Here is a 72,089-nt window from a genome sequence, read left to right as displayed (position 1 = left end):
ACCTACTTCTCCCAGATCAATAATCTCTCTCTCCTCTCTCGTCAGGTTACCTACTCCTCCCAGATCAATAATCTCTCTCTCTGTCTCGTCAGGTTACCTACTCCTCCCAGATCAATAATCTCTCTCTCCTCTCTCGTCAGGTTACCTACTTCTCCCAGATCAATAATCTCTCTCTCCTCTCTCGTCAGGTTACCTACTCCTCCCAGATCAATAATCTCTCTCTCTGTCTCGTCAGGTTACCTACTCCTCCCAGATCAATAATCTCTCTCTCTGTCTCGTCAGGTTACCTACTTCTCCCAGATCAATAATCTCTCTCTCTGTCTCGTCAGGTTACCTACTTCTCCCAGATCAATAATCTCTCTCTCTGTCTCGTCAGGTTACCTACTCCTCCCAGATCAATAATCTCTCTCTCTGTCTCGTCAGGTTACCTACTTCTCACACGTGTTTTAATGCCTTGCTGCTCCCTGAATACGACTCAAAGGAGAAGCTGAAGGAGAGACTTCTCAAAGCCATCACTTATGCCAAAGGATTTGGAATGCTGTGAAACAAGCAAAAATGACAACTCTGCAAAAAACAAAACAAAAACTTCCTGGCTTCAGTTCAATGGTTTTATGTTTTGTAATGGAGATGGAAGGAATTATACAATGATGCAACAGTTGAAATTAATGTGGCATTACGACAAGGAAGTGCTCCAGAGACTGTGTGCCTGAACTGCAAATAGACTCAACTAGCAGACATTCGATCTAGCCCCCCTCAGATCCATTTAATATACGTAGAATCCCTCCTTACATTCTAGGTTATTCAAGCTGTTGAAATCAGTTATAATTCTTACTGGAGCTCGCTGGGTTTATTTGATGTGTAAAAAAATTTAAGAAGAAGAAGCAGGTTATCATTGATTGTTGTGAAAGTGCACTTAACTAGACCTTCTGAATGTTAGTGAATGGTATATACATTACTGTATACTGCCGTCTTAGGACATTTTGTTAGTTTATGATATTCTTTAATGCCAGCAGTGTTGTCGGTAACACTTCCTAATATAATACCCTCTTCATAATGCATTGGAAAGTACATTTATGAGCTATGCATAATGCATTATAATGCCTTCCAGGTGTTTTATAGCTGCTCATAGACCTCTATAATGCTTTGTTTCAAGTTTTATTGTCACGTGCACAAGTACTGTGAAATACTTTTTCACTGTACTTGAAGGGGGGTGTTCATATGACGTGTTAGCGTGGTGTCGCGTAAGGCACAGGACTATTCTAACCAGTACACCAACACAGTGTTCCTGCTCTGCTGTAAGCTATGCAAGTGGGACCCTATTCCCTACATAGTGCACTACTTTTCACTAGGGCCCCTACATAGGGAATAGGGTGCCATTTGGGGCGCCTTTATGTATGATGGCGTTGCATCGTCGTCTGTACCTGCTGCCTCTTTGGCAAATCTCCCTGCTACTTTTGGCTGCGGTTCCTGCGCTCTTTCTAATGTGTTGAATAGCTTGCTGTTCAATACGTATATGTTTTTTGCAATGTTCATTTTGTATGCCGAACAGAGCACACTCTCTTAGCCCTGACGGAGTGCTTTCAGTTTTTTGTATTTTATTTTAATGCATGGTTACAGACACAAAGTAAGTAATTAGCTTTACAAAAGCTCCAGTGAATTGTCAGGTCATGTTAGTTCTTTGGTAGCTGTACTCTCACTTACAGTTGCAAAAAAAATTGGGGGGAAATGCTTTACCCAAAATCCCTTGGTTTTACAGAAATCCCTTGGTTTTACAGAAATCCCTTGGTTTTACAGAAATCCCTTGGTTTTACAGAAATCCCTTGGTTTTACAGAAATCCCTTGGTTTTACAGAAATCCCTTGGTTTTACAGAAATCCCGGTTGGAAGAGTCCCAGAATCTGGAGGGAATAAAGAGGAAATCCAGGATCTTCCAACCAGGAGTTTTGGAAAACCTGGGAACGTTAGCAGAATTCTGCAACCCTAATCTGACTTCACAGTTAACCCATATAATGTGAAATATTGACTTGGAGAAAAGTGTTTTATAATAATACCACTGAATTGATGTGACACATCAATGCTCAGAACAGTGTGTTATTCTCGGAAGTATTTTTGGTTCGTTAGTGTTTGATTTGGTGTGACTGTGGTTTGGTTTTCATTATGCTATACACCTGAAAGCCTGCCAAGCCATGCAGAACATTTTTGGTTTAATATCCAATAATGTGTACAACAGTCTTGGCAGGAAGGGTTTAATGGTTTGGTTTGATATCCTGTGATGTGTACAACAGTCTTGGCAGGAAAGTTCATTCATAAAGGATTCATTCCCCATGTTGTTTTACTGCCTGAATTCAAAATAGATTCAATATTAATTATTTTTTTCCCACCCTTTTACATACAATACCCCACAATTTGATCAAATGTATTAAATAAAATCGATGCAATTTACATCAGTATTCACACCCCTAAATCAATACATGTCAGAATCCCGTTTCTGAATAAGTCTGTAAGAGATTTGCACACCTGGATCGTACAATATTTGCACATTCTTTAAAAAATTGTTAAAGTTCTGTCAATTGGTTGTTGATAATTGCTAGACAGCCACTTGAACGTCTTGCCGTAGATTTTCAAGCAGATGTTAAGTCAAAACTGTAACTAGGTTCCTCAGGAACCTTCAATGTCATCTTGGTAAGCAACTCCAGTATACATTTGGCCTTGTGTTTTCGGTTATTCTCCTGCTGAAAGGTCAATTTGTCTCCCAGTGTCTGTTGGAAAGTAGACTGAACCAGGTTCTCTCTAGTCCTTCCTGATGACAAGCATACCCATAACATGATGCAACCGCCACAATGCATAACAAATATTGATTATATGAAGATTAGTACTTACTTAGTGATGTGTTGAATTTGCCCCAAACATAACACTTTTTATTCAGGGTATAAAGTTAATTTCTTTGCCAAATTTTTTGCAGTTTTACTTTTAGTGCCTTATTGCAAGCATGATGCATGTTTTGGAATAGTTTTTATTCCATACTTAGGCTTCCTTCTTTTCACTCTGTCATTTAGGTTAGTATTGTAGAGTTACTACAATGTTGTTGATCCATTCACAGTTTTCTCCTTTCACAGCCATTACACTCTGTAACTGTTTTAAAGTCACCATTGGCCTCATAGTGAAGAATCTCTATTTAATCTGTTTTCAATTCAGGCTGTAAGACAAGATGTGGATAAAGTCCACCGGCTGTGAATACTTTCTGAATGCGATTTGTATTTAGTTGGTTGCTGCCTGGTTTATTTTGATATAATGGAAATTAAGAAAGTACAAACATTTTAATTAAACACTTGGTGTCAACATAATGCAAAATAAAATAATACATTTTTAACCCTGTCTCTGTGTAATCGTATCTGTGGACACTGTCATCGTATTAACTCTACACTGTCATTCTCATCATATTAACATTCAACTCCATCTTCACTGACATTCTTATGACAAAATACTTCACTTTAATTCCCCTTCTTTGAATTATACACTGAGTATACCAAGCACTAGGAACACCTTCCTAATATTGAGTTCCACCCTTCCCTTTGCCCTCAGAACAGCCTCGATTTGTCGGGGCGTGGACTCTATAAAGTGTCGGAAGAGTGTCCCACAGGGATGCTGGCATGTTAACTCCGATGCTTCCGACAGTTGTGTCAAGTTGGCTGATGTCCTTTGGGTGGTGCAGTTCTTGACACAAACCGGTGCGCCTGGCACCTACTACCATACCCTGTTCAAAGGCACTTAAGTCTGTCTTGCCTATTCACCCTCTGAATGGTACACATACACAAGCAATGTCTCATTTGTCTCAATACTTAAAAATCCTTCTATAACCTGTCTCCTCCCCTTCATCTACATGGATTGAAGTGGATTTAATAACAAGTTGCATCAATAAGGGATCATAGCATTCAGCTGGAAAGAGCAGCTGTTGTGTTTTAATGTTTTGTATACTAAGTGTAGTCTCAACTTCACAGATGTAATGTTTTATAAATCCCAACCACTAACAAAAACAAGTGGAGTGTCTCCTTCCAGCTGCTGTAGATGTGTAGCACATAGCACTCCTCAGCCTGAAGTATCCTCAGCCAATAGCTAGCTTTCTGCATGGCGCTGACTGGTAAGACACCTGAGGACCAACCTGGTCTCAGATCATTGTGGATTATCCTGTACGTAAATCCGAGACACTCCATGTTTTATGATATTGTTGTGTTGCATTTCCTTCTATAGTTAGAGGACTCCTGATATCTCCAGGAGTGATACATTTATTTTTTTGCATTTATCTGTGGTCTAGTACTGTCTTTTTGCTAGCTAGGGCCATCTACTTGAAGTGCTGACTGTCTTCCCTATAGCCTAGTTGGTGTGTGAACTGCTGACTGTCTTCCCTGTAGCCTAGTTGGTGTGTGAACTGCTGACTGCTCATAACTTGCAGATGATTGTTGACACATCAACCAGGATCAAGGGACAGGGTAATTTGTGACTTGTTTTGGTAATCAGTAGCTGTATTGGAGAGGGAATGGTTTCTCCTCTCCTAGACAATCACAAATTAGTACAGAGAGGTGTACTTCAGTCTCCCCTGGTTTCTGAGCGGCAAGTTTAAGCGGTGGTCATGTCAGTGGTCTCGTTGGCAAAACTAAGACCGTTGCCGAAACGGTTTCTCAACTATGTGTGTGTGTTTTCTATACCTGAACTGCCGATCTGCGGTTAAGAACTTTGAGTTAATTTCAGGCTATGCTGAAATTAAGGAGGACATTTCATTCCCTCTCTACCTTCTCTTCCTCTGTATCTGCTGTTCAACATCACGTCATCAGAGTGCACAGCTGAACATTGTATGCTGGAAAACACTCGGTTTGTTATGTTTGATTGAATTAAATACGAATACAGAACGAATACAGGGTTCCGCAAAAACACGGTTAGCTTTTGACAGCTAAGACCGCTATTTCTTGTCCTGGAATCCTGCTTGACAGGGAATCCCGCAATCCTGCTTGACAGGGAATCCCGCAATCCTGCTTGACAGAGAATCCCGCAATCCTGCTTGACAGGGAATCCCGCAATCCTGCTTGACAGAGACGCTAAGCTGTTAGGCATCAAACTAACGAAGTTGGTACCAGATGAGTTTTCCAATGGAGCCCTCTTTGTCTGGAGAAATAAAAGAATGGTTCCTGCGCTGTAGGAGCTGTATCTACTACGCTTTGTTTCAGGACAAACTGGATCACTCAAGAGTTCCAATGCAGCAATTGTTTACTTGCCGAGGATTATAGGCTCAAGGTGTCTTCCTTGATCAAGCAGGTAGCCAGCCAACGTAAGAAACTGGGGAAAACGCAGAGTGGAATGTTGACCTTTTCTACGCTGGTGGATGGATGGCGTTCGCGCTTGTTGGATGCATCTCCGGCTTGTCGTTTGTCGTTATCAGACTGGTCGGTGTTGCCCGGGGCTCCCCCATCTGATAGCGTAGTTGAAGGAAGAGTAGCAAGACAATCAAAGATGGTCACGAGCCGTGGAAGCCGAAGACAACGACCTACCGCAAAGCTCCCAACAAGAGTCCTGGAGAGGATACAAACAACGAATAGTTCTGCTGTCCTGGAGCCTGATCTTCCTGTATCTTCGTCGCTGGGGGTGCCTGTGTCTGCGACCGCAGTGCCTACTACTTCCAACTCGACAACCTTCCACCCCTGCTCTGAATCGAGCAGGGCTTACCCATCTGTCAGAGGCCTACCACAGGCGCCGCGAGCTATGGGCTCAAGCTATCCTGCCTCTCACCCGTCCATAAAGGGTTCTCCGAATCCTGAGAAACGTGGGAGTGGGCGGATTTCCTCGTCCTTCTCGCCAGCCGTGATTCTGGACAGCTCCATGGTAAGAAATGTGACCGTTCCTGGTGCAAAAACAATGTCTTTTCCCAGAGCTCGAGTAAATGACATCACTACACTGCTCCTGAATGTACAACGTCAGGACATCAATTCTATCCTAGTCCATGTGGGTCTTAATGACATTATGAAGGGCAGTTTGGAAAAGTTGAAACTGGATTTTAAAGAGCTTATTGACTCCATGCTAGACACTAATAAAGACCCATTATATCTGTCCCTGATCCATCTCTGAATCGTGGCATTGAACGCTTTAGCAGGATTCTTTCTCCTCACAACTGGCTATGTGATTATTGCAGCTCAATGGGTGTAACTTTTGTTGACAATTTCAATACTGTTTGGGAAAAAAACACGTTTTATAAGGAGGATGGGAACCACCCAAATCATTTGGGTTCCTGGATCCTTTCACAGCATTATAAGGCTGCGTTGAGACAGTGACTTATCAATGACCCAAGGCCAGCTCACTTAATCCCTACCATTGTGTCACTGAGTCATCATAATGCTTCAGCAAATGTACATTATCCCAGGGGTGTTGGTACACACAATGTAAGTAACCTAATTTATGTCCCTCTAACTGCCCTGAATGCCTCTGCTGATCCTACAGCTATTCTATGCAATAATAATGTCTATGAACTAGATTTATACTGTTAGCTCTAAGCTGGTGTGCCCTGGGAAGACAAGTGCTCAAAATAGCCCACGTTAACATATGTAGCTTAAGAAACTAGGTTCATGAAATCAATAATTTGCTAGTAAAACATGACATTCATATTCTGACAACAGCATCTCCCTCAACGTGATCAAGACAAAGGAGATGATTGTGGACTACAGGAAAGAGGGCCGAGCATGCCCCCATTCTCATCGACGGGGCTGCAGCGGGGCAGGTTGAGAGCTTCAAGTTCCTTGGTGTCCACATCACTAACATGGTCCAAGCACACCAAGACAGTCGTAAAGAGGGCACGACAAAACCTATTCCCCCTCATGAGACTGAAAAGATTTGGCTGTGAGATGTGTCCTCAGATCCTCTAAAGGTTCCACAGCTGCACCATCTGCACTGATCACTACAACTGCTCGGCCTCCGACCACAAGGCACTTCAGAGGGTAGTGTGAACGGCTCAGTACATCACCGGGGCCAAGCTTCCTGCCATCCAGGACCTCTATACCAGGCGGTGTCAGAGTAAGGCCCAAAAAATTGTCAAAGACTCCAGCCACCTTAATCATAGACTGTTCTCTCTGCTACCGCACGGCAAGTGGTACCGGAGCGCCAAGTCTAGGTCCAAGAGGCTTCTAAACAGCTTCTACCCCCAAGCCATAAGACTCCTGAACATCTAATCAAATGGCTAAACAGACTATTTGCATTGCCCCCCTCCTCTTCCACGCTGCTGCTACTTTCTGTTTTTATCTACGCATAGTCACTTTAATAACTCTACTTAAATGTACATGTTACCTCAATTACCTCGACACCGGTGCCCCCGGACATTGACTCTGTACCGGTACCCCCTGTATATAGCCTCCACATTGACTCTGTACCGGTACCCCCTGTATATAGCCTCCACATTGACTCTGTACCGGTACCCCCTGTATATAGCCTCCACATTGACTCTGTAGCCTCACATTGACTCTGTATATCCACCTCTGTGTAACCCCTGTATATAGCCTCCACATTGACTCTGTACTGGTACCCCCTGTATATAGTCTCCACATTGACTCTGTACTGGTACCCCCTGTATATAGTCTCCACATTGACTCTGTACTGGTACCCCCTGTAGCCTATACTCTGCCTCAACACTGACTCTGTACCCCCTGGTGACTCCCTTGTATATAGCCTCCACATTGACTCTGTACTGGTACCCCCTGTATATATAGCCTCCACATTGACTCTGTACCATTGACTCTGTACCCCCTGTATATAGCCTCCACATTGACTCTGTACCGTAACACCCTGTATATAGCCTCCACACTCTGACTCTGTACCATTGATACCGGTACCCCCTGTATATAGTCTACCCCCACACTGACTCTGTACCGTAATACCCTGTATATAGCCTCCACATTGACTCTGTACCAATACCCCCTGAATATAGCCTCCACATTGACTCTGTACCATTGACTCTGTACCCCCTGTATATAGCCTCCACATTGACTCTGTACCCCTGTATATAGGTAATACCCTGTATATAGCCTCCACATTGACTCTGTACCCTGGTACCCCCTGTATATAGCCTCCACATTGACTTGACTCTGTGACTCTGTACCAATACCCCCTGTATATAGCCTCCACATTGACTCTGTACCGGTACCCCCTGTAAGCCTCCCCCTGTATATAGCCTCCACATTGACTTGACTCTGTAGCCTCCACATTGACTCTGTAACCCCCTGTATATAGCCTCCACATTGACTCTGTACCGGTACCCCCTGTATATAGCCTCCACATTGACTCTGTACCGGTACCCCCTGTATATAGCCTCCACATTGACTCTGTACCGGTAACCCCTGTATATAGCCTCCACATTGACTCTGTACCGGTACCCCCTGTATATAGCCTCCACATTGACTCTGTACTGGTACCCCCTGTATATAGCCTCCACATTGACTCTGTACTGGTACCCCGCTGTGTATGTGACTAATGAGATTTTATTTTATTTGATATCTCTGTAACTCACTTAGATAATATATTTGATGTTACAGAGAACACAGGAGGTGGATTTTATTTTTATTTGCCTAATATATCTCTGTAACTCACTTAGATAATATATTTTGATACAGTGTTACAGTTATAAACACAGAAAACACAGGAATGCCAAAGGTGGAGGTGTTGCTGTTTATATTCAGAACCACATTCCTGTAGAGCTTAGAGACGATCTCATGTTAAATACTGTTGAAGTAATATGGCTACAGGTTCATCTGCCTCACCTAAAGCCCATTCTGGTGGGAAGCTGCTATAGACCACCAAGTGCTAACAGTCAGTATCTGGATAACATGTGTGAAATGCTTGATAATGTATGTGATGTCAATAGAGAGGTATATTTTCTGGGTGATTTAAATATTGACTGGTTTTCATCATCACTCAGGAAAAAGCTTCAACCAGTGCCTGCAACCTGGTTCAGGTTATCAGTCAACCTACCAGGGTAGTTACAAACAGCACAGGAATGACATCATCAACATGTATTGATCACATCTTGACTAATTCTGCAGATATTTGCATCGGATGTAGTGATCACAACATAGTAGCCATATCTAGGAAAGGCTGGGCCTAATATAGTGTATAAGAGGTCAGGCTGGAACTAATATAGTGTATAAGAGGTCAGGCTGGGCCTAATATAGTGTATAAGAGGTCAGGCTGGGCCTAATATAGTGTATAAGAGGTCAGGCTGGGCCTAATATAGTGTATATGAGGTCAGGCTGGGCCTAATATAGTGTATATGAGGTCAGGCTGGGCCTAATATAGTGTATAAGAGGTCAGGCTGGGCCTAATATAGTGTATAAGAGGTCAGGCTGGACCTAATATAGTGTATAAGAGGTCAGGCTGGACCTAATATAGTGTATAAGAGGTCAGGCTGGGCCTAATATAGTGTATAAGAGGTCAGGCTGGGCCTAATATAGTGTATAAGAGGTCAGGCTGGGCCTAATGTAGTGTATAAGAGGTCAGGCTGGGCCTAATGTAGTGTATAAGAGGTCAGGCTGGGCCTAATGTAGTGTATAAGAGGTCAGGCTGGGCCTAATGTAGTGTATAAGAGGTCAGGCTGGGCCTAATGTAGTGTATAAGAGGTCAGGCTGGGCCTAATGTAGTGTATAAGAGGTCAGGCTGGGCCTAATGTAGTGTATAAGAGGTCAGGCTGGGCCTAATGTAGTGTATAAGAGGTCAGGCTGGGCCTCCTGCAGCGATGGGGGCTGGGATTAAAAATAAATAAAAGTGACAAAACACACATCATAGAGGTCAGGCTGGGCCTACATATAGTGTATAAGAGGTCAGGCACAACACTAATATAGTGTATAAGAGGTCAGGCTGGGCCTAATATAGTGTATAAGAGGTCAGGCTGGGCCTAATATAGTGTATAAGAGGTCAAAAGGCAAAAGGCCTCCTGCAGCGATGGGGGCTGGGATTAAAAATAAATAAAAATAGGACAAAACACACATCACTACATAGAGAGACACCACAACACTACATAAAGAGACACCACAACACTACATAAAGAGAGACCACACTACATAAGGAGAGAGACACTACAACACTACATAAAGAGAGACCACAACACTACATAAAGAGAGACCACAACACTACATAAAGAGAGACCACAACACTACATAAAGAGAGACCACAACACTACATAAAGAGAGACCACAACACTACATAAAGAGAGACCACAACACTACATAAAGAGAGACACCACAACACTACATAAAGAGACACCACAACACTACATAAAGAGAGACCACACTACATAGAGACACCACAACACTACATAAAGAGAGACCACACTACATAGAGACACCACAACACTACATAAAGAGAGACCACACTACATAAAGAGAGACAACACAACACTACATAAAGAGAGACACCACAACACTACATAAAGAGAGACAACACTACATAAAGAGAGACAACACAACACTACATAAAGAGAGACAACACTACATAAAGAGAGACAACACAACACTACATAAAGAGAGACAACACAACACTACATAAAGAGAGACCACAACACTACATAAAGAGAGACCACAACACTACATAAAGAGAGACCACAACACTACATAAAAGAGACACCACAACACTACATAAAGAGAGACACCACAACACTACATAAAGAGAGACAACACTACAACACAACATACAAAGAGAGACCACAACACTACATAAAGAGAGACACCACAACACTACATAAAGAGAGACACCACAACACTACATAAAGAGAGACCACAACACTACAAAGAGAGACAACACTACAACACTACATAAAGAGAGACCACAACACTACATAAAGAGACCACAACACACAGAGACCACAACACTACATAAAGAGAGACACCACAACACTACATAAAGAGAGACCACACATACAAGAGAGACACCACAACACTACATAAAGAGACACCACAACACTACATAAAGAGAGACCACAACACTACATAAAGAGAGACCACAACACTACATAAAAGAGACACCACAACACTACATAAAGAGAGACCACATCACTACATAAAGAGAGACCACACACTACAAGAGAGACACCACAACACTACATAAAGAGACACCACAACACTACATAAAGAGAGACCACACTACATAAAGAGAGACACCACAACACTACATAAAGAGAGACCACACAACATAAAGAGAGACCACAACACTACATAAAGAGAGACCACAACACTACATAAAGAGAGACACCACAACACTACATAAAGAGAGACCACAACACTACATAAAGAGACACCACAACACTACATAAAGAGACACCACAACACTACATAAAGAGAGACAACACAACACTACATAAAGACACTACAACACTACATAAAGACACTACAACACTACATAAAGAGAGACACTACATAAAGAGAGACAACTCAACACTACATAAAGAGAGACAACTCAACACTACATAAAGAGAGACACTACAACACTACATAAAGAGACACACCACTACATAAAGAGACACTACATAAAGAGAGACACCACACCACTACATAAAGAGAGACACCACTACATAAAGAGAGACACCACAACACTACATAAAGAGAGACACCACAACACTACATAAAGAGAGACACCACAACACTACATAAAGAGAGACCACAACACTACATAAAGAGAGACACCACAACACTACATAAAGAGAGACACCACAACACTACATAAAGAGAGACCACAACACTACATAAAGAGAGACCTAAGACAACAACATAGCAAGGCAGCAACACATGAAAACACAGCATGGTAGCAACACAACATGACAACAACATGGTAGCAACACAACATGACAACAACATGGTAGCAACACAACATGGCAGCAGAACAACATGGTACAAACATTATTGGGCACAGACAACAGCACAAAGGGCAAGAAGGTAGAGACAACAATACATCACACAAAGCAGCCACAACTGTCAGTAAGCGTGTCCATGATTGAGTCTTTGAATGAAGAAACGTAGATTAAATCGTCCAGTTTGAGTGTTTGTTGCAGCTCGTTCCAGTCGCTAGCTGCAGCGAACTGAAAAGAGGTGCGACTCAGGGATGTGTGTGCTTTGTGGACCTTTAACAGAATGTGACTGGCAGAACGGGTGTTTTATGTGGAGGATGAGGCCTGTAGTAGATATCTCAGAGAGGGGGGAGTGAGGCCTAAGAGGGATTTATAAATAAGCATCAACCTGTGGGTCTTTTGCGACGGGTATACAGAGATGACCAGTTCACAGAGGAGTATAGAGTGCAGTGATGTGTCTTATAATGAGCATTGGGGGCAAATCTGATGGCCGAATGAGAGCACCCTTACCTGCCGATCTATAAATTACTCCTCCGTAATCTAGCATGGGTAGGATGGTCATCTGAATCAGGGTTAGTTTGGCAGCTGGGGTGAAAGAGGAGCGATTACGATAGAGGAAACCATGTCTAGATTTAACCTTAGCCTGTAGCTTTGATATGTGCTGAGAGAAGGACAGTGCACCATCTAGCCATACTCCCAAGTACTTGTATGAGGTGACTACCTCAAGCTCTAAACCCTCAGAGGTAGTAATCACACCTGTGGGGAGAGGGGCATTCTTCTTACCAAACCACATGACCTTTGTTTTGGAGGTGTTCAGAACAAGGTTAAGGGTAGAGAAAGCTTGTTGGACACTAAGAAAGATTTGTTGTAGAACGTTTAACACAAAATCCGGGCAGGGGCCAGCTGAGTATAAGACTGTATCATCTGTATATAAATGGATGAGAGAGCTTCCTACTGCCTGAGATATGTTGTTGATGTAAATTGAGAAGAGTGTGGGGCCTAGGATCAAGCCTTGGGGTACTCCCTTGGTGAGAGGCAGTGGCTGAGACAGCAGATGTTCTGACTTTATAAACTGCACTCCTTGAGAGAGGTAGTTAGCAAACCAGACCAAAGGCATCAAGAAAGCCAGTCAGTTGATTTTTGACAAGTTTTTCCAACACTTTTGATAAACAGAGCAAAATAGAACCATTCCTATAACAGTTACAATCAGCTTGATCTCCCCGTTTAAATCCCCATGGATGCCTTCCAAGCAATGGGAACCTCCCCAGAGAGGAGACAGGTTAAAAAGGTTAGAGATAGGCTTGGCGATGATGGGCGCAGCAAGAAGAAAGGGTCTAAACCATCTGACCCAGATAATGGGGTCAAGTTTAAGGAGCTACCCTTAGCACCTCGGACTCAGTGACCGCGTGCAGGGAGACATTTTGTAGCGGGGAAATAGAGGGAGGAGCATCGGGGATAATAGACATAAGAAGGGGTGGGAGATGAGGAAATGTTGGACATGGGAAGCTGTGAGGAGGAGAGTTTATTCTCCAGGTCGTTAACCATTTTCCAGAACTACTTGGGGTTAGACCCACAGAGACAGAAATGCTCCTTAAAGTAACTAACCTTGGCCTTCCAGATAGTCTTATTTCTAATTTGCCTGAACGAGAGCCAGTAAGCCTGAATATGCGTGTGCAGAGTGATTTGCCAAGAACTGGAGTAACTCTATCAGATCATGGGCGAACCAGGGGCTGAACCTGTTTTATATTCTTATTTTCTTCATGGGCACGTATTTGTTGACGATATCACTGAAAATATCAAAAAAGACGGTCCAAGCGTCTTCAACATAGGGGATCAAGCTGATTCTATACCATTTTACAGGGGCCAGTTCATGAAGGAAGCCTTGCTCATTAAAGTTTTTTTAGCAAGCTTCTATGACTAATCAGGACAGGTTGTTTCACTGAGCAGCCATTACAAACACAGGCTGTAAAACAGTGATCACTTAGGTCATTACAGAAAACACCAGCCTGATACCGATCAGGATTATTTGTGAGGTTGAGGAGGAGTGAGGAGAGTAGCTTTTTCTGGGTGTTTGGAGTCATACCTTGTGGGATTGGTAATAACCTGAGAAAGATTTAGGGAGTCCCATTGCTTTAGGACTTGGTCAGGTGGTTTAAACATGTCCAAGTTTAGGTCACCAAGCAGGACAAATTCAGACTTAGTGAAAGGGGCCAGTAGAGAGCTTAGGGCAGGTAGGGTACAGGCCGATGCCGATGATGGGTGATAACACCCAGCAACAGTCAACAAAGAGTTATTTGAAAATGTAATGCGTAAAACCAGCAAATCAAATTGTTTGGGGACAGACTTGGTGGAGACAACCGAGCACTGAAGGAGATCCTTGGTAAAGATTGCCACTCCACCACATTTGGTGATCTGTCTGGCTGAAAAATATTATAACCAGACAGGTCAACACCAGTGTTCAAAACATTCTTTCTTAACCACGTCTCAGTAATGACCAACACATCTGGATTGGAGCTGTGAACCCACACTTTCAATAGATTTTAGGTATAAAAAGCTTGTAGTGTTAACGTGCAGAAAACCCAGGCTTTTACAAGCATGATGCCGATATCAGAGCACAAATCAGAATTGGGGCTAGCAACAGTAGATAGGCCAGGGTGTACATGCACATTTCCAGATATAATCAGCAGAAATACAATTAGGGTATGGCAGAGGACAGGGAGAGCTATAACATTTGAATTTGCATTCGATGGCAACAAGATCACATTGTACAGCAATTTCATCACATGAATACAAAGCCGGCGAGAGGTGGTTAGAATAGGATGGGAGGCCAAGAGTCTGTTTCACCAATAGAGAGTCAGAGTATCGAGTGTGGGAACAAACATAATCTGTCCCACGTCGGGTAAACAAGCAAGTTCATAGTTAACAAAGCAACCAGGAGTCATGAGGCAAAAAGCATAAAGATATAATGACTTGGGGATAGCCATTGTTGTAAGTTCAGAGTCATTTGCCCCAACAGTACGTGTGTGCTGGAGGTGAGCGAAAGCTCGGGAGAGAGGGGGGAGTGTGGCGGGGGTATCTGTACCAGTCAGGGGGAGACAGGCCAGTGAACAGATTGCCAGGTGGGATCCAAGCAGCTGTGCAGCAAGCAACAGGAGTAGGAGGTCAGGGTCACACCTACTTGGGAGAAGCATTTTTTTTTTCTCTGGAGGCAGATTCCTTGTGGAAAACCCCAGCTAACTAGCTAACGTAGCTAGCAAGTCTTTGTACACCATCTTTTCCATGTGGAAAAGGAGGTTGTTAGCTAGCTATATCTTTTCAGTTTCGGCGAATGGTCCTTTACGACTTCCTAACAAAGTTGTCCTGTGGCTGTTGTATTTTGGATATTCTGAGGATGATATCTGATGTGATCAAAGAAACAATGTATTGCAACACGGACATGAATAATGGACTTCATATGAAGAACAATTTATTTACTAATCTACTATATCTGCCAGAGCCATACTGATATTGATCAGCTAACAAACAAGAAATAAAGAGCTCAACCTGCTGCCAGTCAAGTCAATGGCAGTGCAGACATAAAGATCTCTACATTTAGCAATCTCATAACTTCAGAAACTAGAAAGATGTGAATGGGATTAAGCTAGCTAGCCAGCTAGCTAAACATACAAAATATGAAATGTAAATGGCTATAGCTAGCTAACAATCTATTGTTTTTACTTTTATTTAACTAGGCAAGTCAGAACAAATTCTTATTTACAATGATAGCCTACCAGGGAACAGTGGGTAAACTGCCTTGTTCAGGGGCAGAACAACAGATTTTTACATTGTCAGCTTGGGGATTTGATCCAGCAACCTTATGGTTAGTAACCCAATGCTCTAACCATTAGGCTATCTGCCAACCCAAATGTGGAGAATATGGCTTGGTAGCTAGGTAATTTAGCCAGTTTGTCCCATTGACTTTAAATTGAATTGCTAATCGATTAGCATGCATCCCACCGTGGGTATTTTTGTTAGTTAAACATGACAAAATTAACACAGTATGCATGTATTAGCGTATCATGATCAAATATTGCAGTGAGGAAACATTTCACTTCAGAACAGGAGTTAATTTTCTTTCACTTCAGCTCAAAAACTTACATGTTTTCCAAAATAGTTTAGAATGGCAGACTAATCATATGACCAATATCTGCGCTCTGATTGGAGGATTAAAAAAATTGTCTGCTAGGTGGCACTGCCAATCAAAACTCCCCCAGATAACAAAACGTTCCTCATTTTAAATGGAACATTTTTACAGCAACCTTCGCTTGCAGAATTACACTGCAATATGGCCTCCAAAAATATTCCGAAAAATGTTTGAAGTTTACAATCATCTTAAAGTAGGCTGGCTTTCTTTTGAAATCTCGTAGATCGATGCATTGCACTTCCGCAGTACCTTACTTAATTGTTAACCTACAGACAAACGAGATACCAGACCCAATCCCTTTGATCTCCACTGAGTTAGGTAAATCTGCTTTAGTTTTTTTACACCTTATTTGTGGAATATAATAATCTCCCAAACTCTCTAAAATGTGATGAGTTGGTGCCTCTAAGGCATTTCTGAATAATGTGTTTGTTTTCTATAATTGTGTTTCGCTTTTTATGTATTGGTGTGTATGTTTTTTACATGCTCATCATTATTAAAAGAGACATTGATCTCAGAATGGCTCCCTGTCAATATAAAGGTTCAATAGAAAAAGTCTCTGGGTAAATACGTTGCATTGTGGGACTAAGGAGTCTTGTTGTCGGCCACCACCTCAGATATATCCTCGGGCCGGACTGACTTGACTGTTGACTCTATGTTGGTGATCCTCTGTTTGATCTTGCTCTGGCTGGACGTGAACTCAGCCATGATCTTGGCCAACTTAGTCTTGATGATTTCGATATTACTCTCCAACCTTTGGATCTTTTCCTCCATGTCCTTAGGGTCGGCGCCCGCGTTAGCGACGTCCTCATCGATCATGTTGTCTTTCATCAGCATAGCCTTTCCCTTTTCTTCCAGAGCCTTCTTGGCGTCGGGGTACTCAGTGAGGGACTCCATGAGATCGTCTTTCGACAGGGCGAAGAGGTCAGAATAACCTATGCTCCTGATGTTGGCCGTTCTCCTGTTGCCAGCCTTGGAACCCTTGATGCCCAGGATACTGATCTCTCCGAAGTACGCTCCATCGCTGAGCACCACGAACTGTGTCACCCCGTCGTCTGCCACCACAGCCAGCTTCCCTTCCTTAATGATGTACATCTCTCTGCCGATGTCTCCCTTCTTACAGATGTAATCTCCTGGGGAGAACACCTGAGGCTGCAGCTTCAGCACCAACTCAATCAGAAGACCAGCCTCACAGTCCTGGAAGATACGCACCTTCTTCAGGGTGTCCAGATGGACGTTGATGGCGATCTCGGCCTTCAGCTTGTCTGGCAGGTTCTTCAGCACCTCCTTCTCATCGCAGGTCTTCTTCTCCGTCCAGAGGTAGTCGAACCACTTGATGACCCTGACCTCCAGATCCTTGGAGACCTTACGGAACTGCATGTATTGCTTGATGGAGTCGATCTTAGCCTGGAATTCCGCACGGGTTTTGTTCATGTTTGAGATCATGGCACCAACGTTACCAACGATGGTGGCGAAAATCAGCACACCGATGAGGAAGTCGACGACCACGAAGAGGTACTCGAAGTCTCTAACTGGTGGCGGGGTTTCTCCGATGGTGGTCAGGGTCAGGGTCGACCAATAGAGACAGTAGATGTACTTCCTGGCAAGGCGGCCGTGCTCAGGATGACTGATGTTTGGGTACACCCAGGTGTCGGACCCGAACCCGATGGTCTTGGAGATGGCGAAGAAGATGCAGGCGTTCCAGTGGATGATGATCAGGATGTAAAGTACCAGGTTACTGATTCGGAAAATGTTGGGGAAGCTGGTTCTGGTTTCAGTGCGGTCGAAGAACTCAAAGAGACGGTTCATCTTTGCGAGTCGGTTCAGTCGGAGCTCGGGGTAGTTTAAACCCACTTTCAGAAACAGCAGGTCTGTGGGTATCATTGAAATCATGTCCCATTTGAACTGTGGCGTTGATTTGTATTTGTCTCTAAGCTTCTTGTCGTCTTTCACAAGCAGTCCCTGTTCCAGAAAACCTGTTGAAATAATTCAAGAGAAATTAGTGATACCAAATAAGGGACAGTTCTACATTTACTGGGGTGGGTGGGGGGGCTAAAATAGGGGAGGGTTGTCTAACTTTACTTTTTGCTTTCGGGAGGGTTGTGCTTTTTTTATTGGGCACAGGGGAGGGTAGTGAAATTTCTCCCTGGTTTAAATTCCCTCTTTTGCAGGTTTTACTATATCGTTTCTTCCATCCTAGCCAAATTGTCTCATCTGCTTGCATGTGCACCTCCCCTATAATCAAGGTGTTTGTGCTTTTTCTGCACTCTAACTCGTACTATATACCACAGGTCAATATAGTCTACCAATCTAACTGTCTATCCTGCCTTCTATCCACCATCCATAGTGACAATAGTGGTAGGTGGATCGTTTGTACAGATCTGCAATAGGTGAACTAGCAATCATACCACACATAAAAGCATTCAAAGCTGCATCAATTTTCAATATGAATCCACAAGAACCAATAGGAATAGCTGATAGGCAGAGGAGAAGCCAGGTGCATCATTGCGTATGAAAGAACAGTGAAGACAATAGGACACGCTGTTCAAAAAACTCCCCTATTGATCTTGTTAAGGGACAATACAATGATCCTGCCAAGACTAGCCTACAATACCACAAGGCAATGAATAACTGCATTATTGTTTTCTAATGAGTACAACATTCTACTCTAGGCTGTAAACTGCAGTGAAAATGTCATTTGAATAATGGCGCAAAAGCCCTGTGATTTGAATGTTTCATTCCATTCGGATCAGTAGTGGGTCTACTCTCCACAGTTGATACGGATCAGTAGTGGGTCTACTCTCCACAGTTGATACGGATCAGTAGTGGGTCTACTCTCCACAGTTGATAAGGATCAGTAGTGGGTCTACTCTCTACAGTCTATAAGGATTAGTAGTGGGTCTACTCTCTACAGGCGATAAGGATCAGTAGTGGGTCTACTCTGGACAGTTTATAAGGATCAGTAGTGGGTCTACTCTCTACACTCTATAAGGATCAGTAGTGGGTCTACTCTGGACAGTTGATAAGGATCAGTAGTGGGTCTACTCTGGACAGTTGATAAGGATCAGTAGTGGGTCTACTCTCTACAGTTAATAAGGATCAGTAGTGGGTCTACTCTCTACAGTTTATATGGATCAGTAGTGGGTCTACTATCTACAGTTTATACGGATCAGTAGTGGGTCTACTCTGGACAGTTAATAAGGATCAGTAGTGGGTGTACTCTCCACAGTTTATAAGGATCAGTAGTGGGTCTACTCTCTACAGTTTATATGGATCAGTAGTGGGTCTACTATCTACAGTTTATACGGATCAGTAGTGGGTCTACTCTGGACAGTTTATAAGGATCAGTAGTAGGTCTGCTCTGGACAGTGTATAAGGATCAGTAGTGGGTCTACTCTGGACAGTTTATAAGGATCTGTAGTGGGTCTACTCTCTACAGTTGATAAGGATCAGTAGTGGGTCTACTCTCGACAGTTTATAAGGATCTGTAGTGGGTCTACTCTCTACAGTTTATAAGGATCTGTAGTGGGTCTACTCTCTACAGTTGATAAGGATCAGTAGTGGGTCTACTCTGGACAGTTTATAAGGATCAGTAGTGGGTCTACTCTGGACAGTTTATAAGGATCTGTAGTGGGTCTACTCTCTACAGTTTATAAGGATCAGTAGTGGGTCTACTCTGGACAGTCGAAAAGGATCAGTAGTGGGTCCCACTGCTGGCTTGCTTCTGTAGCCAGGCAGGGTTGGTCCTGGTCAGTCCCTGGATGGGAGACCAGATACTGCTGGAAGTGTTATTGGAGGGCCAGTAGGAGGCACTCTTTCTTCTGGTCCCAAAAAATATCCCAATTCCCCACAGCAGTGATTGGGGACATTGCCCTGCGTAGGCTGTTGTCTTAAAGATCCCATGGCACTTATTGTAAGAGTAGGGGTGTTTACTCTGCTGTCATGGCTAAATTCCTAATCTCATTTATCTCTCCTGTAACTATTACTCTGTCCAGTGTCTGTGTTCTTTTGCCCATCTTAATCTTTTCTTTTTATTGGCCAGTCTGAGATATGGCTTTTTCTTTGCAACTCTGCCTAGAAGGCCAGCATCCCGGAGTCGCCTCTTCACTGTTGACATTGAGACTGGTGTTATGTGGGTACTATTTAATGAAGCTGCCAGTTGAGGACTTGTGAGGTGTCTGTTTCTCAAACCAGACACTCTAATGTACTTGTCATCGTGCTCAGTTGTGCACCGGGGCCTCCCACTCCTCTTTCTATTCTGGTTAGGGCCAGTTTGCGCTGTTCTGTGTAGGGAGTAGTACATAGCGTTGTAAGAGATCTTCAGTTTCTTGGCAACTACTCGCATGGATTAGCCTTAATTTCTTAGAACAAGAATAGACTGACAAGTTTCAGAAGAATGTCCTTTGTTTCTGGTCATTTTGAGCCTGTAATCAAACCCTCAAATGCTGATGCTCCAGATACTCAACTAGTCTATAGAAGGCCCGTTTTATGGATTCTTTAATGAGCTCAACAGTTTTCAACTGTGCTAACATAATTGCAAAAGGGTTTTCTAATGATCAATTAGCCTTTTAAAATTATAAACTTGGATTAGCTAACACAACGTGCCATTGGAACACGGGAGTAATGGCTGTTGTTATTAATGGGCCTCTGTACGCCTATGTAGATATTCCATTAATAAAATCAGCCGTTTCTCGCTACAATAGTAATTTCCAACATTAACAATGTCTACACTGATCAATTTTATGTTATTTTAATGGACAAAGAAATGTGCTTTTCTTTCAAAAACCATTTCAAAGTGACCCCAAACTTTTGGTATTCACATCTAAAAAAATTACCACAAAATTACCACAATCAATTTCAATAGAAAGTTAGTAAAAATAGATAAGATTCTGCAACCATGGAGAGGTTAATACTGGTCTATTTATTGAAAATCACACTGATGAACTCTTTGGTCCTATCACAGTTTACCTACTTACAAATGGCGCTAAGCCAGACAAAATTAAACATGCCTATTAATATAATGGACATGAGTTAGGGGGGCTAAAACTATTAAATATTAAAGCTTTAAACCCCTCACTAAAATCTTCACTCATAAATTATACTGAAACCCAAAATGGTTCTCCAGTGGATTAAAAAAGGCTCATCCTTTAAATGGCTTTTTGCCTTCATACAGATTGCATCTTCTAATTTCCGACTAATTGAAAAGGACATTTTGTTTAAAGTATCGCCCTTTCTTAAACAATACAATTTCAGTTTTATCCTCCAGAAAAGATAGAACAAATGTTATGGTTAAACTCAAATATACTGATTAATTAAAAAAAAAACATTATTTATGTATTATTATTATTTTTTAATTGTATTATATTTATTTAGTGATTTTTTTTCCTTTTTTTATTTCACCTTTATTTAACCAGGTAGGCTAGTTGAGAACACCTTTATTTAACCAGGTAGGCAAGTTGAGAACACCTTTATTTAACCAGGTGGCTAGTTGAGAACACCTTTATATAACCAGGTAGGCAAGTTGAGAACACCTTTATTTAACCAGGTGGCTAGTTGAGAACACCTTTATTTAACCAGGTAGGCCAGTTGAGAACACCTTTATTTAACCAGGTAGGCCAGTTGAGAACACCTTTATTTAACCAGGTAGGCAAGTTGAGAACACCTTTATTTAACCAGGTGGCTAGTTGAGAACACCTTTATTTAACCAGGTAGGCCAGTTGAGAACACCTTTATTTAACCAGGTAGGCCAGTTGAGAACACCTTTATTTAACCAGGTAGGCTAGTTGAGAACACCTTTATTTAACCAGGTGGCTAGTTGAGAACACCTTTATTTAACCAGGTAGGCCAGTTGAGAACACCTTTATTTAACCAGGTAGGCCAGTTGAGAACACCTTTATTTAACCAGGTAGGCAAGTTGAGAACACCTTTATTTAACCAGGTGGCTAGTTGAGAACACCTTTATATAACCAGGTAGGCAAGTTGAGAACACCCAGTTGAGAACACCTTTATTTAACCAGGTAGGCCAGTTGAGAACACCTTTATTTAACCAGGTAGGCCAGTTGAGAACACCTTTATTTAACCAGGTAGGCCAGTTGAGAACACCTTTATTTAACCCAGGAACACCTTTATTTAGGCCAGTTGAGAACACCTTTATTTAACCAGGTAGGCCAGTTGAGAACACCTTTATTTAACCAGGTAGGCCAGTTGAGAACACCTTTATTTAACCAGGTAGGCCAGTTGAGAACACCTTTATTTAACCAGGTAGGCTAGTTGAGAACACCTTTATTTAACCAGGTAGGCTAGTTGAGAACACCTTTATTTAACCAGGTAGGCTAGTTGAGAACACCTTTATTTAACCAGGTAGGCCAGTTGAGAACACCTTTATTTAACCAGGTAGGCTAGTTGAGAACACCTTTATTTAACCAGGTAGGCCAGTTGAGAACACCTTTATTTAACCAGGTAGGCCAGTTGAGAACACCTTTATTTAACCAGGTAGGCCAGTTGAGAACACCTTTATTTAACCAGGTAGGCCAGTTGAGAACACCTTTATTTAACCAGGTAGGTAGTTGAGAACACCTTTATTTAACCAGGTGGCCAGTTGAGAACACCTTTATTTAACCAGGTAGGCCAGTTGAGAACACCTTTATTTAACCAGGTAGGCCAGTTGAGAACACCTTTATTTAACCAGGTAGGCCAGTTGAGAACACCTTTATTTAACCAGGTAGGCCAGTTGAGAACACCTTTATTTAACCAGGTAGGCCAGTTGAGAACACCTTTATTTAACCAGGTAGGCCAGTTGAGAACACCTTTATTTAACCAGGTAGGCCAGTTGAGAACACCTTTATTTAACCAGGTAGGCCAGTTGAGAACACTTTATTTAACCAGGTAGGCCAGTTGAGAACACCTTTATTTAACCAGGTAGGCCAGTTGAGAACACCTTTATTTAACCAGGTAGGCCAGTTGAGAACACCTTTATTTAACCAGGTAGGCCAGTTGAGAACACCTTTATTTAACCAGGTAGGAACACCTTTATTTAACCCAGTTGAGAACACCTTTATTTAACCAGGTAGGCCAGTTGAGAACACCTTTATTTAACCAGGTGGCCAGTTGAGAACACCTTTATTTAACCAGGTAGGCCAGTTGAGAACACCTTTATTTAACCAGGTAGGCCTAGTTGAGAACACCTTTATTTAACCAGGTAGGCCAGTTGAGAACACCTTTATTTAACCAGGTAGGCCAGTTGAGAACACCTTTATTTAACCAGGTAGGCCAGAACACCTTTATTTAACCAGGTAGGCCAGTTGAGAACACCTTTATTTAACCAGGTAGGCCAGTTGAGAACACCTTTATTTAACCAGGTAGGCCAGTTGAGAACACCTTTATTTAACCAGGTAGGCCAGTTGAGAACACCTTTATTTAAACCAGGAACACCTTTATTTAACCAGGCCAGTTGAGAACACCTTTATTTAACCAGGTAGGCCAGTTGAGAACACCTTTATTTAACCAGGTAGGCCAGTTGAGAACACCTTTATTTAACCAGGTAGGCCAGTTGAGAACACCTTTATTTAACCAGGTAGGCCAGTTGAGAACTCCTTTATTTAACCAGGTAGGCCAGTTGAGAACACCTTTATTTAACCAGGTAGGCCAGTTGAGAACACCTTTATTTAACCAGGTAGGCCAGTTGAGAACACCTTTATTTAACCAGGTAGGCCAGTTGAGAACACCTTTATTTAACCAGGTAGGCCAGTTGAGAACAAGTTCTCATTTACAACTGTGACCTGGCCAAGATAAAGCAAAGTAGTGTGACAAAAACAACAACACAGAGTTCCACATAAACAAACGTACAGTCAATAACACAATAGAAAAATATATGTACAGTGTGTGCAAATGTAGAAGAGTAGGGAGGTAAGGCAATAAATAGGCCATAGAGGCAAAATTATTACAATTTAGCATTAACACTGGAGTGATAGATGTGCAGATGATGAAGTAGAGATACTGGGGTGCAAAAGAGCAAGAGGACAAAATGGGGATGAGGTAGTTGGGTGTGCCATTTACAGATTGGCTGTGTACTGGCTGCTCTGACAGCTGATGCTTAAAGTTCGAGAGGGAGATATAAAGACTCCAGCTTCAGTGATTTTTGCAATCCGATCTAGTCATTGGCAGCAGAGAACTGGAAGGAAAGGCGGCCAAAGAAAGTGTTGGCTTTGGGGATGACTAGTGAAATATACCTGCTGGAGCGCATGCTATGGGTGGGTGTTGCTATGGTGACCAGTGAGCTGAGATAAGGCGGGGCTTTTCCTAAGCAAAGACTTCTCGATGACCTTGAGCCAGTGGGTTTGGCGACGAATATGTAGTGTGGGCCAGCCAACAAAAGCATACAGGTTGCAGTGGTGGGTAGTATATGGGACTTTGGTGACAAAACGGATGGCACTGTGATAGACTACATCCAGTTTGCTGAGTAGAGTGTTTGGAGGTATTTTGCAAACGAAATCAATCGCCAAAATCACGGATCGGTAGGATAGTCAGTTTTACGAGGGTTTTGCTTCCTGCCAACTTTACGGTTTTTACTTTTTAATGACCGCTTTATATTTTTATTTGTTCCCCTCGCTCAACTTTTTTCATTCAACTTTTTCAACCCCGGATGTTTTATCTGGATGTGGTTCGTCAGGACCTCCAACAGCCGAAGCTAAGTAGTAACATTAACATGATGCCTTCTAATTGCAGTCGCTGTACTCATAATATACAGGAGAACGATCGCCTTGTGGCAAGGATAGCAGTGCTACAAGCCCAGCTTCAGACGCAATCGTTAGGCAAGGGTAACTTCAGTGTAGGAAAGGATGAAACAGCATCTGTGCCACCAGTAAGTACAGATAGTAATGTTAGTATAAATCTTCTCGCACGGTCCCCACAGCCGGACAACTTTCTCATGGCTTCTGGAGGGAAATGCTGTAGGAATGCTCAACCGGTTTTCCCCATTAAGCAACGAGTCGGAGTCAGAGGCCGAGCCTTCTCTGGTCTCTACTCCTCCCGTTACGGGAACTGAGACAAGCAGGGCTAACGATGTTAAGGCTAATCTAAAGATGGTGCTGGCTAAAGCTAAAACTGGTGAGTGTAGAGAGTATAGAGATATTGTTATCCACGTCGGCACCAACGATGTTAGGATGAAACAGTCAGAGGTCACCAAGCGCAACATAGCCTCAGTGTGTAAATCAGCTAGAAAGATGTGTCGGCATCGAGTAATTGTCTCTGGCCCCCTCCCAGTTAGCCCCCTGATGAGCTCTACAGCAGAGTCTCACAACTCAATCGCTGGTTGTAAAACTGTTTTCTGCCCCTCCCAAAAGATAGAATTTGTAGATAATTGGCCCTCTTTCTGGGACTCACCCACAAACAGGACCAAGCCTGGCCTGCTGAGGAGTGACAGACTTCATCCTAGCTGGAGGGGTGCTCTCATCTTATCTACCAACATAGACAAGGCTCTAACTCCTCTAGCTCCACAATGAAATAGGGTGCAGGCCAGGCAGCAGGCTGTTAGCCAGCCTGCCAGCTTTGTGGAGTCTGCCACTAGCACAGTCAGTGTAGTCAGCTCAGCTATCCCCATTGAGACAGTGTCTGTGCCTCAATCTAGGTTGGGCAAAACTAAACATGGCAATGTTCGCCTTAGCAATCTCACTGGAATAAAGACCTCCTCCATTCCTGCCATTATTGAAAGAGATTGTGATACCGCACATCTCAAAATAGGGCTACTTAATGTTAGATCCCTCACTACCAAGGCAGTTATAGTCAATAAACTAATCACTGATCATAATCTTGATGTCAAAGTTGGCCAGGTCACAGTTGTAAATGATAACTTGTTCTCAACTGGCCTACCTGGTTAAATAAAGGACAAATATATATATATTAAAAACAATTATGTGATTGGCCTGACTGAAACATATTAAAAACAATTATGTGATTGGCCTGACTGAAACATGGCTCAAGACTGATGAATTTACTATGTTAAATGAGGCTTCATCTCCTGGTTTCACTAGTGACCATATCCCCCGTGCATCCCGCAAAGGAGGTGTTGCTAACATTTTATGATAGCAAATTTCAATTTGCAAAGAAAAAGGACTGCATTTTCATCTTTTGAGCTTCTAGTCATGAAATCTATGCAGCCTACTCAATCACTTTTTATAGCTACTGTTTACAGGCCTCCTGGGCCAATACACAGCATTCCTCAACGAGTTCCCTAAATTACTATTGGATCTTGTAGTCATGGCAGATAATTATCAAATTTTTGGTGACTTTAATATTCACATGGAAAAGTCCACAGACCCACTCCAAAAGGCTTTCGGAGCCATCATTGTCTCAGTGGGTTTTGTCCAACATGTCCCTGGACCTACTCACTGTCACAGTCATACTCTGGACCTAGTTTTGTCCCGTGGAATAAATGTTGTGGATCTTAATGTTTTTCCTCATAATCCTGGCCTATCAGACCACCATTTTATTACATTTGCAATCACAACAAATAATCTGCTCAGACCCCAACCAAGGAGCATCAAAAGTCGTGCTATAAATTCTCGGACAACACAAAGATTCCTAGATGCCCTTACAGACTGCCTCCACCTACCCAAGGAGGTCAGAGGACAAAAATCAGTTAACCACCTAACCGAGGAACTCAATTTAACCTTGCGTAATATCCTAGATGCAGTCGCACCCCTAAAAACAAAAATAATTTGTCATAAGAAACTAGCTCCCTGGTATACTGAAAATACCCGAGCTCTGAAGCTACCAGAAAATTGGAACTGAAATGGTGCTACACCAAACAGGAAGTCTTCCTACTAGCTTGGAAAGACAATACAGTGCAGTATCGAAGAGCCCTTACTGCTGCTCGATCATCCTATTTTTCCAACTTAATTGAGAAAAATGAGAACAATCTCCCAAAAAATGTTGATACTGTTGCAAAGCTAACTAAAAAGCAGCATTCCCCAAGGGAGGATGGCTTTGACTTCAGCAGTGATAAATTCATGAACTTTTTTGACAAAAAGATCATGATTATTAGAAAGCAAATTACGGACTCCTCTTTAAATCTGCGTATTTCTCCAAAGTTCAGTTGTCCTGAGTCTACACAACACTGCCAGGACCTAGGATCAAGGGAGACACTCAAGTTTTTTAATCCTGTATCTCTTGACACATTGATGAAAGTAGTCTTGGTCTCTAAGCCTTCAAGCTGCATACTGGACCCCATTCCAACTAAACTACTGAAAGAGCTGCTTCCTGTGCTTGGCCCTCCTATGTTGAACATAATAAACGGCTCTCTATCCACCGGATGTGTACCAAACTCACTAAAAGTGGCAGTAATAAAGCCTCTTGAAAAAGCCAAATCTTGACCCAGAAAATATTTTAAAAACTAATCGGCCTATATCGAATCTCCCATTCCCCTCAAGAAGTTTTGAAAAAGCTGTTGCGCAGCAACTCACTGCCTTCCTGAACACTAACAATGCATACAGTCTGGTTTTAGACCCCATCTTAGCACTGAGACTGCACTTGTGATGGTGGTAAATGACCTTTTAATGGTATTAGACCGAGGTTCTGCATCTGTCCTCGTGCTCCTAGACCTTAGTGCTGCTTTTGATATCATCAATCGCCACATTCTTTTGGAGAGATTGGAAACCCAAATCGGTCGACACGGACAAGTTCTGGCCTGGTTTAGATCTTATCTGTCGGAAAGATATCAGTTTGTCTCTGTATATGGTTTGTCCTCTGACAAATCAACTGTAAATGTTGGTGTTCCTCAAGGTTCCGTTTTAGGACCACTATTATTATCACTATATATTTTACCTCTTGGTGATGTCATTCGGAAACATAATGTTAACTTTTACTGCTATGCGGATGACACACAGCTGTACATTTCGATGAAACATGGTGAAGCCCCAAAATTGCCCTCCCTGGAAGCCTGTGTTTCAGAGATAAGGAAGTGGATGGCGGCAAATGCTCTACTTTTAAACTCGGGCAAAACAGAGATGCTTGTTCTAAGTTCAAGAAACAAAGAGATCTTCTGTTGAATCTGACAATTCATCTTGATGTCGTCTCAAATAAAACTGTGAAGGACCTCGGCATTACTCTGGACCCTGATCTCTCTTTTGACGAATATATCAAGACTGTTTCAAGGACAGTTTTTTTCCATCTACGTAACATTGCAAAATCAGAAACCTTCTGTCCAGAAATGATGAAGAAAAGTTAATCCATGCTTTTGTCACTTCTAGGTTAGACTACTGCAATGCTCTACTTTCCGGATACCTGGACAAAGCACTAGATAAACTTCAGTTAGTGCTAAATACGGCTGCCATACATACCTAATCAATCGCTATGGTCACAAGACGCAGGCCTCCTTACTGTCCCTAGAATTCTAAGCAAACAGCTGGAGGCAGGGCTTTCTCCTATAGAGCTCCATTTTTATGGAATGGTCTGCCTATCCGTTTGAGAGATGCAGATTCTGTCTCGACTTTTACATTTTTTTGAAGACTCATCTCTTCAGTAGGCCCTATGATTGAGTGTAGTCTGGCCCAAGAGTGTGAAGGTAAATGGAAAGGCACTGGAGCGACGAACCACCCTTGCTGTCTCTGCCTGGCCGGTTCCCCTCTCTCCACTGGGATTCTCTGCCTCAAACCCTATTACAGGGAATGAGTCACAGACTTACTGGTGCTCTTCCATGCCGTCGCTAGGAGTGGTGCATCACTTGAGTGGGTTGAGTCACTGACGTGATCTTCCTGTCCCGGTTGGTGCTTCCCCTCCCTTGGGTTCGTGCCGTGGGGGAGATCTTGCAGGTCAATTCTCGGCCTTGTCTCAGGATAGGAAGTTGGTGGTTGAAGATATCCCTCTAGTGATGTGGGGGCTGTGCTTTGGCAAAGCGGGTGGGGTTATATCCTGCCTCTTTGGCCCTGTCAGGGGGTATCATCGGACGGGTCACAGTGTCTCCCGACCCCTCCTGTCTCAGCCTTCAGTATTTATGCTGCAGTAGTTTATGTGTCGGAGTGCTAGGGTCAGTCTGTTGTATCTGGAGTACTTCTCCTGTCTTATCTGGTGTCCTGTGAAATTTTAAGTATGCTCCCTCTAATTCTCTCTCTCCCTCACATCCCGGAGGACCTGAGCCCTGGGACCATGCCTCACATCGACCTGGCCTGATGACTTGCTGTCCCCAGTCCACCTGGACTTGCTGTTGCTCCAGTTTCAACTGTTCTGCCTGCGGCTATGGAACCCTGACCTGTTCACCGGACGTGCTACCTGTCCCAGACCTGCTGTTTTCGACTCTCTCTCTCTAACGCACCTGCTGTCTCCAACTCTGAATGCTGCTGTGGTGCTGACCTGTTGCACCCTCTACAACCACTGTGATTATTATTATTTAACCCTGCAAGTCATCTATGAACGTTTAAACATCTTGTCCATGTTCTGTTGTAATCTCCACCCGGCACAGCCAGAAGAGGACTGGCCACCCCTCATATCCTGGTTCCTCTCTAGGTTTCTTCCTAGGTTCTGGCCTTTCTAGGGAGTTTTTCCCAGACACCGTGCTTCTACACCTGCATTACTTGCTGTGTGGGGTTTTAGGCTGGGTTTCTGTGTAGCACTTTGTGACATCGGCTGATGTAAAAAGGGCTTTATAAATGAATGTGATTGAATTGATATAATCTGTCCTGTTTTCTAGTCTTTACCTATACAATGAATTCGGAAAGTATTCAGACCCCTTGACTTTTTCCACATTTTGTTACGTCACAGCCTTATTCTAAAATGGATTAAAACAAATAATAATATCCCTCATCAATCTACACAAAATACCCCATAATGACATCACAATACCCCATAATGACAAAGCAAAAACGGGTTTTTAGAAAATGTACCTTTTACTCAGTACTTTGTTGAAGCACCTTTGGCAGCGATTACAGCCTTGAGTCTTCTTGGGTATGACGCTAAATGTTTGGCACACCTGTATTTGGGGAGTTTCTCCCATTCTTCTCTGCAGATCCTCTCAAGCTCTGTCGGGTTAGATGTGGAGCGTCGCTGCACAGCTATTTTCAGTTTTCTCCAGAGATGTTCGATCGGGTTCAAGTCCGGGCTCTGGCTGGGCCACTCAAGGACATTCAGAAACACATCCTGAAGACACTCCTGCATTGTCTTGGCTGTGTGCTTAAGGTCGTTGTCCTGTTGGAACGTGAACCTTTGCCCCAGTCTGAGGTCCTGAGCGCTCTGGAGCAGGTTTTCATCAAGGATCTCTTTTTACTTTGCTCCGTTCATCTTTCCCTCGACCCTGACTAGTCTCCCAGTCCCTGCCGCTGAAAAACATCCCCACACCATGAAGCTGCCACTACCATGCTTCACCATAGGGATGGTGCCTGGCTTCCTCCAGACGTGATGCTTGGCATTCAGGCCAAAGAGTTCAATCTTGGTTTCATCAGACCAGAGAATCTTGTTTCTCATGAGTTTCTTAGAGTCCTTTAGGTGCCTTTTGGCAAACTCCAAGTGGGCTGTCATGTGCCTCTTACTGAGGAGTGGCTTCCGTCCAGCCACTCTACCATAAAGGCCTGATTGGTGGAGTGCTGCAGAGATGGGAGAACCTTCCAGAAGGACAACCATCTCCACAGAGGAACTCTGGAGCTCACTTAAAGTGACCATTGGCTTCTTGGTCACCTCCCTGAACAAGACCATTCTCCCCCGATTGCTCAGTTTGGCTGGGCGGCCAGCTCTAGGAAGAGTCTTGGTGGTTCCAAACTTTTTCCATTTAAGAATGAAGGAGGCCACTTTGTTCTTGAGAACCTTCAATGCTGCAGAATGGTTCTGTCTCGGAGCTCTACGAACAATTCTTACAACCTCATGGTTTACTTTTTACTGTGACAGGCAATTTCAACTCTTGGACCTTATATAGACAGGTGTGTGCCCTTCCAAATCATGTTCAATCAATTGAATTTATCACAGGTGGACTCCAACCAAGTTGTAGAAACATCTGAAGGATGATCAATGGAAACAGGATGCACCTGAGATCAATTTTGAGTCTCATACGAAAGGGTCTAAATGCTTATGTAAATAAGGTATTTATTTTTTTGTTTTTTTCCAAATATGCAAAATTACCTCATACCCTGCACATTGACTGTTGTTTCTTCAGTCAGTACTGGTACACCTGTGTTTATATAGCATTTCACTGTTAGTTATTGTTACTTCATTTTCTGTTATTCATTCCAGTCATTTATTATTATTTTTCTATTATTGCATTTCACTGTATTCTTGGGAAGGGCCCGTTTACCAAGGAAGTCAAGCATTTCACTGTTAGTCTACACCTTAGTCTTACACACTGTTAGTTACACCCAAGGACCCTTCAGTCAGCATTTCACTGTTAGTCTACACCTGTTGTTTTTCAGTCAGCATTTCACTGTTAGTCTACACCTGTTGTTTACCAAGGACCCTTCAGTCAGCATTTCACTGTTAGTCTGTTGTTTACCACCCTTCAGTCAGCATTTCACTGTTAGTCTACACCTGTTGTTTACCAAGGACCCTTCAGTCAGCATTTCACTGTTAGTCTACACCTGTTGTTTACCAAGGACCCTTCAGTCAGCATTTCACTGTTAGTCTACACCTGTTGTTTACCAAGCACCCTTCAGTCAGCATTTCACTGTTAGTCTACACCTGTTGTTTACCAAGGACCCTTCAGTCAGCATTTCACTGTTAGTCTACACCACCAGGACCCTTCAGTCAGCATTTCACTGTTAGTCTACACCTGTTAGTCTACACCTGTTGTTTACCACCCTTCAGTCAGCACCACTGTTAGTCTACACCTGTTGTTTACCAAGGACCCTTCAGTCAGCATTTCACTGTTAGTCTACACCTGTTGTTTACCAAGGACCCTTCAGTCAGCATTTCACTGTTAGTCTACACCTGTTGTTTACCAAGGACCCATCAGTCAGCATTTCACTGTTAGTCTACACCTGTTGTTTACCAAGGACCCTTCAGTCAGCATTTCACTGTTAGTCTACACCTGTTGTTTACCAAGCACCCTTCAGTCAGCATTTCACTGTTAGTCTACACCTGTTGTTTACCAAGGACCCTTCAGTCAGCATTTCACTGTTAGTCTACACCTGTTGTTTACCGAGCATGTGACTAATAAAACATGAATAACATTTTTCAGTGCCATGCCTCTCTTCCTGTACAAATCACAATTGATCAAATACAGTTGAAGAACCTCAGCTGTTCTAGACCTGACAATGTGTCTGAGTAGCAGAACCTCACCTGTTCTGAATCTGACGATGTGTCTGAGTAGTAGAACCATAAAACCTCATATATTCTAGAATGTGTATGGGTAGTAGAACCTCATATGTTCTAGAATGAGTCTGAGTAGTAGAACCTCACCTGTTGTAGAATGTTTGAGTAGTAGAACCATAGAACCTCACCTGTTCTAGAATGTTTGAGTAGTAGAACCATAGAACCTCACTTGTTCTATAATGTTTGAGTAGTAGAACCACAGAACCTCACCTGTTCTATAATGTTTGAGTAGTAGAACCACACCTGTTCTAGAATGTTTGAGTAGTAGAACCATAGAACCTCACTTGTTCTATAATGTTTGAGTAGTAGAACCACAGAACCTCACCTGTTCTATAATGTTTGAGTAGTAGAACCACACCTGTTCTAGAATGTTTGAGTAGTAGAAACATAGAACCTCACCTGTTCTAGACCTGACGAATGTGTCTGTGTAGTAGATGAAGTCTGAGGTGTAGTCCAGGACAATCCACAGAGTTATGTACGTGCTCTGGAGTTCGTTAAAACATGCCCTGTGGGATGACAAATAGTCAACAACCAATGTACAACATTAAACACAACAAACATTCAGCAACAAAAATATATGAGCTTAAATGAAGAAGTAAACTGTACTCTATGAGAACAGACCTGGTCACTAGCATCATCAGGTTGTAGAAGCATGGTGCTGCGATGATGGTTAGCCATCTGTAGTATCTGTCTGCTGATGGGTCCATGATCCAAATCTCTTTCCTGAAACATGACTTCGGATTCATTTTTAAGCAAGCTTTTAAAAATATTTTTCACAGATTGTTCAGTCATCACAAAAGGGCTAGTATTTAATTATGATCAAGTAACAGAATGACCACCATCTTTCATATACTGTTCATTACAATGAACACATTGTTCATGTGTGTTTTGACATTGTAAAATCAATGGCCACAATGGTGACAAAACCCTGGATTTGGTAGTACAAAGGTTTACCCTTGTCTACTGCGTGTGTTCTTACCGACACCCACATAGTGTTACTCTCCCACCCATCCAAACATAATAGAGCTATTTTTCATGTTAATGTAGCATGATGCCGGGTGTGCCTTGTCCTTCACATCTCGGGGCAGACTACCTCATGGACTACCATGATACTTACGAGGTCTATTTTCCGGGCCTCCTGACCATCTAACAAAAATCAAACTGCGGCTCGCTTGGAGTAAGAAGTCATCGTGTATCTCTCTCGGAACCGGGCCGCCTTAGAAAGAGGGTTGGGCCTGTTCGCGGCGCGCTTGTAAGGCTCTGATTGGTTCCAGCAAGTCTTCTACTGTTGTTATTCTCTACAGTTGTCCGGTATCAGTGACTTGTTGCGTCGTCCTGAACAGAACTACAGAGTTTTTTTCTTCTACAATTCGCTCTGGAAGATGCGACTTTGAAGATAGGCTAGCCAGCCATGTTGATGGTTCCCAGTGGGGTGATGAGAGTAGTGTAATACGATGGTTTGAACACAGTAGTAGAATGACCCCACGTTCTGTTAGAAATATTGTTCCAGTACTTTAGAATCTGTTAGAGTTTCGACGGGGAAAAGTATTTTGAAACAAAGCATATTCCTTTGGTGAATTTGGAGAGGGATACCTGAATCTTCTCTGTTTGATTTACAACAGGGCGTGAGTTGTTAGCCCCCACCAGTTCCCTCCTCCCCCCTCTGCAGGTGAGAGGGGGTCTGGTTGAAGTCCTTCATTGCAAACCTGACCTGACCTATCGGGATCCTCACAGGACAGTCATGACACTGGAGAGACCTGAAAAAAATCTGTGCAGCGACGCTCCCCATCAAACCTGACAGAGATTGAGAGGATCTGCAAATAAGGGTGTGCCAAGCTTGAAGCAGCATACCAAAGAAGACTCGAGGTTGTAATCACTGCCAAAGGTGCTTCAACAAAGTACTGAGTAAAGGGTCTGAATACTCATGTTAATGTGATATTTGCAAACATTTCTAAAAACCTGTTTTTGCTTTACCATTATGGGGTATTGTGATGTCATTATGGGGTATTGTGATGTCATTATGGGGTATTGTGATGTCATTATGGGGTATTGTGATGTCATTATGGGGTATTGTGATGTCATTATGGGGTATTGTGATGTCATTACGGGGTATTGTGTGTAGATTGATGGGGAAATAAAACAATCCATAAGAACTAGGCTGTAACGTAACAAAATGTTTAAAAGTCAAGGGGTCTGAATACTTTCCGAATGCTCTGTATATGTGTAATTGATAGATGTTTCTAGAGACAATATCTCTCTCTTCATCACTCAATACCTAGGTTTACCTCCACTGTATTCACATACTACCATACCTTTGTCTGTACATTATACCTTGATGCTATTTTACCGCCCCCAGAAACCTCCTTTTACTCTATGTTCCAGACGTTCTAGACGACCAATTCTCATAGCTTTTAGCCGTACCCTTATTCTACTCCTCCTATGTTCCTCTGGGGATGTAGAGGTGAATCCAGGCCCTGCAGTGCCTAGCTCCACTCCTATTCCCCAGGCGCTCTCTTTTGACGACTTCTGTAACCGTAATAGCCTTGGTTTCATGCACGTTAACATTAGAGGCCTCCTCCCTAAGTTCGTTCTATTCACTGCTTTAGCACACTCTGCCAACCCGGATGTTCTAGCTGTGTCTGAATCCTGGCTTAGGAAGACCACCAAAAATTCAGAAATTTTAATTCCAAACTACAACATTTTCAGACAACATAGAACTGCCAAAGGGGGCGGTGTTGCAATCTACTGCAAAGATAGCCTGCAGAGTTCTGTCCTACTATCCAGGTCTGTACCCAAACAATTTGAACTTCTACTTTTAAAAATCCACCTCTCTAAAAACAAGTCTCTCACCGTTGCCGCCTGCTATAGACCACCCTCTGCCCCCAGCTGTGCTCTGGACACCATATGTGAACTGATTGCCCCCATCTATCTTCAGAGTTCGTGCTGCTAGACGACCTAAACTGGAACATGCTTAACACCCCAGCCATCCTACAATCTAAACTTGATGCCCTCAATCTCACACAAATTATCAATGAACCTACCAGGTACCTCCCCAAAGCCTTAAACACGGGCACCCTCATAGATATCATCCTAACCAACTTCCCCTCTAAATACACCTCTGCTGTCTTCAACCAAGATCTCAGCGATCACTGCCTCATTGCCTGCATCTGTAATGGGTCAGCGGTCAAACGACCTCCACTCATCACTGTAAAACGCTCCCTGAAACACTTCTGCGAGCAGGCCTTTCTAATCGACCTGGCCGGGGTATCCTGGAAGGATATTGATCTCAAACCGTCAGTAGAGGATGCCTGGTTATTTTTTTTAAATGCCTTCCTAACCATCTTAAATAAACATGCCCCATTCAAGAAATGTAGAACCAGGAACAGATATAGCCCTTGTTTCTCCCCAGACCTGACTGCCCTTAACCAACACAAAAACATCCTATGGCGTTCTGCATTAGCATCAAACAGCCCCCGTGATATGCAGCTGTTCAGGGAAGCTAGAAACCATTATACACAGGCAGTTAGAAAAGCCAAGGCTAGCTTTTTCAAGCAGAAATTTGCTTCCTGCAACACTAACTCAAAAAAGTTCTGGGACACTGTAAAATCCATGGAGAATAAGAACACCTCCTCCCAGCTGCCCACTGCACTGAAGATAGGAAACACTGTCACCACTGATAAATCCACCATAATTGAGAATTTCAATAAGCATTTTTCTACGGCTGGCCATGCTTTCCACCTGGCTACTCCTACCCCGGTCAACAGCACTGCACCCCCAACAGCAACTCGCCCAAGCCTTCCCCATTTCTCCTTCTCCCAAATCCATTCAGCTGATGTTCTGAAAGAGCTGCAAAATCTGGACCCCTACAAATCAGCCAGGCTAGACAATCTGGACCCTTTCTTTCTAAAAGTATCTGCCGAAATTGTTGCCACCCCTATTACTAGCCTGTTCAACCTCTCTTTCGTGTCGTCTGAGATTCCCAAAGATTGGAAAGCAGCTGCGGTCATCCCCCTCTTCAAAGGGGGGGACACTCTTGACCCAAACTGCTACAGACCTATATCTATCCTACCGTGCCTTTCTAAGATCTTCGAGTCAACAAACAACAAACAGATTACTGACCATTTCGAATCTCACCATACCTTCTCTGCTATGCAATCTGGTTTCAGAGCTGGTCATGGGTGCACCTCAGCCACGCTCAAGGTCCTAAACGATATCTTAACCGCCATCGATAAGAAACATTACTGTGCAGCCGTATTCATTGATCTGGCCAAGGCTTTCGACTCTGTCAATCACCACATCCTCATCAGCAGACTCGACAGCCTTGGTTTCTCAAATGATTGCCTCGCCTGGTTCACCAACTACTTCTCTGATAGAGTTCAGTGTGTCAAATCGGAGGGTCTGCTGTCCGGACCTCTGGCAGTCTCTATGGGGGTGCCACAGGGTTCAATTCTTGGACCGACTCTCTTCTCTGTATACATCAATGAGGTCGCTCTTGCTGCTGGTGAGTCTCTGATCCACCTCTACGCAGACGACACCATTCTGTATACTTCCGGCCCTTCTTTGGACACTGTGTTAACAACCCTCCAGGCAAGCTTCAATGCCATACAACTCTCCTTCCCTGGCCTCCAATTGCTCTTAAAATACAAGTAAAACTAAATGCATGCTCTTCAACTGATCGCTACCTGCACCTACCCGCCTGTCCAACATCACTACTCTGGACGGCTCTGACTTAGAATACGTGGACAACTACAAATACTTAGGTGTCTGGTTAGACTGTAAACTCTCCTTCCAGACCCATATCAAACATCTCCAATCCAAAGTTAAATCTAGAATTGGCTTCCTATTTCGCAACAAAGCATCCTTCACTCATGCTGCCAAACATACCCTTGTAAAACTGACCATCCTACCAATCCTCGACTTTGGCGATGTCATTTACAAAATAGCCTCCAATACCCTACTCAACAAATTGGATGCAGTCTATCACAGTGCAATCCGTTTTGTCACCAAAGCCCCATATACTACCCACCATTGCGACCTGTGCGCTCTCGTTGGCTGGCCCTCGCTTCATACTCGTCCCCAAACCCACTGGCTCCATGTCATCTACAAGACCCTGCTAGGTAAAGTCCCCCTTATCTCAGCTCGCTGGTCACCATAGCATCTCCCACCTGTAGCACACGCTCCAGCAGGTATATCTCTCTAGTCACCCCCAAAACCAATTCTTTCTTTGGCCGCCTCTCCTTCCAGTTCTCTGCTGCCAATGACTGGAACGAACTACAAAAATCTCTGAAACTGGAAACACTTATCTCCCTCACTAGCTTTATTAAGCACCAACTGTCAGAGTAGCTCACAGATTACTGCACCTGTACATAGCCCACCTATAATTTAGCCCAAACAACTACCTCTTTCCCAACTGTATTTAATTTTTATTTATTTATTTATTTTGCTCCTTTGCACCCCATTATTTTTATTTCTACTTTGCACATTCTTCCATTGCAAAACTACCATTCCAGTGTTTTACTTGCTATATTGTATTTACTTTGCCACCATGGCCTTTTTTGCCTTTATCTCCCTTATCTCACCTCATTTGCTCACATCGTATATAGACTTGTTTCTACTGTATTATTGACTGTATGTTTGTTTTACTCCATGTGTAACTCTGTGTCGTTGTATCTGTCGAACTGCTTTGCTTTATCTTGGCCAGGTCGCAATTGTAAATGAGAACTTGTTCTCAACTTGCCTACCTGGTTAAATAAAGGTGAAATAAAATAAAATGAAAAAATAAAGATGCGCACACACACACACCACACACACACACACCACACACACACACACCACACACACAAAAACACTTAAAAACATTAACATGTAGTGTATGTAAATTGTAAAGCATTTTGTCTCTAATGTCTTTTTCGTTATGTGTCGGACCACAGTAAGACTAGCTGTTGCCATTGGCATCGACTAATGGGGATCCTAATAAATCCAAATCAAACTGTTGCCACAAAGTTAGATGCACAGATCGTCTAGAATGTCATTGTATGCTGTAGCGTTAAGAGTTCCCTTCACTGGAACTAAGGGGCCCGACCCATGAAAAACAGCCCCAGACCATTATTCCTCCTCCACCAAACTTTACAGTTGGCACTATGCATTCCGGCAGGTAGCGTTCTCCTGGCATCTGCCAAACCCAGATTCGTCCGTCGGACTACCAGATGGTGAAGCATGATTCATCACTCCAGAGAACACGTTTCAACTGCTCCAGAGTCTAATGGCGGCGAGCTTTACACCACTCCACCCGACGCTTGGCATTGCACATGGTGATCTTAGGCTTGTGTGCGGCTACTTGGCCATGGAAACCCATTTCATGAAGCTACATATGAACAGTTCTTGTGCTGACGTTGCTTCCAGAGGCATTTTTGGAACTCGGTATTGTATGTTGCAACCGATAGACAGATGCGATACACGCTTCAGTACTCGGTGGTCCTGTTCTGTGAGCCTGTGTGGCCTACCACTTTGTGGCTGAGCCGTTGTTGCTCCTAGATGTTTCCACTTCACAATAACAGCACTTACAGTTGACCGGGACAGCTCTAGCAGGGCAGAAATTTGACAAACTGACTTGTTGGAAAGGTGGCATCTTATGACGGTGCCACATAGAAAGCCACTGAGCTGCTCAGGAAGGCCATTCCAAAGCCAATGTTTGTCTATGGAGATTGCATGGCTGTGTGATTGATTTTATACACCTGTCAGCCAAATCCACTCATTGGAAGGGGTGTTCATATACAGTACTTTGTATATGTAATGTATATTTTGGGCATGTAGTGTATATTTTGGTAATGTAGTGTATATTTTGGTATATTTTGGTCATGTAGTGTATATATTGGTCATGTAGTGTATATATTGGTCATGTAGTGTATATTTTGGTCATGTAGTGTATATTTTGGTCATGTAGTGTATATATTGGTTATGTAGTGTATATTTTGGTTATGTAGTGTATATATTGGGCATGTAGTGTATATTTTGGGCATGTAGTGTATATTTTGGGCATGTAGTGTATATTTTGGTATATTTTGGTCATGTAGTGTATATTTTGGTAATGTAGTGTATATTTTGGTATATTTTGGTCATGTAGTGTATATATTGGTCATGTAGTGTATATATTGGTCATGTAGTGTATATTTTGGTCATGTAGTGTATATTTTGGTCATGTAGTGTATATATTGGTTATGTAGTGTATATTTTGGTTATGTAGTGTATATATTGGTCATGTAGTGTATATATTGGTCATGTAGTGTATATATTGGTCATGTAGTGTATATATTGGTCATGTAGTGTATATTTTGGTCATGTAGTGTATATATTGGTCATGTAGTGTATATATTGGTCATGTAGTGTATATATTGGTCATGTAGTGTATATATTGGTCATGTAGTGTATATATTGGTCATGTAGTGTATATATTGGTCATGTAGTGTATATATTGGTCATGTAGTGTATATATTGGTCATGTAGTGTATATATTGGTCATGTAGTGTATATATTGGTCATGTAGTGTATATTGGTTATGTAGTGTATATATTGGTCATGTAGTGTATATATTGGTCATGTAGTGTATATATTGGTCATGTAGTGTATATATTGGTCATGTAGTGTATATATTGGTCATATAGTGTATATATTGGTCATGTAGTGTATATATTGGTCATGTAGTGTATATATTGGTCATGTAGTGTATATATTGGTCATGTAGTGTATATATTGGTCATATAGTGTATATATTGGTCATGTAGTGTATATATTGGTCATGTAGTGTATATTGGTCATGTAGTGTATATATTGGTCATGTAGTGTATATATTGGTCATGTAGTGTATATATTGGTCATGTAGTGTATATATTGGTCATGTAGTGTATATATTGGTCATGTAGTGTATATATTGGTCATGTAGTGTATATATTGGTCATGTAGTGTATATATTGGTCATGTAGTGTATATATTGGTCATGTAGTGTATATATTGGTCATGTAGTGTATATATTGGTTATGTAATGTATATATTGGTTATGTAGTGTATATATTGGTTATGTAGTGTATATATTGGTCATGTAGTGTATATATTGGTCATGTAGTGTATATATTGGTCATGTAGTGTATATATTGGTTATGTAGTGTATATATTGGTCATGTAGTGTCTGCTGAAATATGGAAGTGCAGGACATACAACAGCCCTGCAGGTGGCAGAACCACTCCTGTTTATGTTCACCATCCAGTTCACTCCTCATGAGTCTAATGTAATATTTACATAAATATGAAACAGTATAGTTCAACCGTTCACTGAATGTTGAATAAGGAGTAGAAGTTTTATTCTTAATGCAATCCTATTTTTCTTTCTACTCTTAGATGTATATATTTCAGATACGCTATAACCAGTATAATCACCATCAGTACTGTCCATAATGCATTCTAAATATGGACTTCTTTATAGTTTACCATGACCTCATACTATATGTGGTCCATACAATCCTAATCAGGTTCTCTCAAATAATAATGTGTCTTATCATTCTAAAGCTGCAATGATACTGAAATCCAACTGGAGCAAATACATACCAAGGCGACTATTGACAGAGCAGAGGGTCTTACGATCCATGGTCATACATATATATATTTGTTATTATTATTTTACAATGACGGCCTAAACCGGCCAAACCCGGATGACACTGGGCCAATTGTGTGCGCCGCCCTATGGGACTCCCAATCACGGCCGGTTGTGATACACCCTGGAATCAAACCAGGGTCTGTAGTGACACTTCTAACACTGAGATGCAGTGCCTTAGACCGCTCCCCGAGTGCTTATCTTCAATCGAAGTCGGAAGTTTACAAATATTTGGCAAATATTACTATTGCTATGATGAAGGTGATTGAGGGGAAGGTACAGTTGAAGTCAGATTACATACACTTAGGTTGGAGTCATTACATCTCGTTTTTCAACCACTACACAAATGTCTTGTTAACAAACTATAGTTTTGGCAAGTCGGTTAGGCAAGTCTACTTTGTGCATGACACAAGTCATTTTTCCAACAATTGTTTATAGACCGATTATTTCACTTATAATTCACTGTATCAGAGGTTTACATACACTAAGTTGACTGCTTTTAAACCGCTTGGAAAATTCCAGATAATGATGTCGTGGCTTTTTAAGCTTCTGATAGGCTAATTGACATCATTTGAGTCAATTGGAGGTGTACCTGTGGATGTATTTCAAGGCCTACCTTCAAACTCAGTGTCTCTTTGCTTGACATCATGGGAAAATCAAAAGAAATCAGCCAAGACCTCAGAAAAAAATTGTAGACCTCCACAAGTCTGGTTGATCCTTGGGAGCAATTTCCTAACGCCTGAAGGTACCACGTTCATCTGTAAAAACAATAGTACTCAAGTATAAACACCATGGGACCACGCAGCCGTCATATCGCTCAGGAAGGAGATGCATTCTGTCTCCTAGAGATGAACGTACTTTGGTGCGAAAAGTGCAAATCAATCCCAGAACAACAGAAAAGGACCTTGTGAAAATGCTGGAGGAAACAGGTACAAAAGTATCTATATCCACAGTAAAACGAGTCCTATATCGACATAACCTGAAACGCCGCTCAACAAGGAAGAAGCCACTGCTCCAAAACCGCCATAAACATGCCAGACTACGGTTTGCAACTGCACATAGGGACAAAGATCGTACTTTTTTGAGAAATGTTCTCTGGTCTGATGAAACAAAAATAGAACTGTTTGGCCATAATGACCATCCTTATGTTTGGAGGAAAAGGGGGAGGCTTGCAAGCCGAAGAACACCATCCCCACCGTGAAGCACGGGGGTGGCAGCATCATGTTGTGAGGGTGCTTTGCTGCAGGAGGGACTGGTGCAATTCACAAAATATATGGCATCATGAGGCAGTAAAATTATGTTGTTATATTGAAGCAACATCAGTCAGGAAGTTAAAAAGCTTGGTCGCAAATGGGTCTTCCAGATGGACAATGACCCCAAGCATACGTCCAAAGTTGTGGCAAAATGGCTTTTTTTGTATTTATTTTTTTATTTCACCTTCATTTAAACAGGTAGGCCAGTTGAGAACAAGTTCTCATTTAAAACTGTGACCTGGCTAAGATAAAGCAAAGCAGTGTGACAAAAACAACAACACAGATTTACACATGGAATGTATCTTGGCCAGGTTGCAGTTGTAAATGAGAACCTATTCTCAACTGGCCTCAACTGGCCTACCTGGGTGGTCGTGGTGGAATCGGATGGGCTCCGTGTTGGCAGTAAAAGGGGTCCAGGCCAATTGGCAAAATATGTATTGTAGCCCAAGCAGTGGCTGATGGACCTCTTCAGCTAGCTGGGAGATGGGCCTACCACGAGTCGAGTTCCAGGCTCACTGGTGCTTGCTTCTGGACAGAGACGTTAGCCAGGGGGGTAGCCACTCGGATAGAAGCTAGCTAGATGCAATGATTCAGGTGAAAAGGTTCAGATCTTGCGGTAGGAAACAGGAGATGGAGAACGAGCAGTTCGGTATGCTCTGGGTTGAAACGTGCTGTGCAGACTGGCAGGACTTGATCAGGCTAAGGTTAGCTGATTACCGCTAGCAGTGGCTAACTGACTATTAGCTAGCAGCTAGTTAGCTGGCTAGCCTCTGTTGGGGGTTCCGGTTCTAAAGTTTAGAAAATACCAGATCCGTACCACATTGGGGGAGGCGGGTTGCAGGAGATTGTTGAAACTGAGGTAAAAATAATAATAATAATATTCAGAATTCCAGTGTCCAGTATAAACTAGTATCGGAGGCTACTTCCTACTTTCTACTTTCTCTCTATAGAGCTACTTCTATTCTAGTTCCACTTACTCATCTTCACATGTATATTAAAGGATATTCTAAGTTAGAACTCTTCGGTTTGTTTTCATTGAACCATTTTTTGTACAAGTTAGACCCGCTGAGATCAGAACATCTCTTTTGAAAGAAGACAACGTTTTTCATTGAGCATAGAGTGGCAAACTTCCGTGAATTTTCCCCAAATTACCAAATTTCCCGTAAATAACGGTTTGGGTTCCAAGACTCCCAGAATAAACAGGAAGTCCAGAATTCCTCCAATCGGGATTTCTGCAAAAATCAGGGAATTTTGAAAACATTCAGGAAATTTTGCAACCCCAGTTGACCATCCCCATCTCTAGTCCAGACTTACTTCCTCTTGCGGACTCTGTCGGGGTATCCCAGTGACTGTGCGTTGCTCTCTCTGCTGGAGGCCTCTTTGAGCTCAGGGCCCCTGAAGCGTTCCAGAAAGGAGTCTGGTCTCTCCACCTCATGGTGCATCTTGTGAGAGGCCCAGGTCCGCAGCATGAACAGGAAGTGAGAGAGCCTAGACGATCAGAGAAAACAACACACAGGTTGTGACCAAGAGAATCAGGAGCGGATGACTTTGCATGATGTGAAACTGACAATGGACAAGCAACAAGTGACGATGGACAAGCAACAAGTGACAAGCAACAAGTGACGATGGACTGAATGTTATGGGTGAGATGGTGCAATGCTGTGAGGTGGGATATACCTGGCCAGGGCACCTGACCCTGTAAAGGAATCTCTGTGAGACTCTGTGTGTCTGCTGGTTAACACAGAGACAGCACCCTGAACCTCTGACAATGTGTCTTCACACTCTGAGTTGGCCCTGAGAGAGAGAGAGAGAGAGAGAGAGAGAGACAATCCACAAGGACGCTGTGAGAGTCACAATCCACAAGGATGCTGACAACAGACAGCTGGCATTGGATTGAGACAGCCTGTTTGTTCCTAGCCTGACTGTAGCTAGATCATTGGATTGAGACAGCCTGTTTGTTCCTAGCCTGACTGTAGCTAGATCATTGGATTGAGACAGCCTGTTTGTTCCTAGCCTGACTGTAGCTAGATCATTGGATTGAGACAGCCTGTGTGTTCCTAGCCTGACTGTAGCTAGATCATTGGATTGAGACAGCCTGTGTGTTCCTAGCCTGACTGTAGCTAGATCATTGGATTGAGACAGCCTGTTTGTTCCTAGCCTGACTGTAGCTAGATCATTGGATTGAGACAGCCTGTGTGTTCCTAGCCTGACTGTAGCTAGATCATTGGATTGAGACAGCCTGTGTGTTCCTAGCCTGACTGTAGCTAGATCATTGGATTGGGGCAGCCTGTGTGTTCCTAGCCTGACTGTAGCTAGATCATTGGATTGGGGCAGCCTGTGTGTTCCTAGCCTGACTGTAGCTAGATCATTGGATTGAGACAGCCTGTTTGTTCCTAGCCTGACTGTAGCTAGATCATTGGATTGAGACAGCCTGTTTGTTCCTAGCCTGACTGTAGCTAGATCATTGGATTGGGGCAGCCTGTGTGTTCCTAGCCTGACTGTAGCTAGATCATTGGATTGGGGCAGCCTGTGTGTTCCTAGCCTGACTGTAGCTAGATCATTGGATTGGGGCAGCCTGTGTGTTCCTAGCCTGACTGTAGCTAGATCATTGGATTGAGACAGCCTGTTTGTTCCTAGCCTGACTGTAGCTAGATCATTGGATTGAGACAGCCTGTTTGTTCCTAGCCTGACTGTAGCTAGATCATTGGATTGGGGCAGCCTGTGTGTTCCTAGCCTGAATGCCTATCTGTTTGTGCTATCATGCCAAATCCGTGTTACTCGTTGTCAAAGCCAGACAATAAGCAATGGAGTCTTGACTTGTCACCTGGAGGTTCCGTTCTCGATGGAGTCCAGGTCATCATCGGACGTGCCGAGAAGCGGCTGTTGCCTGGTCGTTGCCGGGTAGGACTGGTCTGTGCAGATCTTTGCCATGTTGACTTCTCAGGCCTTGCTGGCCAGGGGACTCCACACTCTGATAAAAAAAACACTGTAAGAGGTAAGAGGTTAGCCAATCAGTGATCAGGATATAGGCCCTTAAAAAGATGCATAGGCAACCAGGATTTCTGGATGACCTGGACGTTTTGGAAAAGTAACCCCTAATTTTGAAACCTTAACCCTGCATCTGAATGTAACGGACAGCTAGGCATTTATCTCTTATGTCTGTGAATGGTTCCATTCATTCATCAGTCTTTCAATGGTCTTTTCTATAAATCCCTTGAGACTAAAATATCAAGGACAAGCAGTGCGTCTGTCTATACAGAAGCTGCTAGTTGTAATGAAAGCGAGACCTGTATGGTTTTGGAAGGTGTGTCGTCACTACGATCCAGTCACTCCATCACGAGATCCAATCAGATGCTAGGCTGTAGACAATGTGACAACACAGGATCAGTCCTCCGACCCTCTGACAGATCACTAATGCAGTTTTAAAATATCCGGTAGGCTGCTGTATGTGAGGCACTGTGGGTAGGCACTCTGGGTAAGCACTGTGGGTAGGCTATGTGGGTAGGCACTGTGGGTAGGCACTATGGGTAGGAACTGTGGGGAGGCTGCTGTATATGAGGCACTGTGGGTAGGCACTGTGCGTAGGCTGCTGTATGTGAGGCACTGTGGGTAAAACCTGTGGGTAGAACTGTGGGTAGGCTGCTGTATGTGAGGCACTGTGTTTTTGCCTGAGCTTAGCTCTTGTTTTATCCTAAAAAACTGTGTAGTCCTTGCTGATGGCGAGCATACCCATAACATGATGCAGCCACCACTGTACTTGACAATATGAAAAGTGGTACTCAGTGGTGTGTTGTGTTTGATTTGCCCCAAACATAACACTTTGGATCCAGAAAAAATATATAGTTGCCATATTTTATGCAATTTTCCTTTAGTTTCTTGTTACAAACAGGATGCATTATTTGGAATGTTTTGATTCGGTCATTTATCTTAGTATTGTAGAGTAACTACAATGTTGTTGATCCATCCTCCATTTTCTCCTATCACAGCCACTAAACTCTGTAACTGTTTTCAAATCACCAATGGCCTCATGGTGAAATCCCTGAACGGTTTCCTTCCTCTCCGGCAACTGAGTTAGGAAGGGCGCCGGTATCTTTGTAGTGACTGGGTGTATTGATACACCATCTAAAGTGTAAGACTAATAACTGCAACATGCTCAAAGGGATATTTAAAATCTGCTTATTTTTCTTTACCCATCTACCAACAGGTCCATTGTTTGTGAACCTCCCTGGTCTTTATCGTTGAATCTGTGTTTGAAATTCACTGCTCGATTTAGGGATCTTATAATTATCTGTATCTGTTTTTTAATTTATTAATTTTTTATTAATTTGAAAACATTTCCAAAAACATAATTCCACTTTGACATTATGGGGTATTATGTGTAGATCAGTGAGACAAAATCTCAATTGAATACATTTTAAATTCAGGCTGTAACACAACAAAATGAGGAACAAAATCAAGGGCTGTGAATAATTTCTGTACATGCTGAAACAGTTTTTATTAGTTTTGGGCTAGACTGTAATCTGTAAAAAATTATACTACCCTTTTTAAAAAGATGTTGTGTCACGGGCGTCCTCCTCTTCATCTGAAGAGGAGAGGCGAGAAGGATCGGAGGACCAAAATGCGGCGTGGTATGTGTTCATCATGAAATTTAATAAAGAAAACACTGAACACTGAAACACTAAACAAAAACAGTAAACAAAATAACAACCGTGAAGCTAATGCGAGCTGCGCTGAAACAAGCCATCAACATAGACAATCACCCACAAACAAACAGTGCAACCCAGGCTACCTAAGTATGATTCTCAATCAGAGACAACTAATGACACCTGCCTCTGAGTGAGAACCATACTAGGCCGAAACATAGAAATACCCAAATCATAGAAAAACAAACATAGACTGCCCACCCCAACTCACACCCTGACCATACTAAAACAAACATAGACTGCCCACCCCAACTCACGCCCTGACCATACTAAAACAAACATAGACTGCCCACCCCAACTCACGCCCTGACCGTACTAAAACAAACATAGACTGCCCACCCCAACTCACACCCTGACCATACTTAAACAAACATAGACTGCCCACCCCACTAAAACAAACATAGACTGCCCACCCCAACTCACACCCTAAAACAAACATAGACTGCCCACCCCAACTCACGCCCTGACCGTACTAAAACAAACATAGACTGCCCTGACCATACTAAAACAAACATAACTCACACCCTGACCATACTAAAACAAACATAGACTGCCCACCCCAACTCACGCCCTGACCATACTAAAACAAACATAGACTGCCCACCCCAACTCACACCCTGACCATACTAAAACAAACATAGACTGCCCACCCCAACTCACACCCTGACCATACTAAAACAAACATAGACTGCCCACCCCAACTCACGCCCTGACTGTACTAAAACAAACATAGACTGCCCACCCCAACTCACGCCCTGACCATACTAAAACAAACATAGACTGCCCACCCCAACTCACGCCCTGACCGTACTAAATAATGACAAAACAACAGAAATAAAGGTCAGAACGTGACATGTTGAGTGAATATTCGTTATTTTGATACTGTCTGGTGAGGAAGGTGGCAATGTGGAATACATCGGAGGAAGGGAGAATGAATGAGTAATCAGTTGAATGTATAAACAGAGGGTGTCCGTTAAAGAACATGGACAGGGAATAAACTGGTACAAGTAGAGCCTGTCAATGCCTAAAGAAACAGTACAGAGAAGTAACATTAGCTAGGATAACATTAGATATGTTCTGTACTGGAGAAGGGGGCTAGCAAGCTGTTTTCAAAACATTGGATTACCAATTTGAGCAATGAGATCTCAGCTTGCTAGATAGCAAAGCTAATCAAACATTCCACCTTAGCAAACAATCGTTGCGTAAAACTAATAGTTAGCTTCAACTGACATGACAAGTACATAGACCTACAGTTGAAGTCGGAAGTTTACATACACCTTCGCCAAATACATTTAAACTCAGTTTTTCACAATTCCTGACATTTAATCCCAGTAACAAATTCCCTGTCTTAGGTCATTTAGGATCAGCACTTTATTTTAAGAATGTGAAATGTCAGAATAATAGTAGAGTGAAATATTTATTTCAGATTTGATTTCTTTCATCACATTCCCAGTGGGTCAGACGTTTACATACACTCAATTAGTATTTGGTAGCGTTGCCTTTAAATTGTTTAACTTGGGTCAAACGTTTCGGGTAGCCTTCCATAAGCTTCCCACAATAAGCTGGGTGAATTTTGGCCCATTCCTCATCACAGAGCTGGTGTAACTGAGTCAGGTTTGTAGGCCTCCTTGCTCGCACACGCTTTTTCAGTTCTGCCAACAGATTTTCTATGGGGTTGAGGTCAGGGCTTTGTGATGGCCACTCCAATACCTTGACTTTGTTGTCCTTAAGCCATTTTGCCACAACTTTGGAAGTATGCTTTGGGTCATTGTCCATTTGGAAGACCCATTTGCGACCAAGCTTTAACTTCCTGACTGATGTCTTGAGAAGTTGCTTCAATATATCCACATAATTTTCCCTCCCTCATGATGCCATCTATTTTGTGAAGTGCACCAGTCCCTCCTGCAGCTAAGCACCGCCACAACATGATGCTGCCACCCCCGTGCTTCACACATGTACCTGATCTGTGGTGTGGAGACCACTACTGTTAATATGTGTACCTGATATGTTCTGTGGTGTGGAGACCACTACTGTTAATATGTGTACCTGATATGTTCTGTGGTGTGGAGACCACATATATGAAATGTGGTGTGGAGACCACAACTGTTAACATATATGATCTGTGGTGTGGAGACCACAACTGTTAATATGTGTACCTGATATGTTCTGTGGTGTGGAGACCACATATATGAAATGTGGTGTGGAGACCACAACTGTTAACATATATGATCTGTGGTGTGGAGACCACTACTGTTAATATGTGTACCTGATATGTTCTGTGGTGTGGAGACCACATATATGAAATGTGGTGTGGAGACCACAACTGTTAACATATATGATCTGTGGTGTGGAGACCACTACTGTTAACATATATGATCTGTGGTGTGGAGACCACTACTGTTAACACGTCTACCTGTGGATTAGTGACAGATAACACTAAAACTATCTATCCTATGGAGACCACTAAAGCAATTGTACCCACCTGAATGTAGCCTATTGTGTTCTCTCCTCACGCTGCGACAGCAGAAGTCATTCAGTTCAAGTTGACATTGGATAATTCCTTTTTTTGGGGGGGGGGAATAATTGTAATCCTACGTCGTTTGGTTTCTTTCTTCTTTGACCCCCCAAAACAAATCCCAATCCCAATTGTGATACAAATAGTAAAGCATTTGTGAGTGACTTTTAGAAGCCCCTTTCTGTGGTATCTTCAGCACCACAGACAGACAGTAGACAGACAGTTCACGCTAACAGGAGAAAAATCAACCGTGCTGTCTGCCAGGAGGCGGAGCCACATGGTGCTCAAATTATGAATATTCAACGGGCAAAGAAACTGTATTTTTCTATCAAGGATGCTCTGCTATTTATGTGTCATTTTAAGTCATACAAAAGGTTAAACATAAAAAAGGTTAGGGTTTTGTTTCATATTTTTGTTTCCTGTCATGTATTGAGTACAAATAGTCAACACAAATAATGCACACAGATCAACGGTAGACTTGTTTAATTTCCAAATCATTTCATAGGTTAATACTGAGCATTACTGGCCCTACAGCTTCATTTAAATGTCAAGAAAACATTCAAGTCATTTTGATTTGGAGATTTGATTTTGAGACGTTAAAATTCTCACTGATCACAAAATAACAAATGTGAGCTTAAGACATCCACAGATTCAAAATAAAGTTATTGTCAATATATGATGTCTGTCACTACATCAATTGAAGAGGCTGATCACACATAAATGCATTAATATCTGTGTCAACATGATACCTCTCCTACTACTCATGACACCTCTCATGATACCTCTCCTCCTACTCATGACACCTCTCCTCCTACTCATGACACCTCTCATGACACCTCTCCTCCTACTCATGATACCTCTCCTCCTACTCATGACCTCTCTCCTCCTACTCATGACACCTGTCCTTCTACTCATGACAACTCTCCTTCTACTCATGATACCTCTCCTCCTACTCATGATACCTCTCCTCCTACTCATGACCTCTCTCCTCCTACTCATGACACCTGTCCTTCTACTCATGACAACTCTCCTTCTACTCATGACACCTCTCCTCCTACTCATGATACCTCTCCTCCTACTCATGACACCTCTCCTACTCATGATACCTCTCCTCCTACTCATGATGACACCTGTCCTTCTACTCATGACAACTCTCCTTCTACTCATGACACCTCTCCTCCTACTCATGACACCTCTCCTCCTACTCATGATACCTCTCCTCCTACTCATGATACCTCTCCTCCTACTCATGACACCTCTCCTACTCATGATACCTCTCCTCCTACTCATGACCTCTCTCCTCCTACCGTGACACCTGTCCCTACTCATGACAACTCTCCTTCTACTCATGACACCTCTCCTCCTACTCATGATATCTCTCCTCCTACTCATGATACCTCTCCTCCTACTCATGACACCTCTCCTCCTACTCATGATACCTCTCCTCCTACTCATGACTCCTTCTACTCATGATACCTCTCCTCCTACTCATGATACCTCTCCTCCTACTCATGACCTCTCTCCTCCTACTCATGACACCTGTCCTTCTACTCATGACAACTCTCCTTCTACTCATGACACCTCTCCTCCTACTCATGATACCTCTCCTCCTACTCATGATACCTCTCCTCCTACTCATGACACCTCTCCTACTCATGATACCTCTCCTCCTACTCATGACCTCTCTCCTCCTACTCATGACACCTGTCCTTCTACTCATGACAACTCTCCTTCTACTCATGACACCTCTCCTCCTACTCATGACACCTCTCCTCCTACTCATGATACCTCTCCTCCTACTCATGATACCTCTCCTCCTACTCATGATACCTCTCCTCCTACTCATGATACCTCTCCTCCTACTCATGATACCTCTCCTCCTACTCATGATACCTCTCCTCCTACTCATGATACCTCTCCTCCTACTCATGATACCTCTCCTCCTACTCATGATACCTCTCCTACTCATGATACCTCTCCTCCTACTCATGATATCTCTCCTCCTACTCATGACACCACTCATGACATCTCTCCTCCTACTCATGACACCTCTCCTCCTACTCATGATACCTCTCCTCCTACTCATGATACCTCTCATCCTACTCATGATACCTCTCCTCCTACTCATGATACCTCTCCTCCTACTCAGAGTGTATAGGGGGTGGGTTCAACAGGTCTACTGTCCAGAGTCTATAGGGGGTGGGTTCAACAGGTCTACTGTCCAGAGTCTATAGGGGGTGGGTTCAACAGGTCTACTATCCAGAGTCTATAGGGGTGGGATCAACAGGTCTACTGTCCAGTCTATAGGGGTGGGATCAACAGGTCTACTGTCCAGAGTCTATAGGGGTGGGTTCAACAGGTCTACTGTCCAGAGTCTATAGGGGGTGGGTTCAACAGGTCTACTGTCCAGAGTCTATAGGGGGTGGGTTCAACAGGTCTACTGTCCAGAGTCTATAGGGGGTGGGTTCAACAGGTCTACTGTCCAGAGTCTATAGGGGGTGGGATCATCAGGTCTACTGTCCAGAGTCTATAGGGGGTGGGTTCAACAGGTCTACTGTCCAGAGTCTATAGGGGTGGGATCAACAGGTCTACTATCCAGAGTCTATAGGGGGTGGGATCAACAGGTCTACTGTCCAGTGTCTATAGGGGTGGGATCAACAGGTCTACTGTCCAGAGTCTATAGGGGGTGGGATCAACAGGGCTACTGTCCAGAGTCTATAGGGGGTGGGATCAACAGGTCTACTGTCCAGAGTCTATAGGGGTGGGATCAACAGGTCTACTATCCAGAGTCTATAGGGGGTGGGATCAACAGGTCTACTGTCCAGTGTCTATAGGGGGTGGGATCAACAGGTCTACTGTCCAGAGTCTATAGAGGGTGGGATCAACAGGTCTACTGTCCAGAGTCTATAGGGGGTGGGATCAACAGGTCTACTGTCCAGAGTCTATAAGGGGTGGGATCAACAGGTCTACTGTCCAGAGTCAGGGGGTGGGAGGTCTACTGTCCAGAGTCTATAGGGGGTGGGATCAACAGGTCTACTGTCCAGAGTCTATAGGGGGTGGGTTCAACAGGTCTACTAACCAGAGTCTCCAGGGGGTGGGTTCAACAGGTCTACTGTCCAGTGTCTATAGGGGTGGGATCAACAGGTCTACTGTCCAGAGTCTATAGGGGTGGGATCAACAGGTCTACTGTCCAGAGTCTATAGGGGGTGGGATCAACAGGTCTACTGTCCAGAGTCTATAAGGGGTGGGATCAACAGGTCTACTATCCAGAGTCTATAGGGGGTGGGATCAACAGGTCTACTGTCCAGAGTCTATAGGGGGTGGGTTCAACAGGTCTACTGTCCAGAGTCTATAGGGGGTGGGATCAACAGGTCTACTATCCAGAGTCTATAGGGGGTGGGATCAACAGGTCTACTATCCAGAGTCTATAGGGGGTGGGAACAACAGGTCTACTGTCCAGAGTCTAGGTAGTAGGTAGTCTGGTCCATAGTCTGTCTAGTGTCAGTCACTCTGCTAATACATGTAGATAGGTAGTCTGGTCCATAGTCTGTCTAGTGTCAGTCACTCTGCTAATACATGTAGATAGGTAGTCTGGTCCATAGGTAGTCAATTAGATAGGTAGTCTGGTCCATAGTCCTAGTGTCAATCACTCTGCTAATACATGTAGATAGGTAGTCTGGTCCATAGTCTGTCTAGTGTCAGTCACTCTGCTAATACATGTAGATAGGTAGTCTGGTCCATAGTCTGTCTAGTGTCAGTCACTCTGCTAATACATGTAGATAGGTAGTCTGGTCCATAGTCTGTCTAGTGTCAGTCACTCTGCTAATACAATTAGATAGGTAGTCTGGTCCATAGTCTGTCTAGTGTCAGTCACTCTGCTAATACATGTAGATAGGTAGTCTGGTCCATAGTCTGTCTAGTGTCAGTCACTCTGCTAATACATGTAGATAGGTAGTCTGGTCCATATGTGGCCTGTAAAAGTATTGACCCCCTTGGCATTTTCCCTATTTTGTTGCCTTACAACCTGGAATGAAAATAGATTTTTTTTTTTTTGGGGGGGGTTGTACAATTTCATTTACACAATATGCCTACCACTTTGAAGATGCAAAATATGTTTTATTGTGAAACAAACAATTTTAAAAAAATAAAACTTGAGTGTGCATAACTATTCACCCCCCCAAAGTCAATACTTTGTGGAGACACCTTTTGCAGCATTTACAGCTGCAAGTCTCTTGGGGTTTGTCTCTATAAGCTTGGCACATCTAGCCACTGGGATTTTCACCCATTATTCAAGGCAAAACTGGTCCAGCTCCTTCAAGTTGGATGGGTTCCTGCTGGTATACATCACTCTTTAAGTCATACCACAAATTCTCAATTGGATTGAGATCTGGGCTTTGACTAGGCCATTCCAAGACATTTAAATGTTTCCCCTTAAACCAGTCGAGTGTTGCTTTAGCAGTATGCTTAGGGTCATTGTCTTGCTGGAAGGTGAACCTCCATCCCAGTCTCAAATCTCTGGAAGACTGAAACAGGTTTCCCTCAAGAATTTCCCTGTATTTAGCACCATCCATCATTTCTTCAATTCTGACCAGTTTTCCAGTCCCTGCCGATGAAAAATATCCCCACAGCAAGACGCTGTCACCACCATGCTTCACTGTGGGGATGGTGTTCTCGGGATGATGCGAGGTGTTGGGTTTGCGCCAGACATAACGTTTTCCTTGATGGCCAAAAAGCTAAATTTGAGTCTCATCTGACCAGAGCACATTCTTCCATATGTTTGGGGAGTCTCCCACTTGCCTTTTGGCGGACACCAAACGTGTTTGCTTATTTCTTTCTTTAAGCAATGGCTTTTTTTCTGGACATTCTTCCGTAAAGCCCAGCTCTGTGGAGTGTACGGCTTAAAATGGTCCTATGGACAGATACTCCAATCTCCGCTGTGGAGGTTTGCAGCTCCTTCAGGGTTATCTTTGGTCTCTTTGTTGCCTCTCTGATTAATGCCCTCCTTGCCTGGTCTGTGAGTTTTGGTGGGCGGCCCTCTCTTGGCAGGTTTGTTGTGGTGCCATATTCTTTTCATTTTTCAATAACAGATTTAATGGTGATCTGTGGGATGTTAAAAGTTTCTGATATTTTTTTAGAACCCAACCCTGATCTATACTTCTCCATAACTTTGTCCCTGACCCTGTTTTGGAGAGCTCCTTGGTCTTCACGGTGCCGCTAGCTTGGTGGTGCCCCTTGCTTAGAGGTGTTGCAGACTCTGGGACCTTTCAGAACAGGTGTATATACTGAGATCATGTGACAGATCATATGACACTTGCATTGCACACAGGTGGACTTTATATAACTAATTAGGTGACTTCTGAAGGTAATTGGTTGCACCAGATCTTATTTAGGAGCTTCATAGCAAATACATATGCACGCACCAATTTTCCGTTTTTAATGCAAATGTAAAAAATATACAACTTGTTTTTTTCATTTCACTTCACCAATTTGGACTATTCTGTGTTTGTCCATTACATGAAATCCAAATAAAATCTATTTAAATTACAGGTTGTAATGCAACAAAATAGGAAAAGGAGGATGGATGCTTTTGCAAGGCACTGTATATTATTCTCTTCTATATTACACTCTTCAAAAGTTCTCTTCTTTATTAAATTATGTCATACTCAACAAGACTCTTCTTCCATATTACACTATTCTATATTACACTATTCTATATTACACTCTTCTATATTACACTCTTCTTCCACATTACACTATTCTATATTACACTCTTCTATATTACACTCTTCTTCCACATTACACTCTTCTTCCACATTACACTCTTCTTCCACATTACACTCTTCTTCCACATTACACTATTCTATATTACACTCTTCTTCCACATTACACTCTTCTTCCACATTACACTATTCTATATTACACTCTTCTTCCACATTACACTATTCTTCCACATTACACTCTTCTATATTACACTCTTCTTCCACATTACACTATTCTATATTACACTCTTCTTCCACATTACACTATTCTATATTACACTTCTTCCACATTACACTATTCTTCCACATTACACTCTTCTATATTACACTCTTCTTCCACATTACACTATTCTATATTACACTCTTCTATATTACACTCTTCTTCCACATTACACTATTCTATATTACACTCTTCTATATTACACTCTTCTTCCACATTACACTCTTCTTCCACATTACACTCTTCTATATTACACTCTTCTTCCACATTACACTCTTCTTCCATATTACACTCTTCTTCCACATTACACTCTTCTTCCACATTACACTCTTCTTCCACATTACACTCTTCTTCCACATTACACTCTTCTATATTACACTCTTCTTCCACATTACACTCTTCTTCCATATTACACTCTTCTTCCATATTACACTCTTCTTCCACATTACACTCTTCTTCCACATTACACTCTTCTTCCACATTACACTATTCTATATTACACTCTTCTTCCACATTACACTCTTCTTCCACATTACACTCTTCTATATTACACTCTTCTTCCACATTACACTATTCTATATTACACTCTTCTTCCACATTACACTCTTCTTCCACATTACACTCTTCTATATTACACTCTTCTTCCACATTACACTCTTCTTCCACATGACACTATTCTATATTACACTCTTCTATATTACACTCTTCTTCCACATTACACTATTCTATATTACACTCTTCCATATTACACTCTTCTTCCACATTACACTCGTCTTCCACATTACACTCTTCTTCCACATTACACTCTTCTTCCACATTACACTCTTCTTCCATATTACACTCTTCTTCCACATTACACTCTTCTTCCACATTACACTCTTCTATATAGATTATACTCTATTTCTATATTACACTCTTCTTCCACATGACACTATTCTATATTACACTCTTCCACATTACACTCGTCTTCCACATTACACTCTTCTTCCACATTACACTCTTCTTCCACATTACACTCTTCTTCCACATTACACTCTTCTTCCACATTACACTCTTCTTCCATATTACACTCTTCTTCCACATTACACTCTTCTTCCACATTACACTCTTCTATATAGATTATACTCTATTTCTATATTACACTCTTCTATATTACACTCTTCTATATAGATTATTTCCATATTTCACTCTTCTATATTATACCCTTCCTGTCAGATTCTCCCTAGGAGAGGTGGGTGTGGAGTCAGGCGCAGGAGAGTAAGAATTGCAAGAAGGGCGTTTTATTACAAGTCCATCAACAGAACAGGCACAGGACCAAAACAGCAGCCCAAAAAAAACAGGAACGCAGTCCAGTCGAACATGGAGGAAAACACTCCTCTGACTAAACGAACGTGCGGGAAAACAGTCCCATGAAAACACCTGTTTAACAGAACAAACAAAACGCAACCCAAACCAACGACAGATACACAAACAATCCCGCACAAAACCTAGCGTGTACGGCGAGATTAAATACCCCACTGATTAACCTAAACTAGACACAGGTGAACACAAGACAGACAAAACCAAACGAAAAAGAAAGGGATCGGTGGCAGCTAGTAGACCGGCGACAACGACCGCCGAGCGCCACCCGAACAGGGAGAGGAGCCACAGTGGAAGTCGGTGGAAGTTGTGACAGTATCCTCCACCGATGTGCGGTACCCCCCTCCCCCAGACGGTTTCGGGTTGAGAGCCAGACCCGGTCCCCTGATGCGAACACGGGGGCCTCACTGTGGTGGCGGTCAGCGCTCTCCTTCTGCCGCCCACCGGCCCGTTTCAGGGTTTCCTGGATGGCTTTCCAGGTCTCCTTTGAGCGCTGCACCCATTCCTCCACCCCAGGACCCTCGGTCTGGCTCTGATGCCAAGGTACCAGGACTGGCTGATAGCCCAACACGCACTGAAACGGTGACAGGTTCATGGAGGAGTGGCGGAGTGAATTTTGAGCCATCTCGCCCCATGGGACGAACCTCGCCCAGTCTCCTGGCCGGTCCTGGAAATACGACCACAGAAACCTGCCCACATCCTGGTTTACTCTCTCCACCTGCACATTACACTCTGGGTCAGGCTGATCGAGATCCCCAGACGCTCCATGAACGCCCGAACGCACACCGAACAGTAGGAGACAAACCCTCACGTTCTTGGCCAAGGTGGGCCACCAGTACTTCCCCCTAAGACCCCGGACCGTTCTATCAATCCCCGGATGACCAGAGGAGGGTAGCGTGTGGGCCCACCTGATCAATCTATCGCGAACACCAAGTGGGACGTACCTCCGACCAGCTGGACACTGTGGTGGAGTAGGTTCTAACCGTGACACCCGCACGATGTCCGTGTCCACCTCCCATTCCACCGGTGCCACCAGACAAGAAGCCGGAAGTATGGGGGTGGGATCGATGGACAGCTCCTCGGTATCATAGAGACGGGACAGTGCGTCGGCCTAAGCATTCCGGGAACTTGGTTTATATGAGATGGTGAAACGAAATCTGGTGGGAAAAAAAAAAATCGCCCAATTTGCCACCCGGATGTACTCCAGATTACAGTGGTCAGTCCAGATGAGAAATGACAAATGAGTATTGCGCCCCCTCAAGCCAATGTCTCCACACCTTCAGAGCTTTTACCACAGCCAGCAACTCCCGGTCCCCCACATCATAGTTTCGCTCCGCCGGACTGAGCTTCTTCGAAAAGATAGCACAGCGGCGAAGCTTCAGTGGCGTACCCGAACGCCGAGAGAGCACGGCTCCAACACCAGCCTCGGTCGCATCCACCTCCACTATGAAAGAAAGAGGGGTCCGGATGAGCCAATACGGGAACATCGGTAAACAACGCCTTCAGATGACCAATAGCTCTGGCCACCTCCGCCGACCACCGCAAATGCACCGGCCCCCCCTTCACCAGTGAGGTAATGGGAGCCGCCACCTGGCCAAAACCCCGGATAAACTTCCGGTAGTAATTGGCAAATCCTAAAAACCGCTGCACCTCCTTTACCATGGTCGGAGTCGGCCAATTACGCATGGCCGCAATGCGGTCACACTCAATCACCACCCCAGATGTGGAAATGCGATACCCTAGGAAAGAGGCGGCTTGACGTACAGGTCATGCTCCAACAGTCGCCCAAGTACCCTGCGCACCAGAGACACGTGGTGGTGGAATAGATCAGAATGTCATCGACATAAACCACCACAACATGCCCGTGCAGGTCCCTGAGAATCTCGTCTATAAAGGATTGGAAAACGACTGGAGCATTTTTCAACCCATACGGCATGACGAGGTACTCTTAATGGCCAGATGTGGTACTAAACGCTGTCTTCCACTCGTCTACCTCCTGGATACGCACCAGGTTATACGCGCTCCTGAGATCCAGTTTTGTGAAGAAGCTCCGTGAAATGACTCCACCGCCGTGGCGATGAGAGGTAGCGGGTAACTGAACCCACTGTGATGGAATTTAGAACTCTATAGTCAATGCACGGACGCAGACCTCCTTCCTTCTTCACAAAAAAGAAAGTCGAGGAGGCAGGTGACGTGGAGGGCCGAATGTACCCCTGTCCCAGAGATGCGGTGACATATGTCTCCATAGCAACCGTCTCCTCCTGTGACAGGGGATACACGTGACTCCTGGGAAGTGCGGCATTCACCTGGTGGTTTATCGTGCAATCCCCTCGTCGATGAGGTGGTAATTGGGTCACCCTCTTTTTACAGAAAGCGGTAGCCAAATCGGCATATTCAGGGGAATGTGCACGGTGGAGACTTGGTCCGGACTCTCCACCGTCGTCGCACCGATGGAAACTCCCACACACCTACCTGAGCACTCCTCTGACCACCCCTTAAGAGCCCCCTGTTTCCATGAAATTTTGAGATTGTGAAAAGCCAACCAGGGGATCCCCAGCACCACTGGAAACGCAGGAGAATCAATGAGGAAGAGACTAATCCTCTCCTCATGGCCCGCCTGCGTCACCATGTCCAGTGGAACCGTGGCCTCCCTGACCAGCCCTGACCCTAATGGTCGACTATGTAGGGCGTGCACGGGGAAGGGTTGGTCCATCTGAACCAAGGGAATCCCTAACTTAAGCGCGAACCCGCAGTCCAAAACTCCCCGCTGCGCCTGAATCTACTAGCGCCTTATGTTGGGAATGAGGGGAAAACTCAGGAAAAGAAATCAGCACATACATATGACCAACAGGGAGCTCTGGGTGAGCCGGGTGCTGACTAACCTGAGGTATCCGAGCAGTGCTCTGCCTGCCCTCTTGACTCCCAGACGAGCTCCTCCAGCACCGGTCAGCAGTGTGTCCTCTCCGACCACAAATGGTGCAGCCTTGTGCAGGTCTACAATTTTAGCCCTGATGTCCTTACACAGCTCTCTGGTCTTGGCCATTGTGGAGAGGTTGGAGTCTGTATGATTGAGTGTGTGGACAGGTGTCTTTTATACAGGTAACGAGTTCAAACAGGTGCAGTTAATACAGGTAATGAGTGGAGAACAGGAGGGATTCTTAAAGAAAAACTAACAGGTCTGTGAGAGCCGGAATTCTTACTGGTTGGTAGGTGATCAAATACTTATGTCATCAAATTAATTACTTAAAAATCATACAATGTGATTTTCTGGATTTTTGTTTTAGATTCTGTCTCTCACAGTGGAAGTGTACCTATGATAAAAAATTACAGACCTCTACATGCTTTGTATGTAGGAAAACCTGCAAAATCGGCAGTGTATCAAATACTTGTTCTCCCCACTGTATGTACAGGTGCAGTGATCTGTGAGCTGCTCTGACAGCTGGTGCTCAAAGCTAGTGAGGGAGATATGAGTCTCCAGCTTCAGTGATTATTGCAGTTCGTTCCAGTCATTGGCAACAGAGTCATTGGCAACAGGAAGGAAAGGCGGCCAAAGGAGGAATTGGCTTTGGGGGTGACCAGTGAAATATACCTGCTGGAGCGACGACGGTCTTAATTTTGCCAACATGAACACCACTGAGAAACCAGGGGAGACTTAAAGTACTAACACTAATTTCTTAGCAGAAGTGAAGAGCACAACCTCTCTGTACTAATTGGTGATTGTCTAGGAGAGGAGAAACCATTCCCTCTCCAATACAGTCACTGATTACCAAAACAAGTCACAAATTCCCCTGTCCCTTGATCCTGGTTGATGTGTCAACAATCATCTGCAAGTTATGAGCAGTCACCAGTTCACACACCAACTAGGCTACAGGGAAGACAGTCAGCAGTTCACACACCAACTAGGCTACAGGGAAGGCAGTCAGCAGTTCACACACCAACTAGGCTACAGGGAAGACAGTCAGCAGTTCACACACCAACTAGGCTACAGGGAAGACAGTCAACAGTTCACACACCAACTAGGCTACAGGGAAAACAGTCAGCAGTTCACACACCAACTAGGCTACAGGGAAGACAGTCAGCAGTTCCCACACCAACTAGGCTACAGGGAAGACAGTCAGCAGTTCACACACCAACTAGGCTACAGGGAAGACAGTCAGCAGTTCCCACACCAACTAGGCTACAGGGAAGACAGTCAGCAGTTCACACACCAACTAGGCTACAGGGAAGACAGTCAGCACTTAAAGTAGATGGCCCTAGCTAGCAAAAAGACCATACTAAACAACAGATAAAGTCAAAAATGGCCTTTGGCAAAACAAAAGATTGAAGTGCCTTTGAACGGGGTATGGTAGTAGATGCCAGGCGCACCGGTTTGAGTGTGTCCAAGAATTGCAACGCTGCTGGTCTTATAACACAAGTAACAATTCAATGAGTTGAATTCATTAATTCAATGAGTCAACTAATTTTCACAATTGCACTTGAGCAGTTGTTCCCAATCACCAGCTGATTACAAGTGTGTGTGTGTGTGTGTGTGTGTGTGTGTGTTTCTATAATAGAGGCTTGTGATCCTCTGCTTGATTACACTGCTGAGGAGTGATTGGATTTCCAACCTCTTCGCCAATAGAAATCTTTCAGCCAAAGGAGAGCAGAGTCATTATTACACAGCAGTCTATCAACCACTCATTCAAAATGCCTACAACAATATCTGCAATCCTATTGGAGCAGCTTCATAGTTAATGTCATCACCTAATCCAGAAAACAAAACAAAACAGCCATTTTGTCATTTTAAAAGAAACACACAGTGACACTAATTTAATCGCAATGTGGGAAAATGGCAGAGGTGGAAAGAGTACTGAAATATATTACTCAAGAAGAAGTCAAATTACGGGTGTAAAAAAAACCATCTGAAATAAAAGTACCTCATTTAAAATGTAATTGACTTACTTTAAAAATGAAAAACAATCTTGATAATTAGCTAATTTCACTAATGTTACCTGAATGTTGTTAACCATGATTCTACTGTAGGAACTAAGTCATAATATGGAGTTGCTACAAGGCACATCTGAATGGAAAAATATATTATTCTATATTCTATTTATATTTGAAAATAAATGAAAGCAATTCATTAATAGAGTCCTGAAATATTCTACTCAAGTAGAAGTACAATTACTGACTTAGAAAAATACTCAAAAGAGTATGAGCACTCGGAAATGACAAAAGAGTATGAGCACTCGGAAATGACAAAAGAGTATGAGCACTCGGAAATGACAAAAGAGTATGAGCACTAGGAAATGACAAAAGAGTATGAGCACTAGGAAATGACAAAAGAGTATGAGCACTAGGAAATGACAAAAGAGTATGAGCACTAGGAAATGACAAAAGAGTATGAGCACTCGGAAATGACAAAAGAGTATGAGCACTCGGAAATGACAAAAGAGTATGAGCACTAGGAAATGACAAAAGAGTATGAGCACTCGGAAATGACAAAAGAGTATGAGCACTAGGAAATGACAAAAGAGTATGAGCACTAGGAAATGACAAAAGAGTATGAGCACTCGGAAATGCTACTAAATTACAGTAACTAGGACACAACATGGAGACATGGAGGCAACAACATGGAGACAACAACATGGAGGCAACAACATGGAGGCAACAACATGGAGGCAACAACATGGAGACAACAACATGGAGGCAACAACATGGAGACAACAACATGGAGACAACAACATGGAGGCAACAACATGCAGACAACAACATGGAGGCAACAACATGGAGACAACAACATGGAGACAACAACATGGAGACAACAACATGGAGACAACAACATGGAGACATGGAGGCAACAACATGGAGACAACAACATGGAGGTCACAACATGGAGACAACAACATGGAGACAACAACATGGAGGTCACAACATGGAGACAACAACATGGAGACAACAACATGGAGACAACAACATGGAGACAACAACATGGAGACAACAACATGGAGGACAACAACATGGAGACAACAACATGGAGACAACAACATGGAGACAACAACATGGAGACAACAACATGGAGACAACAACATGGAGACAACAACATGGAGACAACAACATGGAGACAACAACATGGAGACAACAACATGGAGACAACAACATGCAGACAACAACATGGAGGCAACAACATGGAGACATGGAGACATGGAGGCAACAACATGGAGACAACAACATGGAGACAACAAAATGGAGACAACAACATGGAGACAACAACATGGAGACAACAACATGCAGACAACAACATGGAGGCAACAACATGGAGACATGGAGGCAACAACATGGAGACAACAACATGGAGACAACAACATGGAGACATGGAGACAACAACATGGAGACAACAACATGGAGACATGGAGACAACAACATGGAGACAACAACATGGAGACAACAACATGGAGACATGGAGACAACAACATGGAGACAACAACATGGAGGCAACAACATGGAGACATGGAGACAACAACATGGAGACAACAACATGGAGACAACAACATGGAGGCAACAACATGGAGACATGGAGACAACAACATGGAGAGAACAACATGGAGACAACAACATGGAGACAACAACATGGAGACAACAACATGGAGACAACAACATGGAGACAACAACATGGAGACAACAACATGGAGGCAACAACATGGAGACAACAACATGGAGACAACAACATGGAGGCAACAACATGGAGGCAACAACATGGAGACAACAACATGGAGGCAACAACATGCAGACAACAACATGGAGGCAACAACATGGAGACATGGAGACATGGAGGCAACAACATGGAGACAACAACATGGAGACAACAAAATGGAGACAACAACATGGAGACAACAACATGGAGACAACAACATGCAGACAACAACATGGAGGCAACAACATGGAGACATGGAGACATGGAGGCAACAACATGGAGACAACAACATGGAGACAACAACATGGAGACATGGAGACAACAACATGGAGACAACAACATGGAGACATGGAGACAACAACATGGAGACAACAACATGGAGACAACAACATGGAGACATGGAGACAACAACATGGAGACAACAACATGGAGGCAACAACATGGAGACATGGAGACAACAACATGGAGACAACAACATGGAGACAACAACATGGAGGCAACAACATGGAGACATGGAGACAACAACATGGAGACAACAACATGGAGACAACAACATGGAGACAACAACATGGAGGCAACAACATGGAGGCAACAACATGGAGACATGGAGACAACAACATGGAGACAACAACATGGAGACAACAACATGGAGACAACAACATGGAGACAACAACATGGAGACAACAACATGGAGACAACAACATGGAGACAACAACATGGAGGCAACAACATGGAGACAACAACATGGAGACAACAACATGGAGACATGGAGGCAACAACATGGAGACAACAACATGGAGACAACAACATGGAGACAACAACATGGAGACAACAACATGGAGACAACAACATGGAGACAACAACATGGAGACAACAACATGGATGGAGACATGGAACAACATGGAGACACAACAACATGGAGACAACAACATGGAGACATGGAGACAACAACATGGAGACAACAACATGGAGACAACAACATGGAGACAACAACATGGAGACAACAACATGGAGACAACAACATGGAGACAACAACATGGAGACAACAACATGGAGACAACAACATGGAGACAACAACATGGAGACAACAACATGGAGACAACAACATGGAGACAACAACATGGAGACAACAACATGGAGACAACAACATGGAGACAACAACATGGAGGCAACAACATGGAGACAACAACATGGAGACAACAACATGGAGACAACAACATGGAGACAACAACATGGAGACAACAACATGGAGACAACAACATGGAGACAACAACATGGAGGCAACAACATGGAGTCAACAACATGGCAGACAACAACATGGAGACAACAACATGGAGACAACAACATGGAGACAACAACATGGAGACAACAACATGGAGACAACAACATGGAGACAACAACATGGAGACAACAACATGGAGACAACAACATGGAGGCAACAACATGGAGACAACAACATGGAGACATGGAGACAACAACATGGAGACAACAACATGGAGACAACAACATGGAGACAACAACATGGAGACAACAACATGGAGACAACAACATGGAGACAACAACATGGAGACAACAACATGGAGACAACAACATGGAGACAACAACATGGAGACAACAACATGGAGACAACAACATGGAGACAACAACATGGAGACAACAACATGGAGACAACAACATGGAGACAACAACATGGAGACAACAACATGGAGACAACAACATGGAGACAACAACATGGAGACAACAACATGGAGACAACAACATGGAGACAACAACATGGAGACAACAACATGGAGACAACATGGAGACAACAACATGGAGACAACAACATGCAGACAACAACATGGAGACAACAACATGGAGGCAACAACATGGAGGCAACAACATGGAGACAACAACATGGAGACAACAACATGGAGACAACAACATGGAGGCAACAACATGGAGACAACAACATGGACAACATGGAGACAACAACATGGAGACAACAACATGGAGGCAACAACATGGAGACAACAACATGGAGACAACAACATGGAGACAACAACATGGAGACAACAACATGGAGACAACAACATGGAGACAACAACATGGAGACAACAACATGGAGACAACAACATGGAGGCAACAACATGGAGACAACAACATGGAGACAACAACATGGAGACATGGCAACAACATGGAGCAACAACATGGAGACAACAACATGGAGACAACAACATGGAGACATGGAGGCAACAACATGGAGACATGGAGGCAACAACATGGAGACAACAACATGGAGACATGGAGACAACAACATGGAGACAACAACATGGAGACAACAACATGGAGACAACAACATGGAGACAACAACATGGAGACAACAACATGGAGACAACAACATGGAGGCAACAACATGGAGACAACAACATGGAGACAACAACATGGAGACATGGAGACATGGAGGCAACAACATGGAGACAACAACATGGAGGCAACAACATGGGGTCCACAACATGGAGGCCACAACATGGAGGCAACAACATGGAGGCCACAACATGGAGGCCACAACATGGAGACATGGAGGCAACAACATGGAGGCCACAACATGGAGACATGGAGGCCACAACATGGAGGCCACAACATGGAGGCCACAACATGGAGACATGGAGGCAACAACATGGAGGCCACAACATGGAGGCCACAACATAGAGACATGGAGGCAACAACATGGAGGCCACAACATGGAGGCCACAACATGGAGACATGGAGGCAACAACATGGAGGCCACAACATGGAGGCCACAACATGGGGTCCACAACATGGTGGCCACAACATGGAGGCCACAACATGGAGACATGGAGGCAACAACATGGAGACATGGAGGCCACAACATGGAGGCCACAACATGGAGGCCAAAACATGGGGTCCACAACATGGTGGCCACAACATGGAGGCCACAACATGGAGGCCACAACATGGAGCCCACAACATGGAGCCCACAACATGGACGCCCCAACATGGAGACATGGAGGTCACAACATGGAGCCCACAACATGGAGGCCAAAACATGGACGCCACAACATGGAGCCCACTAGACACCACACTTCTCAGTGTGTGGCAGTTCAGCCTCTTTGGCAGCCTGTTGAAGGAAGGTGTTGTCCCATGGTGATCAATCAAATTGATTTATAAATCCCTTCTTTCATCAGCTGATATCTCAAAGTGCTGTACAGAAACCCAGCCTAAAACCCCAAACAGCAAGCAATGCAGGTGTAGAAGCACGGTGGCTAGAAAAGGCCCGAACCTTGGAAGAAACCTAGAGAGGAACCAGGCTATGAGGGGTGGCCTGTCCTCTTCTGGCTGTGCCGGGTGGAGATTATAACACAACATGGCCAAGATGTTCAACTGTTCATTGTGAAGACCCTCCCACTCTGTCTGCCGTATTCTCTCTTTGTTCTTGTTTCCTTATTAGGATGCCGGTGGGCGGAGTTGGGAGGGTCGTCAGCTCCATGGGATACACCGGGGCCCGGGTGTGTCCCGGGGATGAATAGACCTCTTCCACATTCATTGGGGAGACTCTCTCCATGCAGACACAGACAGATTTTGGTTGTGGCATTTTTGTGGCTATATGGGTTGGTTTGCGTTGGCACCTTTCAACACCCCTCATTATCATATGTATACACGCGACCACTCACTTACACTACTGACTAAACACACACTCACTTACACTACTGACTAAACACACAATCACTTACACTACTGACTACTGACTAAACACACACTCACTTACACTACTAACTAAACACACACTCACACTACTAACTAAACACACACTCACTTACACTACTAACTAAACACACACTCACTTACACTACTGACTACTGACTAAACACACACTCACTTACACTACTAACTAAACACACACTCACACTACTAACTAAACACACACTCACTTACACTACTAACTAAACACACACTCACTTACACTACTGACTACTGACTAAACACACAACACACTACTGACTACTGACTAAACACACACTCACTACTGACTAAACACACACTCACTTACACTACTGACAACTGACTAAACACACACTCACTTACACTACTGACTAAACACACACTCACTTACACTACTGACTAAACACACACTCACTTACACTACTGACTACTGACTAAACACACACTCACTTACACTACTGACTACTGACTAAACACACACTCACTTACACTACTGACTAAACACACACTCACTTACACTACTGACTAAACACACACTCACTTACACTACTGACTAAACACACACTCACTTACACTACTGACTAAACACACACCGTTGTTAATTGTATTTACGTTACTTCAGTTAATAAATATATTTTGTTATTCCTTATCTCCACTTTGTCTCCCTTTTGTTACGGGCTTCGAGCCGGTTCGTGACATCATAGATGACCAGCAGGGTCAAATAATAACAATCACAGTGGTTGTCGAGGGTGCAGCAAGTCAGCACCTCAGGAGTAAATGTCAGTTGGCTTTTCATAGCCGATCATTCAGAGTATCTCTACCGCTCCTGCTGTCTCTAGAGACTCGAAAACAGCAGGTCCGGGACAGATAGCACGTCCGGTGAACAGGTCAGGCTTCCATAGCCGCAGGCAGAACAGTTGAAACTGGAGCAGCAGCACGGCCAGGTGGACTGGGGACAGCAAGGAGTCATCATTCCAGGTAGTCCTGAGGCATGGTCCTAGGGCTCAGGTCCTCCAAGAGAAAGAGAGAATTAAAGAGAGCATACTTACATTCACACAAGACACCGGATAAGACAGGAGAAGTACTCCAGATATAACAGACTGACCCTAGCCCCCTGACACATAAACTACTGCAGCATAAATACTGGAGGCTGAGACAGGAGGGGTCAGGAGACACTGTCACCCCGTCTGACGACAACCCCGGACAGTGCCGGACAGGCAGTGACCTGGTCCCCCAGGAGAGCCAGGTCCTCCTGGTCTACAGGCCTGCTTAGAGACTCCAGAACCTGGATCAGGGGGGCACGATGATCCCTGGGCATGATGATCCCTGGGCATGATGATCCCTGGGCTCGATGATCCCTAGGCATGATGATCCCTGGGCATGATGATCCCTGGGCATGATGATCCCTGGGCATGATGATCTCACCTCCAAATCTCTGGCGGACAAGAGCCAGACAGGCAAACATTTTCTGTTCACCTTAATCCACCAAAGAATCAGGAATTTGTCAACTCAATAGTTTATAAATCAACAGTCTTTGGGTGCAGAGTTAAAAAGGCATAGTCCAAAACCTGGGATCCAGTATATAATACTGTGGTGGAGGTGGACATACAACGACAGCAGTCCTAAACATCTATAAGGGCTTATTTAGCCTGTGACCTTTCATAGGTTACACAGAGAGACTGACAAATCATAGGTTACACAGAGAGACTGACCTTTCACAGGTTACACAGAGAGACTGTGACCTTTCATAGGTTACACAGAGAGACTGTGACCTTTCATAGGTTACACAGAGAGACTGTGACCTTTCATAGGTTACACAGAGAGACTGACCTTTCATAGGTTAGCAGAACCTCCTGTAGTCTGCTTTTGTTGTCCTCAAGGTTGACTGACCAGAGGCCTGACCAGAGGACTGACCAGAGAATTGACCAGAGAATTGATCAGAAGTCTGACCAGAGGACTGACCAGAGAATTGATCAGAGGACTAACCAGAGGACTGATCAGAGGACTGACCAGAGAATTGATCAGAGGACTGACCAGAGGACTAACCAGAGAATTGACCAGAGAATTGATCAAAAGACTGACCAGAGGACTGACCAGAGAATTGATCAGAGGACTAACCAGAGGACTGATCAGAGGACTGACCAGAGGACTGACCAGAGGACTAACCAGAGAATTGATCAGAGGACTAACCAGAGGACTGATCAGAGGACTAACCAGAGGACTGATCAGAGGACTGACCAGAGAATTGATCAGAGGACTAACCAGAGGACTGATCAGAGAATTGATCAGAGCACTGACCAGAGGACTGACCAGAGGACTGATCAGAGGACTGACCAGAGGACTAACCAGAGGACTGACCAGAGGACTAACCAGAGGACTGACCAGAGGACTAACCAGAGGACTGACCAGAGGACTAACCAGAGGACTGACCAGAGGACTAACCAGAGGACTGACTCAGAGGACTGACCAGAGGACTGACCAGAGGACTAACCAGACTGACCAGAGGACTGACCAGAGGACTGACCAGAGGACTGACCAGAGGACTAACCAGAGGACTGATCAGAGGACTGACCAGAGGACTAACCAGAGGACCAGAGGACTGACTAACCAGAGGACTGACCAGAGGACTGACCAGAGGACTAACCAGAGGACTAACCAGAGGAGACCAGGACTAACCAGAGGACTAACCAGAGGACTAACCAGAGGACTAACCAGAGGACTAACCAGAGGACTGACCAGAGGACTAACAGAGGACTAACCAGAGGACTAACCAGAGGACCAGAGGACTAACCAGAGGACTAACCAGAGGACTAACCAGAGGACTAACCAGATAACTAACTAGAGGACCAGAGGACCAGAGGACTAACCAGAGGACTAACCAGAGGACTAACCAGAGGACTAACCAGAGGACTAACCAGAGGACTAACCAGAGGACTAACCAGAGAACTAACCAGAGACTAACCAGAGGACTAACCAGAGGACTAACCAGAGGACTAACTAGAGGACTAACCAGAGGACTAACCAGAGGACTGACCAGAGGACTGACCAGAGGACTGACCAGAGGACTGACCAGAGGACTAACCAGAGGACTAACCAGAGGACTAACCAGAGGACTAACCAGAGGACTAACCAGAGGACTAACCAGAGGACTAACCTGGTGTACTGTAAAGTGTTCTGCTACTGATGTGGACCAGAGGAAGAAGAACCTGGCTATGGAAACAAACACATACATCCAGTAACCACATTACCCATGCTGTTGAACACCTGGAGGTGGGTGTGTTTTACCTCTCCTGTTGTGTTCTGAGCAGAACAACAGAAATTAACTCCATGCGTATTCCTGCTGAGTTACCATGGCAGCATCTTTTGTCATCTCATCTTTTGTCATGTCTCCTTCCCATTGAGGGTAGAGTGGTGTGTTCTCGAACCCACGCGATCATCAGTACTCAACATACTCATGTACTGTTTACAAGGCTGGTTCAGACACCTCTAGACTCGGCTTCATTTCTGCCTGAGCTGAATGAGAGGCCTGCAGTAGTTTACAATGTACACTATATATATATATTTAAATCAATTAAATATATAAATCAATTAAAATGTGAAGATTACAAATTCACTCAATTAAAAGTTTGAGCCCTAATATCAATTAATTAATTAATGATCCGTTCTTGTATCACCACATCAAACTCAATTAAATATATAAATCAATTAAAATGTGAAGATTACAAATTCACTCAATTAAAAGTTTGAGCCCTAATATCAATTAATTAATTAATGATCCGTTCTTGTATCACCACATCAAACTTTGACAAAAAAATTATGAAGCAGCTTTAAAGCTCCCATATATATACAGCATAATGTGGACCCACCTTCAAATGAGTGGATTCAGCTATTTCAACCACACAAATCTAGCACTCAGCCATGCAATCTCCATAGACAAACATTGGCAGTAGAATGGCCTGCACTGAAGAGCTCAGTGACTTTCAATATGGCACCGTCATAGGTTGCCACTATTTCAACAAGTCATTCCGTCAAATTTCTGCCCTGCTATAAGGAGCAACAACGGCTCAGCAGCAAAGTGGTAAGCCACACAAGCTCACAGAATGGGGCCGCTGAGGAGCGTTGTCCTTAAAAATCGTCTGTCCTCGGCTACAACACACACTACCGAGTTCTCAACATAGAAAACAGGAGAGGACAGTCACTGTCATACTGTATGTAATCAACACAATTACACAACGTTCAATTGGGTCTGCTAATTGAACATAAGCCCTCATAATAATCATGACTAGGAGCCCCAGCAGTGTATTTATAACCTGGACATCATTCAGATCATCAGTAAAAATCAGTATAGAAAACCACTCGTATTACTGCGAATGATTATTCCCTGATTGGTCAAGGTACTGTGTTCTCTTTAAACCTCTCCTCCGGGTCTCTCTCTCTCCTTGACTCTCTAAATCTCTGCCCTTGACATAAAAAATAAAAATTGTGTAAGGTTTCCTGATGAGATTGAAAAAGAGTTTCACGGGATCTTAAGCGCTTACGTATCCGTTAACATATTGTACGAACTGGAATTGGTAACATCATATAAAGGGGAATGAAGAAGCAACATATTGAACGATAAAGATGACGTTGTCCACCATTGGCTCCATTACCTAGAACGATAGAGGTGACGTCGTCCACCATTGGCTCCATTACCTAGAACGATAGAGGTGACGTCGTCCACCATTGGCTCCATTACCTAGAACGATAGAGATGACGTCGTCCACCATTGGTTCCATTACCTAGAATGATAGAGGTGACGTCGTCCACCATTGGCTCCATTACCTAGAACGATAGAGATGACGTCGTCCACCATTGGCTCCATTACCTGAGACCATTGGTTCCATTACCTAGAATGATAGAGGTGACGTCGTCCACC

General features: G+C 43.6%; 2 protein-coding genes across 6 annotated transcripts in view; one reads left to right on the top strand and one right to left on the bottom strand.

Moving 5' to 3' along the window:
* LOC112251668 (ubiquitin-protein ligase E3A-like) overlaps positions 1 to 2,997 on the top strand; it is a 60,007-nt gene extending 57,010 nt beyond the window's left edge. For 4 of the 5 annotated variants that reach the window (XM_042322667.1, XM_042322664.1, XM_042322666.1 and 1 more), the window contains exon 14: positions 424 to 2,996. In XM_042322667.1, the coding sequence (XP_042178601.1) occupies positions 424 to 544 (121 nt within the window). In that variant the 3' untranslated portion in view covers positions 545 to 2,996. Of the gene's footprint in view, positions 1 to 423 lie in introns of all 5 variants that reach the window. The other variant, XM_042322663.1, reaches the window with a different exon arrangement.
* A 12,691-nt stretch (positions 2,998 to 15,688) lies between these two features.
* LOC112251669 (cyclic nucleotide-gated cation channel alpha-3-like) lies at positions 15,689 to 45,193 on the bottom strand. Its single transcript, XM_024422630.2, has 7 exons — positions 45,047 to 45,193; positions 43,900 to 44,016; positions 43,537 to 43,710; positions 33,440 to 33,448; positions 32,948 to 33,049; positions 32,726 to 32,832; positions 15,689 to 18,018 (listed from the first exon to the last, which is right to left on the bottom strand). The coding sequence occupies exons 1-7, from the start codon at positions 45,151 to 45,153 to the stop codon at positions 16,628 to 16,630; spliced, it is 2,007 nt and encodes a 668-aa protein (XP_024278398.2). The 5' UTR covers positions 45,154 to 45,193; the 3' UTR covers positions 15,689 to 16,627.
* Positions 45,194 to 72,089: the final 26,896 nt, after the last annotated feature.

The sequence above is a fragment of the Oncorhynchus tshawytscha genome, linkage group LG05 (assembly GCF_018296145.1).
Source record: "Oncorhynchus tshawytscha isolate Ot180627B linkage group LG05, Otsh_v2.0, whole genome shotgun sequence".
Taxonomy (NCBI): domain Eukaryota; kingdom Metazoa; phylum Chordata; class Actinopteri; order Salmoniformes; family Salmonidae; genus Oncorhynchus; species Oncorhynchus tshawytscha.
Note: the sequence above shows the minus strand (reverse complement) of the source record. Positions and strands in the feature narration are given on the sequence as shown.

What these genes read in the sequence shown, in the direction of transcription:
- LOC112251669 (XM_024422630.2), bottom strand. Translation starts at nt 45,153, where the DNA reads ATGGCAAAGATCTGCACAGACCAGTCCTACCCGGCAACGACCAGGCAA. An exon ending in ATCGAGAACGGAACCTCCAG is followed by an intron (nt 44,017 to 45,046) that starts GTGACAAGTCAA and finishes TCTCTCTCTCAG; the next exon opens with GGCCAACTCAGAGTGTGAAG. An exon ending in ATTCGTCAGGTCTAGAACAG is followed by an intron (nt 18,019 to 32,725) that starts GTGAGGTTCTAT and finishes TTATTTCAACAG; the next exon opens with GTTTTCTGGAACAGGGACTG.